This window comes from Heterocephalus glaber, unplaced genomic scaffold, assembly GCF_053883595.1.
Source record: "Heterocephalus glaber isolate CG9 unplaced genomic scaffold, H.glaber_assembly_v1.0 deba00001773, whole genome shotgun sequence".
Classification (NCBI taxonomy): Eukaryota; Metazoa; Chordata; class Mammalia; order Rodentia; family Bathyergidae; genus Heterocephalus; species Heterocephalus glaber.
The window spans coordinates 10,149,921-10,220,405 of record NW_028258463.1 but is presented as its reverse complement, the minus strand read 5'-3'; the positions used below and the strand labels follow the sequence as shown (position 1 = coordinate 10,220,405).

The following is a 70,485-nucleotide window of genomic DNA, read 5'->3' as shown; positions in this document are numbered from 1 at the left end:
TGATTACATTCGTGGGGAAGCTGGGCCATGTACAGAACACATCTTCTTTCTTTTTACTTCCTGTTGCCCTCACTCCCTTCCCTCCCTCCCATCTCTCAGCCCCTTTCCTATTTGCAAAAGATCTATCTCCTGTTTTCTATCATCTATCTTTTATTTTGCTCTTTAGATTAATTATTCATTGGATTTCTCATATAAGAAAAGCCATGCAATATTAAAGTGTATGTAAAAAAATATTAAAGCTTATCTGTCTGATTTATTTCAATTAACATTATGGTCTCAAGGTGCATCCATTTTCCTACAAATGACTGAACCATATCCTTCTTTGTGGCAGAGTAGTACTCCACTGCATATAAATATCACATTTTCTTTATCCATTCATCTGTTGATGGACGTATAGGCCATTTCCAAGATTTAGCCATTATGAGTTGCACTGCTATAAATATGAGAATAGTTGCTGTTTTTTAAATAATATTTTCTGCTTCCCGTATTCATCTTTAATGAAGTACACCATTCTTTCACACTCACACACACACATTTGGGCTATGGTGATTCGCTTTACGGCGTGATTTGTGAATCAACCCTTATATTTCCATGACAGACTGCGGACGACTAATTTCAGCTCAAGTCAGCGATGTCTCTGACGCAAAATTCAAATGGGGGAAGGGGGCAGGCACGCGTGCTCTGTCCCCAAGGAGGAAGTGATGGATCCCAACACATGTGGAGCAATCCAGGGAGCTTCGAGGGTCCCCGGCACAGCTTCTGGTGGTCCTTCGTCTTCCCGGACTTAAGATGCAAAATGCACTTTATCCTCACCTGCTACAAATCAACCCCGTCAGTCTTTATGAGTTTGTCTCATGCTGACTTGTTTTATAATGGTTGCATCGAGCTATTATTCACGTGCTATACAACTGGCCAATGAAAGGGTACAATTCAATGGTTTACAGCATATTCGCTGAGTTCAAGGACCAGCACCTAACTGATTCCAGAGCATTTTCATGAACTCAAAAAAGCCATCACTTCCCACGCCTTCCTACCTCTCACGAGGCAACCAGTACTCCGCCTTCTGTCCTGTCCAACGGCCCATCCTAGCTTTCCGCACGTGCACCGTCGGTTGATAGGTGGTCCTTGTGTCTGTCTTCTTTCACTTACCATAATCTTCTCAGCATTCATCTGTGGTGTAGTGTGTATCCATACTCCACTTCTTTTCATGGCCAACTAACATTCTATTGTGCGGATATAACACATTTTATTTACTCATTTACCAGATGATGAACACTTGGATCACCTTCATTTTTGGTTAACGGGGATATTTTCAGGTGCAAGTGTTTGTGTGGCTATGTTTTGATTTCTCTTTGGCGTACACACAAGAGGAGACTGCTGGGTCGTACGTTATCTCTATTTAACTGTTGAGAAGCCAGCAGACTTCATTCTGTAACGGCTGCCCTCATTTCACATTCTCAGTGCCAATGCGAGCTCCGATCTCCTCAGTCCTTGCCAGTGCTTGTCATTAATTTTTATTATTATTATTATTGTAATTCTAATGGTATTCAGCAATGTCTCATTGGATTTGCACCCTGGCTTTTGAAACATATTCTTTTATAGAGCCCAAAACTATTCCAAAAAATACATCTAAGTTCTGGGTGTTGGCTGTCTTGTCCCTCCCAGTGATGGGAATGTGACCGATACACGCCAGTAACTGGCCAATGGGGGACCCAAGGTCACCTTGCCTCCAATTGGATGGACTCCAGAAGCCAGCCCAGATCTAGAGTTTCCTAAAGGCTCAGCTGAGGCTTCCATTGTAAAGCACTGTAGAGGCAAAAGGATTGCCACAAGTTCAAGGCCAGTCTGGGAGACATAGCAAGACCCTGCTTGAAAAAAAAAAAAAACAGAAAACAAAAAGGCCAGTATTGCAATCAGCTTCTCCCCAATCTCCAGGCCTGCCTTCCGCACTTCTCACAGGTCTTTGAGAGAGAGGAGGAGGAAGAGGAAGAGGGGAAGGGGAGGAGAGAGCAGGGGAGGACAAGAGGAGACAAGCCCACTGAACCTCTGCACTCGCCTCTCTAGCTCAGAGACTTTTTCAGCGGAACAAGATGCAGGAAAACAAAGTTCCAACAATCAAAACAATGCGCAGCTAAACCTCACCCTCACACGCAGGAGAAACTCTCCAGTATAACAATCACGGCATCTTCAAGTCAGTGGGGAAAGCAGGTCATTTCCTAAAGGCTGCAGGAATAATTAGTTAATCAAGGGATGGGACAGAGCGGGGAGCAGGAGTCGGGAGGGTGTTAAATAGTAACTCTGCAGCACACACACACACACCAAGACACAGCCCGTAGGGGTTACATAAAGGTAAGAACACAAACTTTCAAATACTTCAAATAAATTTTAAAGCGTGCTTATATATTTGCAGGATGGTAGTTATTTCAGTTTTTTTAAAAAGCATGAAAGGATAGACTGGTATGAGGAAAATAATGTATGACAAGAGTAAAAATTAAATTAAAAGAAAAAATTTAAACTTTGGTAGGGTATGGTAACCTCTCCCGGTGCCAAACAGCACTGTGAAGCCAGCGACCTAGCCGGGCGCTGAAGCATCCCGTCCTAGCTGCGTTTTGGCGCCATCTGCTGTCGCCAGGAGGTAAGGACATTGCCCTGCCCTCTGGGGACGGGGTGCAGAAGGGACGAGAATCTTTGGGTCTGACTTGTCGGCAATGCTCCATGATATCAGGGGTTCTCATCACTCGTCGGATGTGGTCATCCAAGGGCTGATGTCTCCCATGTCTAAAATCATAAACAAATCTATAAGTACTAGATAAGCATGTCAATAAGAAATAGGTACAGGATACATCCAAGCCACTCATACATAAGAATGATGAACAATCCTTACAGTTCCTGAGGTCCAACATGTCTAGGAAACAAACTCAGGCTAGTTTAAATAAAGAAATGTCTCTTCCGGCATCAGAGCAGGGCCTCTTTGCTTAATGATAATAAACACTCATTTTAACAAGAGTGTAGAGAGAAGGTACGGATGCATCACTGAGTAGAATGTAAACTGGGGAAATCTTCAACAGAACGATTCAGATCTCAGCCTTTAAGAAAAGAACATATTTGTAGAAACAGCAATTCCATTTCCAGGAATTATCTCCCCATAATCAATTATTGATGAAATACACATATGTTCCTCTCAGCTATGTTTATCTTAGTGAAGACTTAGCCATAACAAAATGCCCAGCAGTGATGGATCAATAGCTAAGTTGCAAAACACCCACAGAGAGCCATCAAAGAGCTGCCATATAGCCATGAAGGAAGTTTGTGTATTAGCCCAGAAAGATGTCATTCATCTACTGAGAAGTGAAGAGTAGAGTTTCAAGACACTGTACACATTAGGACCCACTTTTGTAAAAAGATGATGACACATGCATTACATACGTGCTTACAAAAAATCCCAGACGATGTGCATAAATATGCTCACCATGGCTATTTTCAGGAAATACGGGTGCTCTTTATTTTCTGTTGCATGTTTACGCATATCTTCTGATTTCTTTTCAAAATAAGCATGTACTACTCTTAAAGTGAAATTTAAAACTCTTTCAAGAAAAATTATCTGTGTGTTTCAATGTTTTTACGAGGAATCCTCTTGGAAAAGTAAAAGAATAAAAAGATCAGTGGCAGAAACTAAGAACAATAAGAAAGAAGAACTCTGTGAGGGAAAGAAGAAACTGGTGAATTAAGGGCTGAAGTGGGGGCCAAAAAGAGTGATTCAAAAGGGGCAGCCCTGGAAAGGCCCTGGAAAGGCAGAAAACTCTGGATTCCCGGAAAAAATGGAATGGAGGTGGTGTCAGCCTTGCTCCGGACGGATCACATCCAAGTGCTTCTAGAAACTCCCGGTTGCTGCAGCACATGGGTCTCAGGTCAGTACACCAGCACCTCCACTGGGCCTCGGCAGGAGTGCTTGTATCCACACTACTCCCCAAGAGGCAGTGGTGGCCTTGGGCTTGCAGTTGATTGCACCTTGGGGAACGAGGGCTCCCTGCCTCCCCTCCACACTGCCTCCAGGCACCGGCTGCTCCACCTCCCTCCAGGGCTCAGACACCAAAGGAGAGCAGCTGCCCACCAGGACCGCTCCGGCCGTGTCATGGGCAGCCCCACAAAAGCCCCATCTCGTTCCTGCAAGAGCTGGCTTTGTCACCAGCGTTCCTGCTGCCCGGCTCCCCTCGGCATCCTGGTACCCCTCTGGTGACCCCTGCACCCCAATCCACCGCCAACCTCCCAAGCCTGGCTTGGATCAGCAGCCCTCTTCCATCAAGCTGGTCTTGTCCTGTGAGCCCTTCTGTCTGAAGCCACCACTCCACCGTTGTATCTAAACAGCATCGTCCTCCCGGGGGAGCCCTGTGAGCCCCTCTCTCAGTGTCTCTTGGCCGGTCAGGTAGGCTGAGTGCCTGCCCTGTCTCTGTCCCCGCCTGGCTCTGGACAGGACTGGGCTGATGGCACAGAAACTCTCTGAGTCTAGAAAGCTTACCTTGTGTGGCCGTTGATGCCTCCGTGATAACGACCCTCTTGTTGTTATTTGTGACTTTTCTGTATCCACCGTTATGTCCCCCTTCACATTTCTAACCTCTCAATTTTCCCTAATCTCTTTTTTTTTTGGTACCAGGGGTGGAACTCAGGGCCTTGCGCTTGAGAGGCAGGCGTTAGCACCACTAAGCTGAATCCCAGCCCTACTGGTCTCTTTTTTTAAAAAAAGAAAACCTGGGCTGGGGATTTAACTCTGTGGTTCTGCCACCTAAAACGCAAGGAAAAGGACCCAGTTCTATCTCCGGTACCAAAAAAAAAGAAAAGAAAACCTTATGAGTGTACCTATGCATTTTTTATTTTTCATTCCAATAATTTTGACCTTTATTTTTATGAATACCTTTTTTCTATATTTTATTTTGCTGGTCTTTTTGAAATTTTTATGTACTAGATTCATCTCTAGTCTTTCTTTTTTAGTAATGGAGCCATGTGAAGCTGTGGATTTTCTTCAGTATGCAGATTTTTGGCTCTTGGGCCTTCGCAGCACTTTGGACGACACTGTGTCCACACTTGTGCCGCATTACACAGAGTGAAAGAGCTGTGCTGAACAAGCTGGGATCTTGCCTGTGCAAGCAAACAAACGTTCTTAAAAGGATTTCTAAGCAAGTGTCCGCTTCTTCAGCTGGACTCCCCCAGGCCTCTCCTTGGGGGCAAAAATGCTGAGGCCAGATGAGTGAGGACTTCTAGGTGTGATTTCTGCCACACATTGCTCTCTACCTGCTTCTTTAGTACAGCTTTTTTTTTTTCCAGTACCGAGAATTGAACTCAGGACCTTGTGCTTGCCACGCAGGGGAGGCACCACTGAACTACATCCCCGGCCCTTCAGTACAATTTTTGCCACTAATATGTTAGTGAAATAAAATCCCTCCTGATTGCAGTATAAAACACGTCAGAAATGAGACTAAAAAAAGTACTTAGTAACCAAATTGCCAACTATCAGTGCCTGAAAGAAGAAACTTGTAAGTTGTATAGTCTAATGTACTAATTTGACAGGCCAGGAAACAGTGGTATATGTCGGGATTTTAGAGAGCTTTCGCAGCGTTGACCTACAATCCTGGCAGGCAGAGGACCGCAGTATGAGAGAGAGGAAGTCTGCCCTTGGGCCTGAGAGACATGATGTTAGCAAATGCAATATCAGTGCCCATGCTTGCTTGGAAACAAATATTTAAGCGCGGAGATTTCTTGACCAAAAGCTTGCAGCTCCTCTGAGGAGTGAAAGTCACGGAGTGGAGAAGCCCCAGTGAACTGGCGTGGCCAGGAGAAGAATCCGGGAGCAGGTACTTGCTCTACTACTCAGGTTACAATCTGTGCTGAGCCTGTCGGTTTTCCACAGAGGACGTGATTGTCTGTCCGCCACGAAGAAAGGCTCGAGAGCACTTCCCAGCCAAGACAATCCAGGAAGTCTCCCCTTAGCTCCATCTGATCTCAGTTTGGGCCCGGGAGGACAAAGTTACCACCACCCCTGCAAAGCCACTAGCCCACTCTCTTAACTCTCTATAAACTGACGGAGTAAAACATTTGGCTGTTTAAGGAGACTCTAAAGCATTTACACACAGTAAGTACAAAGTGAGTCATTTTCTCCCTAAACAAAATTTGGCAAAAGAGCATGATCAAACAGACACTGGCTGACAGACAGGGGGAAGCATCCAGGCAGACATGCTTACCCAAAACTGTGAAGAGAAAGAAGACAGAGCAGAGCTAGGTAGTGGAATAGGACGGTCCTGCATTTGTCCTGCTGCAGAAATAACAGTTTGAACAAGTATTCACACATGGAAATACCGTTGCAAGTGCTGAGGGTACCATGTGAGAAATCACCTTATGGTATAACAAGAAAAGATGCATTGAAGAAGATGGAAAGGAGAGTTTTTACATTACCTGTGTCTCTCCTGCCCATACCCAGCTGGCACAACACACAGAGATACCGACTGCTCAGGAGAAAGAGAAGAAGTATAAGATGCTACTCTGGACCATAACACTGGCCCACCAGATACAAACCCAGAATCTAGCTGATCCCCAAACCCTCCATCTCCAGATGTGTCCCAGCACCAGGAAAGAATCCATAGCAACTGAGAGGTGGACGGAATCTGCAGCTCTAGGCCCCACCAGAACCTCGGTGGCTGGCAGGCCCCAGAGGCCATGGGGATCTGAGCATGGCCCAGCAACCCACAGGATTCCAGGATCCACCATGGTCCTGTGCTTCAGACCCTCCCCCCCAGCCACATGGCCCCAGGCACAGAGACTTGCTCAGTGGCCTCCAGACATGCTGACTTCCCCAGATGAACCCAATCCAAAGACTGCAGTTAAGTCCCTACTTCTTCACATACACAGATATCAGTACACAGCCCCTGGGTCAAGAATAACCAGGGAAATGCAGCATCACCAGAGAGACTGATTGAAGTGCCAGTGACCGACCCTAAACAGACAGAGACATGTGCAGTGATTCACAAAGTATTTGAAATAACTGTTTTAAGGAAGCTCAGCTAATTTAAAGGAAATACAGAGAAACCATTCAAAGAAATGAAACTGATAATAAGTGAGCAGAATGGAAAATTTAACAAAGATATTGACATTTTCAGAAAATCAAGCAGTCCTAGTTACTCAGGAGGATCATGAGTTCAAAGCCAGCTTGGGAAACATGAAACTCCATTGGGAAAAAAAAAAAATCAAACAGAGGCCATGGAGCTGAACAATGCAATGAACAAAATGAAAAATGTCCTGGAGAGCATCAATAGCAGAATTGAGTACGCACAAGGTTCGGTGAACTTGATGATAAATTATTTGAAAATATGCTCTCAGAGGAAGAAAAAAGAGAATGAAAAGAAATAAAGAAAATTTACAGGATTTATGTGTAGCTTAAAACAGCAAATATTTGAGTCACTGGCATTCAATAGAGGGAGAAGAAAAAGAGTATAAAGTGTATTTAGAGAAATAATAGAAAAATCTCAAAAGCTGGAAGTAAACATAAATAATATCCAGATAAAGAGGGATCAAAGGTCTGTAACCAGACTCAACCCAAAGATTGCTTCCAAGACATCTTTTAAGCAAACAGTCAACGATCAAAAAGTTTTCCTCAAACAATTGGCTGGTGTTGTTTTTATTTATTCAGGGAACATTTATTGCCCTTCTACAATATGTCAGGTGTCGCATTGCATCAAGGGGTCCCTGGTAACAGCAAGAAAAGAAGCAAATCACGTATATGGAGGTGCAAACACACCTGGCCACAGACTTCTCGGCAGAAACTATACAAGCCAGGAGGAAATGAAACAGTTGATTCAAAGTGCTGAAGAGAGAAAGACTGCCGATCACGAACACCGCGTCCGGCAAAGCTGTCTGTGAGAAATGAAGGGAAGATGAAGACATTCCCAGGCTACAGAAGCTGAGGGAGTTTGTCTCCACCAGACCTGTCTTACCAGAAAGACTGAAGGGAGTTCTTCAGGATGAAAGAAAAGGACGCGGATGAGCAACACAGGAACAATTACTGCCACGGTGGAGCGTAAATCACTTATAGCTTCAATATGAAGCTTAAAAAACAAAACTACTGAAAATAATAACTGCAGTGATCTGCTAAGCAATATACAGTATAAGCATAAGTAAATTGTGACATCAAAAATTCAAAACGTGCAGCTAGGCAAGGTGGTGCATGCCTGTACTCCCAGCACTCCACCAGGCCGAGGCACAAGAATAACAAGTTCAAGTCCAGCTGGAGCAACTTCCCAACTTAGCAAAATAAAAAATAAAAAGGGCCAGGGATGCAGCTCCATGCAGAGGACCTGGGTTCACTCCTCAATACTACCAAAACAAAAATGCAAATTTTAAGACATGAGGGAGAGTGGAATTAAATGTAGTTTTTCCTTTTGCAAACAAAGTTAATTTGTTATCAGCTTAAATAGCTATTATAACTATAAGTTTTTTCATAAGCCTCATGGTAACCATAAAACAAAAACTTACAGTTGATACACAAAAGAAATCACAAGCAAGGAATCAAAACACCACTAGAGAAAAATCTCTTGACCCCAAAAGAAGACAGTAAGAGAAAAAGAATCTACAGAACAGCCAGAAAAAAGCTAACAAAACAGTAATAGTAAGTCCTCACCTATCAATAATAATCTTGAATGTAAATGGCATAAATTCTCCAATCAAAAGACACAGAGTGACTGAATGGGTTATAAGGGACCCAACTACATGTGTCTATGAGAGACTCACTTCACCTATAAGGACACAGACTGAAGTGAAGGAAAAGAAAAGACATTGGGAGGAGGAAGAGGTGGAAGGGAAAAGAAAAGTAAAAAGAGTTAAGATGTCATCTTCATGCACGCACTCCCCATGGTGAATGTAATCATTATGTACTGCAATCATGAACTAATAAAAATTTTAAAATTTTTTAAAAAGAAAAAGATATTCTATGCAAATAATAACCAAAAGGGCAGGAGTAGCTATACTTACATAAAATAGAGGTTAAAACCAAAACTGTAATAAATTACAGAGAGTCATTATCTATTGATAAAGCAATAGATTCAACAGAAGATTTAACATATATATGCACCAAACATCAGAACACCTAGGTATATAAGGCGAGTATTAATATATATGAAGAGAGAGATGGACTATAATACAATGATAGTTTCTCTTTCAACAATGGGTTGATCATCCAGGCAGAAAAGCAATAAGGAAACACACACACACACACACGCGCGCGCGCCTGCGCGCACACACACATATATATTATAAATCCTATCCAACAGCTGCAGAACACATACCTTTCTCAGTTGCATCGAGACGTTCTCCAGAGTAGACCATGTACTGGGCCACAGAACAAGTCTAATAAATGTTTGAAATTATATCATTTGAAATTCTATCAAATACCTTTTCTGACCACAATGGTGTAAGACTAGAAATCAATAATAGGAGAAACTTTGGGAAATTCACAAGCACATGGAAAAGTAAACCATGTGCTTCTTCTGAACAATCAGTAAGTCAGTGAAGAAATTAAAAAGGAAATAAAAAATTTCTTGAGACAAATGAAGATGGGAACACAGCACATCAAAACCTATAGGACACAGCAAAAAGAGTTCTCAGAAGGACGTCGAGAGCCATAAACACCAAGGTCTCAAATAAGCAACCTACAATAGCATTTGAAAACAAAACTAATAACAAGTGCTAGAGGCGGTGGTGCACATCTGCACTCCCTGCATCCATGAGGCTGAGCCAGGAGGGTCACAAGTTTGAGTCCAGCCTGCATTACATAGTGAGTTCAAGACCAGCCTGAGCTGCGCAGTGAGAAAATAAATAAATAAGTAAATATTTTTTTCAAAAAGAAACTAGTAAAACAAGAAGAAACTAAGCTCATCCCAGGTACCAAAAAAAAGAACAAACTAAGCTCAAAATTAGGAAACAATAAAGAATAAAAGAGAGTAGAAAACCAATTTTAAAAGACCCACAAAATGAAAGATGCCTTTTTAAAAATAAGATGAACAAGCTCCACAAACTGTCAGCCAGACTAAGAAAAAGGAAAAAACTGAAAAAAGGAGGAAGAATGAACATAGTGAAGGGGGAAGAAGGTGGGAAGGGAGGGGAGAGCGGGAGGGAAGAGAAGCGAGTCATGGAATTGACGTATTTCTGCTCATTGTTGCGGATGTGGGTTTGTGACGTCTGTGGTATCAGACAGTAAGACTGGGCTGAGATGGACTGATGGATGGTCGTAGACAGCTCATGGCAGCAGCCTCTCAGGACACAAATCAAGGCAGAATTCCTCATTCTCCCAAGCAGTGGAGCCTGGTGGCCATCGGGCTCCCTAAAAGACAGGTTCTCTTCAGGGGGAGGCTCCCGGGGGATCTTGAACTACCTTTCCTGCTCCCAGCCCAGACCCCTTTTCTCACTGCAACTCCCCTGCCCCACTAGCACACACACTGAGACTCACAAACCCGAGGGTGGAGAACAAAGATGCAGAAAACTGAACACATAGGGAAGGGTAAAAGGAACCAGTAGCCCAAGTTGTTCATGCAGCAAAGGAGGCCATGTTGGTTTTGGGGGTTTTGGTTTGTATGGTTTGGTTTTGGGTTTTTTGAGACAGACTCTCACCATGTAGTTCTGCCTGGCCTTGAACTCACTATGCAGCCCAAGTTGACCTCGAATTCATAGTGATCCTCCTACCTCAGCCTCCCGAGTGCTGGGATTACAGGCATGCACCACTACCATGCCTAGCCCATGCTGGTTTTTATTCATGTAGTGTATATTTATTGCCCACTTGCAACATGTCAGGCACTGCAGATTGTTAATGCATCAAATCCGTTACTTCTCTTTAACTATTCTGATCTTAGGCCTTTATTTGAAAAACTCATACTAGGACATTCTCTGGAATGCACAGGGGAGTAGAAGCCCTAAGACCTGTTCTCAACTCTGCAGAGATTCATCAGGTTCACTAATATGCCATACATTTCAGTATTTGATTTTCCTGTGAATCTAAAAACAAGTTGAAAATTTTTTTAAACACTAGTAATTCATCTCATAAAAAAATGATGGTTACTATTCACACTTACTCTGCCCTTATTACAAAAATATTCTATCATGAAGTATAGTTTATCTGATTCTCAACAGGCCAAAATAAACTACTAACCACAGGCTGGGCTGGGGATTTAGCTCAGTGGTTCCACTGCCTGCCTCACAAGCCCAAGGTGCCGAGTTCGATCCCCAGTACCAAAAAAAAGGGAAGAGAACCACAGGCCATTGGAAATAGCATATACCTAAGGGCAGAGTGTTGAGCTGGGGTTCAGGGGGATCCCCTTTAAACTGTCATGTTTCAGACAACTCCGGACACCAGTCACCAAATCCTGCACTCCTGGACATTCTGTTTCCCTGGAACTTCACCAGATTCACCAGAAATGCCAGGGACTAATGTGTTATCTTTGGCAACTCCTAGCTTCAAATAAAGAGACTATTAAATGTGAAGATGTCTCAAAACAATGAGGAATCATGTTTCCTAAGAATCCTAACACTTCTGTCAAGAACAGAACTGTATTTACATGTGCGATTAAAAATCCTTCGATCCACTAAACACCAGTGGTCTAGATAATTTGCAAATCATAGAATCAAGATTCGTCTGTTCAGTAGATTCATCATTTAAAAAGAAAAGTTGCACAGATTCAACTGAAATAAAGCGTGGATGTGAACAAAGAGAAGAAAATCCTGTGGCTTCATCTATATGCGTGTTCACACCCTGAGTCGTTAGGCAGAGAATTTGAGGCAGTAATGGCTTTTTGGGTCATTAAATGCCCTGCCCATCTGTCAACTCTGAAAAGGCTCAGGGATACATCTCATAAGACATCTCATTTTGAATCTGAATTTAAATAACAAAAAGAGATAATAGCAATTATATCAAGAAGAAAGCTAAAAAAAAAAAAAAAAAAAAAAAAAACCAATGTAAAAGAAACCAAGATAGAACATCTTAGTCATCACAAGCTCTCCCAAGAACCAAATGTTTAGCTATCGCAAAGCACAAGCCCAAAAAAGCTACAACTCAGATGACAGCCGCAAGAACACTCCATGGAACCCAGGCAAAGCTCCGAGATAAAACCTACCATTCCATCCCGTCTTTCCTCATTCTCTCCACATAAAGCTCCTTCCCCTAAACTCCACCACTTTTAGGTTCCGTCAGATTTCTTGCACTGTTGTTCCACTTTTCATAGCTTCTCGTAGTCAAATGCCAGCCTTTCTGAACAGGGAAAGGGGCCGCTTCATAATTTTTAAAGAGAGAAAAACTGCACAGCTGTCCCAACTCCCATGTCTGCATAGCACTTGATCATAGAATTTAGACTTCTCTGGGTTAATTTGGGGAAAGGATGAGGCAAAATGCCCCGCATATTCTGTTTTACCTATCTCAGAAGGGAGAGTGTTACTAGAATCATTTCCAGCTTAACAATTTAAACGCTGTAAAACACCTTGTACCCCTTGGAGTGATGTTTCCCTAAATACAAAGAAGAATAACATCCAGCCGCAGTCAAATACCACAGGTAGACCACAAACGCTAATGACCTACACATTTAACAATGTGTCCCAGTGAAAGTAGTTTAAGGCAAAACTAAGAGGTGGCAAAACATTGGGTGACAAATGACTGAATGTAACAATGACAGCGTGCACATGGTTTAACAGAGACTGCCAAGGTAGACACAAAAGCTTTAAAGAAAAGTCAACTACTTGAGTATAAAGCTAAGGTGGCCAAGAAATATTTTTAGAAGCATCTATGCCAGTGGTGGTAAACCCGATCCCACAGCACACATGTCGCAGAGGCAACTTGTATCACTGAAGGCTCTAAAATGTTCACCATCACTGAATACTATTTTTAAAAAGACGTCTTATTTTAAATTACGATAAAATAGGTCTGGGGATGTAGCTCAGTGGTAAACCACTTGCCTAGCATAAGCAAGGACCTGGGCTCAATTCTCAGTACCGGAAAAAAAAAATTCTGTAAAGTACACTTTACATAGGCACTTTTAAGTGTATATTTCAGCGGTGTTTATACTCACTTTGTTATGCAACCTACATATCTCCAGAATGCTAAAACTAAAACTCTGTATCCATTGCCCCCAGCCCTGGCAAACACTACTCTACTTTCTGTCTCTATGAACTTGAGGACTCTGGGAACCTCACATAAGTGGAATCGCTCAGTCTTTCCCTTTTAAGAAGACACTTTTAAACCAGACAAGTTCCTAGCAGAGACGAAATGGAGTGAGCTATGGTACCAAGGAATAAGACATCATGAAGCAGAGAGTGAACTGCTTCCAAATTTCAGAATCCCCAGTGACCCCAGCCCTAACATGAGCACTCACCAGTAGATACAGACCTTCTTGCTACATAGCTTTTCAACAAAAGCAGAAAATCCTAGAGAAGAGTAGAGTGGAGGAAACCTCAGCTCTGAACAACTACGAAATGACTCATGGAACAACAAGTGTTGTTAAAGGCAGCTTCAGATCCTCTTCTCCCGGTATCTGTAAAACAAAGGCAGGAGAAATCGATAGTCATCTCTTCATGCCCTGAGAGCTGATTGTAACCGAGGACCTTACTGTTCTTATATCAGACTAGAATTCAACCAGAGACAAAAGTGTACTTGAGGCATCAAACCGGTTACAACCAAACTCTGATCCGTTGCTAAAATGATCTGCTGAAAACTTGTCCAATCCTTCTTAGACATTAACTGCTTGAATAAACATGTCCGTCCAATCTGGTAGTACTTGCATGGAAGACTATCATCTATTTCAGTTTTTCTTATTAACAGTGAAGAAATATCATTTGATTTCAAAATACAAAGAAACCAATAACCCAACAGCACAAAAATATAACAGGCTCAAAAAAGGCCAGTTGAAGCAATCAAAGAGAAGGATACTTGGTTAAGCCTGAAATTAATGCTGATGCTAAAGCTCTAACAACATGAACCTAAAGTTACATGTTGGGAAAGTTTCCTCTTCATCCCATCCAGAACATTAATTACATCTGATTATCAGGGATGTTCTCTTCCATTGAGAAATCACAAAGCAAATTTAATAGAGTTATATTTTCAGAAAAGAATCACCAGTCATCAAAACCTCTGGAAGATTGTCATTCTGAATTTTTTTTTTTTGCTTTGTTCCACTTTTTTTTTTCTTGATAGATTGAATGCCCCCAGGGCTCTGAGCCAGCTTCAGAAAAACAGCCAGTAGAGTAGGTTCATGAAAAAGAAATTATCCAATTACAGATTAGCAAGGCTGTAAAAGGGATTAGGAAGTGACAGAAGGGAGGAACACCCTACAAGCGTCTACGTAAAGGCCAAAAAGGCAGCCTAGCACAAGCTCCTGTCTTCTCCTCTCCTGCTCACCTGACGCATCTGCAGGACCGGCATGTCTTGCTTGTCTGGCGTCTCCTCCTTCAGGGCTGGAGGCAGCAGGATGTCCACTGGTGGAAGCAGCTCTGCCTGGGGCTTCCAAGGAGGAGCTGGCAGCTGTGGCCTGAGTGGGGGATTTAGCGGTGGCTTTGGAGGTGGCACCGGAGGAGGCTTTGGGAGCTGCTCCATAGAGGGCAGGTGGGGAGCAGGCTCAGGCTCTGGGGCTGGCTTTGGCGGGGGCTCTGGCTTCGGTGGAGCTTCTGGATTCAGCAGCGGTGCTAGCGGGGGCTTCTGCAGCTATGGGGGTGGCACAGGAGGTGGCTTTGGTGGGGGCTCTGGTGATGCGGGGCTTCTCCCTGGGAATGAGAAGCAGACCATGCAGAACCTCAATGACCGCCTGGCCAGTTACCTGGGCAAGGTCCGGGCCCTGGAGGAAGCCAACACTGATCTGGAGAATAAAATCAAGGAGTGGTATGACAAATTTGGGCCTGGGTCTAGAGATGGTGGGACCAGAAGAGATTACAGCCATTACTACTCCATTCTTGAAGATCTCAGGAAGCAGGTGAGACACTGCCCGTGGCTGAGTTTCTGTGGTAGATCTTACACTTTTTTCAGATAATGTGCTACAATGAAAATTTTAAACCAAGGGATTATTTGAAAATATATCTGCTTGTCATAAATGCAAAAAGGGACCTGGTACGTCTTGATTATGGTGATCCTTTACATGATATCCTACTGCATTAATTTCCTGTTTGTGTCTCAAATCTGAGTATTTCTACAAAAGAGTAAAGTTTACACAATACCAGGCAGCTAACCAACAGGTATATATAAGAATGATGGCAGTAAGTCTATATTAGGTAGGGCTGGGGATTTAGCTCAGGGGTGCTGCTGCCTGCCTTGCAAGTGCAAGGTCCCAAGTTCGATCCCCGGTACCAAAAATTAATAATAATAAAATTTAAAAGTTTATATTAGGTTAATCTATTTTGTGATTAATTCTGACAGGTTGGCATATTTTAGTATCTTGTGAGATTTAAGTAATCTTTAGGACTATTTTTCTTCCTAGAAAATCTAGTGTAAATATTGTATAAGAGGACAGTAGAACCAAAAATGTTTAGCCACCATTGTACCGGAAAAGGCATTTCCTGGAAGTGAAAATCCATTTTTGCACTATTTTCTGAGAGCGCTTAGGGAATAAATGATTCTCCAAGCAGTGGAAATATACAAACGGCTGAGTCCTAGAAGCTGGGGTCTGTGCCTAATTCCAGTAAATGTGCCAACTGATATCCTCTCTGCAGAAAGATGTCATCCTACATAGACAGGTATCTTCCCTAAGCCAGCAAGCCCTTCACCTCTCAGTGAGTGATGCAGGAGACATCCACCCTCATCCGCAGGCCAGAGGACACAGGGTGAAAGCCACCTGTCATCTGCTCACTATTTATTGTCTCTTTTCTAGATCACAGCTGCCACTACTGAAAATGCTAGGACCATGTTGCAAACCGACAATGCCAGGCTGGCTGCTGATGACTTCAGGCTGAAGTAAGAAATGAGAAGAAAAGTAAAATTCAACCTAAGTTTGCTTTAAAATTTCGTAAGCATGCCAAAGGGAAACTACAGATGCCGTCGATCCACAAAATGAAAAGCAGGCAAATTTGGAGGAGAATTTTGTTATAAAATTATTTGCTAGGATCAGAATTAATACTGGATCTCTAGTTATGGGGGGAGGAGTCTCCGTTCATCACAACTCTCAGAGGGGAAGCCTCGCCCCACATATAAGGAAGGGGGGGTGGGCATCCAGCGGTCCTCGAGCTGCCTGCCCTCCTGCCACCCCTCCAGGTACGAGCACGAGCTGTCCCTGCGGCAGGGCGTGGAGGCCGACATCAACGGGCTGCGCAGGGTGCTGGACGAGCTGACCCTGTCCAAGACCGACCTGGAGATGCAGATCGAGGGCCTCACGAAGGAGCTGGCCTACCTGAAGAGGAACCACGAGGAGGTGAGGGCAAGCCCATCTACCAGCGACCCTGGCTTTCCTCCCTCATCCACTCTTTCAGAATCAACTCGGTGTTATCTAAACGCACTTCCCTCATGCGATGGCCCCAGAGTAAAACTGAGCGTATTCTTCCTGAGCATGGGTCGGGCAGTGTCCTAGTTTCATGCTGGTTTTGCTTTTCCAATATTCACCCTTGTGGTCTTTTTGCCCTGTGGGCTAGGAAATGAAGAGTGTGCAAGGGAGCTCCGGGGGGAACGTGACCGTGCAGGTGAACGCCGCCCCAGGAGTTGACCTGACCAAGTTGCTGAACGACGTGCGGGCACAGTACGAGCAGCTGGCCGAGCAAAACCGCCGGGAGGTGGAGGAGCGGTACAACGAGCAGGTTTGCCAAGCCCGCAGCCTCACAAGAGCCGCTGCTGCTCGCTCCCCAGCCTGCAAACTGCGTTTTATTTCTGTTTAGAGTGCATCATTCCAGGCACAGATCTCTACCAATGCTGGGGCAGCCAGTTCTGCCAAAACGGAGATAACAGAGCTGAAACGTACCCTGCAAGCCCTGGAAATTGAGCTCCAGTCCCAACTGGCCATGGTACGTGCAGATAGCATTTTCCAGTGCCAACAGGGACCTCAGCAAATGCAGTTTTTTCTTTGGCAAAACGTTCACCAGGCACCTCATGAAAGCAGTGTTAAAGAGGAGCATACTGTGGCTCTAGAAAGCAAAAAGCAGTTGAAGGCAACTCGTTCTGTTTCCCTAAAAGATTTCCTATTTAGCAGCCAATGCCAACAAAAAGTAAAGAAGCAATGCTAAAAAAAACAACATAGATTGCGACTAGGTGAAAGGACACCTCTAATGTTATATAAAGTAGTGGCATTTTAAAAGCCATTTGTTGACTTATCTTCATCATAGTTTTTTTTTAATTTGCATTTGGTGACAGAAAAGCTCCCTGGAAGGGACCCTGGCTGACGCAGAAGTGGGCTACGTGGCTCAGCTGTCAGGGATTCAGATGAAGATCGGCAGCCTGGAGGAGCAGATCTGCCAGATCCGGAGGGAGACTGAGTGTCAGAACAGAGAATACGAGGTGCTGCTGGACATCAAGACACGCCTGGAGCGGGAGATCGAGACCTACCGCCGCCTGCTCAACGGAGAGCGAGGGTAAGTGATGTCCCTGTGCGCACAGCCACAACTCAGGGGGTTATCTTTTAAACCAAAAAGGGACCGGAGGTTGGAGTGGTACGTATAAAGTAATAAAGTCACAGGCAGGGGCAATCAAAACCCACTGAAGACATATCACAGAGATTCCCCAGGACAGAGGGCTCCTCCTCCCTTTGCAAATGTAATTTTTCTTTTCCCCAGTGGCTCTGGTTTTGAAAGATCCGAGGACTTGGTAACCGGTAACTCAAGATCTGAAAGTCAAGGAAGAGGTAAGCATTTTTTGGTGCTGATGATCATTTTGTATTTTAAAGGTAGAGGCACGCTGGGCTGGTCTTATTCAAGTGTCTGCTATTGTTTCTATCATCGTGGCCAGAGAGAAGCTACTTGATGCGTGGCGTGGCAGTCCCTTTATCTGTGTGTCTGTGACAGTTTCTGGTCTGACATTGTGACCTCGTGATTTTCAGACCCTAACAAGACGAGGGTGACGAAGACCATCATAGAAGAGGTGGTGGACGGCCGAGTTGTCTCCTCTCAAGTCAGCAGCATTTCTGAGGTGAAAATCAAGTAAGCAGTTTTCAGATCAACAAGACCATCTTCTGGAGAAGAGATCAAGAAGGCCAGGAGAGAGGCACCGCTCTGCGTCCCTCCAGGGAGAATCTTCAGTCCAGACAGACACCCAGCCAGTGTCTCCGCACACGCCTCCTTTCTTAGGAAATCCTCTGAAAAGCTGAAATGACAACTTTTGCTCTAATTGCTTCTATGCTTCAATAAACTCATTTTGGCAAACTCACAAATTCATTCTTGATTTTTTATTACAATTTATTGTTATATTTATTTACACGATTGCTTCTGCTGAATGACCACTGTTCTCAGTGACCTAGGTATGAATTCACAAGCGAGTTTTTAAGACAATTAACATTTTATTGAGGAATGCAGCTGTCAACTATGAAATAGCTTCATTATTACATTGCTAATATTAATTCATTATTTACATTTTCTCATCCTCAGAAAATAAAGATTACAACCATTTTATGTGGGTGTTTTGAACAACATCACAGCAATGGAATGAGATCACAGCTGAGATTACACTTCTGTGTCCCTGACAATATAGCAAACAGCTTGGCCTACAGGAAATGATAAGATTATTTTCCAAATCCACTTACAATTAATTCATGTCTCATTTCATTACATCCAGACCCAAACAAAATATTGCACCAGTTAAAAAAGAAACATAAGGTACACCGCTCACTTTAAGAAGTTTACATTGTAGAGGGGGAGGAAAGATAAAATAAGGGAGATAGCAAGGAATAAAAAGACGCTGATGGAAAAGGGCTTCGTTTCACAATCCTCGTCACAAGTGTCGCAGGATCAGACAGGACATGTTCACAGAACGTTAAGGAGATGGGCCAAGTAAAGTGCCTTGCGGAACAAGGCCAGGTAGGAGACGTGGTGCCAGATTTCCTAAGATCCTGAGAAGCTCTAAGAAAGGAGGTGCCTGGTGTTTATTCCTTTGCCAATCTAGCCACATAGTGTCACCTGGCCACATCGGTATTTCTTTTCCCCACTGCCCCTTCCTAGGTCTTTTACCCCACAGATGGTCACATGTGCAGGAGCTCTGAAGCCACATAGCTTCGTCCTGTTTGGAGCACGAAGTCTCTTAAGGTAGGGTACGGGGTGATACGGGGCCCAGGAAGAACCATGGCCAACCCAGGCTAGACAGAGACATTCAAGCTCAGGGAATTTAATATGACCAGATCGAGAATCAGAGCAGCATTCCCACAAGCCCTCCCCCACCAAAAGAGCACAGACACGGCATAAAAGGCCAAATCTAACTTTAGAAAAGGGTGAACCTGGGCCAGGTGTGATGCCACACACCTGTAATCCCACCACTTGGGAGGCTGAGGCAGGAGGATCACTGCAAGTTCCAGGCCAGCCTGGGCTACATAGTGAGACCCTGTCTCAAAAAACAAACATAAAACAAAATTTAAAAAGATGAACCTGAATTGTATTTGTGACATCTATACCTTCAAATATAAAAATGAGAGCCATATAAGAATTTCTGATCTTAAAAGAAATTCTAAAAATAAAAAGGATTTCTGATCTTAACTCTCCAAACAAAGAATGTTTCTATCTTCTAGACACACTGAATGAAGCATACACATGAGCCTCTAGTTTATGGCAACGTCTTCAATTGCTCAGGTACAGCTAAGCATAAAATCACTACCCAAAAATATGCAATATTGTCTTAAGTGGAACACGTTTCTTGTCAAATCATTACAGTAAATGAAAGCATCAGTGCTTCTCTTCCACTAAAAAAAGTTAAGAAACACAAAGTTAAGAATATGAAACAGCAGATTCAGCCTGGTTGTTTTTCTAGAAATGGAAATGTTTGGCATAGCCCCCGGCTCTCGGATCAGTGCTCTTCTTGTTGTCTGGGGCCTGTGTTTCTGGTCAGTAGCATCCTTGTGACACAGGTACGAGGCCACTCTGAAAAGAATCCGGAGGTGAATCCCTCTCTCTGTTTCCCTTGGCCTGTGTTAGAATGCTGCATCTGTAGCCAGATGTAGTCCCCACCTGTCATCCTAGCACTCCAGGAGGCTGAGGCAGGAGGATCCCAAGTTCAAGTCAGCCTGGGAAACTTTGCAACTTTTCAAATTTAAAAATAAAATAAGAAGAACGCTGCATTTGCACTAAGGGATTATTTACAAATACAGAAAAATCCAGCTCATAGATACCAAGAGACTGAAACCAATGCGTTGTTCAGAACAAGTTCAATTTTTAATAAAGTAACTATGGAACTATTTTATTTAGGATCATGGAGTTTATTTAGAATACTGAGCCAGGGATTTAGCTCAGTGGCTCCACTGCCTGCCTCACAAGCGCAAGGACCCGAGTTCAATCCCCAGTACAAAAAAAAAACAAAATAGAATAGTGAATAAAATATGAAGAACAGAGTACTCTTATATTGTTATCTGTCCTAAAACTTCTTTAGAACTATGCAACAAAAATATTTCTTTGAAAACTCTGATGTCCAGCTCTCTGGTGAGCTATTAAGTGAGAAGATACGTTTCTTTCTTCAGGTGACGCATGCTTGAGGAGGGAGCGAGGTACCAGTACGCTCACGGAGTTTCCCCTGTTGGCTTTTGTTCCAGAGACTCGTAGGGTTTGTTCTTGTCTTTCTGGCCTCCAAGGACAAAGGACAAGAAGGGTGGGGTAGATGTGGCATCTGTCTTCACAGATTAGGAACAAGAAAGGTGTGTAGCAGGCGGCCCAGAGGAAATAGCTCGAGGATCTGAGACTCCAAGGAAAGAGGTCCAAGCTTGCCTGGTGACTTCATGGAATTACACCGTGTTTACCCAGGAGGAGACAAAGGGAGGAACATAAATCACCCCAAATGCAGCTCAAGTACTATTATCCAGGCAACCTCCAAAATATTGAAAGTAAAAAAAACGATCATCATTCTGTCAGTGCTGAAGGGCAGGAGGGCAGGAGAATCACAAGTTGGAGCCCAACCTGGGCAACTTAGCAACTTAGTGAGACCCCGTCTCAAAAGAAAGAATTTTAAAAGGCTGGGGATTTACCTCAGTGTGAAGGTCCTGGGTTCAATCCCCAGTACCACAAAAAACAACAACAACAAAATCAATGGCTCAAACACGACAGTGGATCACAGGAAATACTGGCCAACCCCTTTTGAACACAATTTAGTCATTTGTAATATCAAGTCTACACAAAAGGATAAGAGGAAAGAATCCGCCACTTACTTTAAGATTGGCAATTCTATGGCACAGAAAGGACAGCCCCAGAGAATGTCACAGGAGCTGTGCTGAGTACAGAGCCCTGGGTCCTTGACAGGGGAGGGAGGAAGTGTTTGCCTTGAGATTCACTTAACAAAACTGCAGTAGGCTTCTCATTGTGTACCCCAGGCTTACTTCTGATAACACAGCAGAGCTGGGGCTCAAGGGTGTCCCCCAAAGTCCTGCATGAGGAGCTTGCCTTCAGGGATGGTCTGGGAGGTTGGCCTTTGAGAGTTAGGCTGCAGTAGAAAGTCCTCAGGTCCATTGCAAGCTACTCTCAGACCCCAGTCTCTCTCCAGCTTCCGGTTTTGCAGTGCAGCATCTCCTCCCGCATCCTCTCCCACCAGCACCCCCTGCCACAAGGTGACTCAGACAGGGGTGACCCTCCTCACAGCTGACACCATGCTCTGAACTTCTGGCAGCCATGACTTTGAGCTTGATAAACCTCTTTTGTCTATAAAGTCAGCCTGCCTTGGGTATTGTGCTATAGTAACAAAAACAAGACAAATCCTGGCAGGATCCACATGATCTGGAGAAGAACAAAAAATGTACCTATATATAAGTCACAGCTATCATAGGAAAAAGAAAAGATTGCCAAACAGTGTTGTAATACCCTATCAATGTGCAGCTATAAAATATCAGTAAAATATACAGTGACTTGTGAACAAATTTGTTGGGAAATTTTTCACAACTTTTAGGAAATTTTCTTTATCCTTCTCGAAACAGACATAGGGACCACCCAGAGGTTGTAGAGAAGACTTGAAGCTCAGCCCAGAAATGCAGGTTGGCTGTCAGCTGGGAGCAACAGGCCAACATTTCAAAGACAGATGCTTTCTTCTAACCCGCCCATCCCCAAATCCGTCCAAAGTCCTAGGACCAGTTTTAAAGCTGTAACCACTGAAGATAACAAGGGATTGTGTGGAATTATAATATGGAGTATTCCAAGAAGTTAAAAGGACAAGACCACTCGGTCGGAGCTGCTAATAAACATCTGTCACAATTGTAGGGAGAGAAATTCTCTCAGCCATCAGCGCTCACAATTTAACAACTTAAGTCCTCTTAGGTTTCTTTTATGCCAGGACATTCGTAGGGTTGTTCTCGTCTTTCTGGCCTCCAATGCCAAAGGACAAGAAGGGTCCTAAGCCCGGTCGTTTTCATAGCCCATACTCACCTGAAGCCCAGCGCTCGAAAGACACCCTCGGAAGTACTGTTCAATTCCCATTGTTCCCAAACCCTCCTCCTACATCTGGATACACAAAAAGGCTTCTGAATTTCCAGAACAGTTTCCCATTGAGGTAGAAAGGAGAGACCTGTGGAAGCCGGAGAGCAGAAGAGCTATCAAAGATGCCCTTGGCCTAGTCCAGGGAGAAGCACACTCCCAAAGGCCCTGGGCCCATTAATACTAATGCTGGATTCCACCTCAAGGGACAGTGGACCCCAGCTCTCTATGCAGTACAGAAGCTGGGCCCTAAACCAGACATAGCAATGCATGCCTGTAATCCCAGAATTCAGGAGGCTGAGGCAGGAGGATCACTTCGAGTTCAAGACCAGCCCGGGCTACACAGTAAATTCAAGGCCAGCTTGAACTACCTAGTGAGACTCTGTCTCAAAAAAACAAAAAAGAAGAAGGAGGAGGAGGAAGAGGAGCAGCAGTAACAGCAGCTGAGTCCTAGCAAGGTGGTCCAGCATCTTCAGAATCTCAGAGTGGCAGCAAAGCTGAGGCTGAGACAGAGGGGCAACTATTCCATTAAAAGCTACATTTTTATAAGCAAAAAGTGCATGTTACATGCAATGTAAGCAACAGCCATTCTAAAACTGGTGTAGGGATAAAGTGTAGGAGACGTCCTATAAAGGATTTTGTAAAAGAAAAAAAAATTTATTCATCTGCAGCCTTTTGAGAAATGTAATCGTGGTTTCCAGGCATCCTCTGCTCTCTCTGAAAACCCCCTACCACCAATTCATGACTGAGGTTACTGGTGCCGGGAATGAAGGCTTTGAGGAATGCCTTTTTTGTATCTATCACAACTTCTACTCATCAATGCAAACACCCCCTTCTAAGAGAATGCACTGGGCTCTAGGCTTCCCTCATTCCTGGCAGCTATCTGTAAATAAATTACTTTTTGTTAGTTTGCCGAAGATCAAGAGGCCAGATCTTTATGCATATGAGGGCCTTCTGGGATCCTGTTAAGATGGGGCCATTCTTTTCTTTCCTCTTTGTGTGCTCCACACCCAGAAGTTTTCAGAAAGATCCAATATCAGTGCTCTTGGTTTCTGTTACAATCACAGCAACATAAAAATCACAGAATTTTAACAAGCTGGGCACTGATTTTTACTACAGCCACCCACACAGAATAGAAATTCTTTCTGAGAGATTATTCTAGATTATTCTCCCGACTGAAGGTGCCTCAGCTTAGAAAGTTCATGACTTTCCAACACAGCCCATCCGATTTAAGACCAGTTTTCCTCACACTGAGCCAAATCTGTCTCCCTGTGTAACCTCTGCACTCTGATCTTGGGTCAAGCCTTTGAAGCTGCTTAAAATGTCCACTGTATTTCTCTTTTTAGGAAAAAAAAATTCCTAATTTCTTTAGCCGTGTCTCCTCTGCCATTGTCTCCATATCTTCATTCTCCGGGCCACGCGTTTTAGAAATAATGGACATATTTACAGTTAAATATTGACCGCTCCGGAGGCTGGCTTTTTAAGTCTTCCTGTGTCATGGAACACCAGCAGCCAAAGTCGCTCAGAAATGGTGGACTGGGAGTCTGCAGAGAAACTTTAACCTTCCTCTGATGCTTTGATCTCCTGGAACTTCGTGTTTTATTCTGCTTACACATATAATACTTCTTGGACAGACTTGATATGAATGTGTCTCAGCACCAGCTCACGGCGGGTCAGGGCAAGAGTGTGGCACACACAGGTTCTAGTGTCCTTCGGTTGTGGATTTCAAGTGCAACCCTTAGCGAGGTCAACCCCACCCTTCAGAATGACAGCCGAGTGCTTGGACACGGAGGGCACTGTCCCTTCACATGAAAGGGAAATACACACTCTGGAGGTCATACACGGTGAACCCATGCTTACGTTCATACAGGAAGCACAACTTGCAAAAAAGAGTGTTTTTCTTTTTAGAATGAGAAGAAATCCTAAAAATGGAAAAATGTTCTAGCTGAAAAACTCAATGAAATTCATTATTTACAAGAGTACAGTTGAAGGGCCAGGGATGTAGCTCAGTGGTGCTGTGCCTGCCTGGCAAGTGCAAGGTCCTGAGTTTGATCCCCGGTACTGGAAAATTTGGAAAAAAAAGAATATTATTGAGATTCTATGACCAAATGAAGAAGTGCCAACTCATTCATGATTCATAGGTAAGAATTCTTCAGCAGGCAGTTTCAGATGAGCATCCTGAGAAGAGCCATCATGCGGTTCTGAGGATGCTCTAATTTCCTACCTTATGAGTATGTGAAAGCTCTCAACGCCCAAGAGGCAAATTACGATCACTGTGTCCCAAGAAATAAAAATGTTTCAAGAGGTGGAGGGAAGGGGAAGGAGGAGAATGCAGATGTGTTTTGTACCTGTACCAGCTCCTGGTGGTGAATATCATCACTGCATACTGCAAATATGGACTGATAATAAAACACTCTCTTTACAAAGAAGTAAAAGGATGAGAAGACTCTTTCCCAAAGCTTCCAGAGTTTTGTGTGCAGTGCTATCCTCCCCACAAAATGTGGAGAGTAAGTTATGCTTACAAATACTGAGGCACAGGTTTTCTGCACTGCTACTGGGATAAGGTGTTTGAAATGGAGCACAGAGCGTTCAATGAGCACTGAAAGCCTGTGAAACTTCTTCCAGGTTTGAGACTGGACCGCCCTGCACCAGAGGCTCGGAGCTCACAGGCTGCTCCGGGTCCTGGATGCCCTGGCCTTGCCCGCGTCTGACCCAGAAATGTCAGAAGAATCCCTACAATGGGTGCACAGTGCACATAAGCAGAACTCCCCTTTCTTACCTAATGCCTGTCTTCAGTTTAAATCTAATGAGGAGGTTAAGACCAACTCTCACAAAGGAAGTGAATTTCCCCACCATTGTGGCTGGTTTCCTTGATGACCATTTCTGATTCTGGAAATGGAGGGGCCAGCCCTCAGTGGCCAGGTCTGATGCCCCTGTCGCTATGGATACTACAGCTGGGGTTGATCTCACCCCACCCCTCGGGGACAGGCCCACTCCCCAGGAAGCCGAGATGGAATGATGCCCCAGGAGACAGGGGAGGTTTAACAAGGTAAACTGAGAGCACAGCCAGGTCAGGAAACCTGGGACGATTCTGTCTCCTTGATAAAAGGCTCTGTTTTTAGAACGGCGTCTGAGAGCAGATGGCTACCACAGCACATCGCCGCTGCTGACGCATGCCATCCCAGGAAGCAGGAGGTGCATGAGTTGAAGTGGGCTTTCAGAGCCTAGAGACAGAGCTTCAGTCTACTGCAGCCTTGCTGCCTAAAAATATCCCCAGGGTAACCACGCCAAAATCCCACTGGCTACACAGCTTCATGATTTCCAGTGAATCCTCAGCAGGGTTTCTAAAACATGATTCCTTATAGCTGCTCGTTTAAGTCCCTTAAAAATCCAAGATCTTGGGCTTCTTCATTTAGTAACTTGGGTAGAAACATTTCCATTTCGTGTATGGGGAAAGCTGGTAGCCAAATTATCAACTATCCCTTCAGGCCCCATTCTACAAACACTACAAAGGTCTGTGTAAGAACTCGATAAGGGAAATGCTGGCTCGGATTCACACTGAGATCACCGGCTCTCCCTCCCTGTAGCTGGTGATCCAGGGTTCCTGTCTGAAAATGTAGGAGAATTAATCTACGTAAGATGCCTGCATGTAGGTCAGCTGGAATATCATTAAACATCAAGAAGTCTATTTGCTCCTTTTTGGTTAAAAGACTAAGTACACGTTAACTTGAATAAATGTTTCACTTTTTTAAATCAATTTTCATTTATGCTCTAAAAATATCAGGTGGCTCTGCTAGGCACGTACTCCACGCCCAGTGTCTCAGGGGTAGAGCAACAGGGACCAGGATGCAGCAGCAGGATCTTTGCTTCCGGAAAGTACCCATCAGCCTTTGGGAAACTTGCATGAAACTCACCGTGCATTCATTCACAATCGTTATATTTTGCATTAACCTTGTGGACCTGAGGCTCTGTCCCGGGCTGTCTCTAAACTCACAGCATATGGGTCGAGGATTTAGCTCAGTGGTTCCAGTGCCTGCCTTGCAAGCACAAGGTCCCAAGTTCGATCCCCAGTACCAATAAATAAATAAATAAACTCACAGCATGACCTTGGAGAAACCACTCTCCTCTGAACCTCCTTATCTAGGCCTCCCTGTTTTTTCATCTGTAAAGCAAGGGAGGTGGTGCTTCGTAAGATGATGCTATAGTTTGGATCTTAGAGGTCCCAGGAAGGCACAGGTATGAATGGTGGCTGCACTGGGACATAAGGTCTGGGGGGAGCTTCCTAGGTCCACATCCTCAGAGAGATGTGGAACCTTCGTCTTGCTCTTGTTTGCTTCCTGCTTCCCAAGGTGAGCTGTTTACCTGACATGCGCAGCCCACCATTGCCATTCAGCACCCAGAGCAATAGGTTCATGGCCTGCTGCTGCTAAAACTCCTACAAGCCACAGGACAGTCCGAGAATGTTCAGCCCCAAATGTCTCTGGTGCCAAAGCTGAGGTGCTCTGTTCTGAACCTGACATTTGGATATTATGCATTAAAAAAGTTTCAGGAAATTGCTTGCATTACAGTGAACCTGGTCCCACTTAAATTCCCAGTGACATCAATTCTTTTTGTCGTTGCTTAGTTCCATAGAGTCAGATTTTAGAGCTAAAAGGTGTTTGTCAGCTTACCACCACTATAACAAAATACATGAGATAGCTAACTTATAAAGAGAAAAGGGTTGTTTTACAGTTTCAGAGGTTCCAGGACACGAGCAGATAAACCTAACAGCTGTGCGATGCATGGTTTCTCCCACAAAGTGAACGGGGTGCTTTCTGGCACTACTCTACCCACACAACTTTCCTTCATCTCTTCTGCTGAGACAAATCATTTTTTTTTTCTGGACTGACATAATCCCTGGAGAAAGTAAAGAATCTGTGAGCTGGGATTGGGTTAACTTTTAGACTTTTCAGGGCTAAGACAGAGCAAATGGAAATTCTAAAATTGCAGAAAAAATAAAATTTGCAAAGTTGCCAGGGAGAAAAGAATTGGAAGAAATGATGATGCAGCAAGTGGTAGGTGTATTGAACAATGAGACAGCCAGCCAGACACATCCAAGTAAGTAAATCATACGACCCAGAACAGTTCTCGTTTCTGTGAGAAGTCATTAGACACAGCCGAAGTTCTGACCAACTGACAAACATTCAACATTTCAGAGAGCATTTCTCAAATCACTTTACCACAAACAAAAATGCTAGCGATTCAAAATCAAATATGGTATTTTGAAGGATGAATTATCTCAACCCAAGAAGTGAGTCACATGCCAAAAGACACGTGTCATGTTCGGAAAAGAGTCGCGTAGATCAATGTCATCTGTCACATCCAGGTAGAGTGATAAGGTAGCACAGCTAAAGGCATTCACTCAGAATATGAACTACTGGCCCAGCCATGTTGGTGCACGCCTGTAATCCCAGCAGTCCTGAGGCTGAGACAAGAGGATCACTGTGAGTTTGGGGCCAGCCTGGACTACACAGCGAGACCCTGTCTCAAAAAACCAAAAAGAAACAGGAAATTAATTATAGCACTTTTATCATATAGCATTGCACAAAATTCAAAAAAGTTGGGTTCTGCTCTGCTCAATCTCTAAGATTAATACTGAGGATTCTTCAAGAAAACTTGATTTCCCTAATCCCAAAACAGTACCACCTTCTATGGCCATTTCTTTCAACATCTGAGTCACCGGCTTTCAACTACTTGAAAAGGAAGTTTCAGAGATAATGATTTCTGAAGATAATGATTTCAATCAAACTAGTGGCACCTGTGTGCCCACCTCGCATCCGTTCCACATCTGGAGTCAGCAGTGACAAATGCGACCAAGCCACCAGTGAATTGATATTTGAGAAAAACAAGAAGCCGCAGCTTGATGGATTCATGCGATGAATTTTTCTCAAGCCAACCGTGTGAAAAATATTGTTGAGAGGCATGGTCAAACGTACAGTCACTCACCCACTATTCTTTTGAGCCAAGTGTTCTGTTTTTTGTACAGGCTGAACTAAGCTTCAAAAAGTTCATTAATTTTCAGACATCAGTCTTTGCAATTAACCCAAAAGACATTTGAAAATCCAGGATTCTTTTCTCTTCCTGAATAGAGAAACAAAGGTCAAACTATGGACCCCAAAGCATAAAAATCACAAGGAAATACAAAGTGTTCACAAATTTCAGAACATTTTGTATGACCAAAGAGGGTCATATTCCAGACTACAGCCTGCAGGAAATTCGCAATCACATTAAGCACTCAATCCGAAATGAATTTAGCACTTTTATCTTGCCAGATATTATCTACCAGATTATTTCTCATACATTCTGAAAAGTAACCGGTTGCTAACTGTACAAAGGCACAGTGAAAAAGGTAAGATAGCTTAACCCATCAAAGGGGTCATGTAGAATGATATGGAAGAATAGATGGGCTTCTTTTACTCGATCTTTAAGGTTAACACTGAGGGGCTGGGGCATAGCTCAGCGGCAGAGCTGTCATCCAGCTTCAGGAGGCCCTGGGTACGATCCCAGCATTGCCATAAAATTATGAAATAAAATTTAACACTGCAAGGGCTGGGGATTTAGCTCAGTGGAGCCACACCTGCCTTGCAAGCCCAAGGTCCTGAGTTCGATCCCTGATACCAAAAAAAAAAAAACAACACTGCAGATTTATCAAGGAGAACTGAGACTATTTCCCTAATTCTCAAGAGCACCAAATTCCATGTCTTCTAGCCCATGAGACTCCTGCCTTGTGGCCACTGAAGGAAGTTCCAAAGATAATGGTTTCTGACAGCATTTCCTCCAAATGCTCTGAATTATTTCTAAAAGAAGAAATATTATATTCTTATAAATTATATGATCTCTAGGTTCAATTAAATTGCCTTAAGCTGAATAATTGCTGGTTATACCATCTTAATGTCTTTAATCAGAACATGGTGCCACACCCACAAGGGAAAGATTGTTTTTCCATCCTAAATATACAGCAATAATCCCCAAGTGAGCAGCTCCTCTCTAGATTGCACAATTAGAACATCAAAACACATCTGAGCCTGGCAATGAACACCTCCAGCACCCTAAGCTCTTCTGAGAGGTACTGGGTGGTGCTGGGGATTAAACCCAAGCCCTTATGAGTTTCCAAAGCAGGTACCCTACCCCTGAGCAACCTCAAACCATATTTTTTAAGACAAGTTTAACAGTAAGCAATTGTTTTTCAGGATAACAAAAGGCCAATAAAAGATTTGGCTACTCTGGTAGCCAGACGTGGTAGTGCATGCCTGCAGTTCCAGCACTCTGGGAGGCTGAGGTAGGAGCATCTCAAATTCAAGCCCACCCTGGGCAACTTAGTAACTTAGTCTCAAAATACAAGTAACAAAGAACTGAGGGTGTAGCTTACTGTGAAGGCCCGGGGTTGAATCCCAGAAATGCATGAGTAATTAATTAATTTAGAAGATTGTCTGTGCTGATATTCATTCGTTTTGAAGCATTAACTAAGTGCTAAGTCGAAGGGGTTGGTAGGAAGATGGAGTTGGGGCAGTTTCCAAAGAAAGTAGAAGATACACACAATTAGTCCTCAAGCGTCCCAATCTAAGAACTGAGCAGATGGGAATCATAAAAGTATGGCTCCTGTCTGGCCTGACTTTGACTCCTTCCGGTTCTTTTGCGGAAACAGAAGCATCTAAGATGCGACCTTTTGCTCCTGGCCTCTTTCACTTTAGTGCTCCGCTCAGGGTCACCGGCACCAGCAGCAGGCGCCCGAGCTTCACTGCTCCTTATAGTGCTTCGTGGTCTTTATCTCAAACCTGTCCATTCGTCCTTTGAGGGAAAGTTGGATGATTTCCACTTTGGGGCACTTTTTATAAACAGAGCTGCCATCCCGAGAGCAAATCAGTGGTTTCCACAGAGAGGCTTGCCTGGCGGCGTAGGAAGCTAGAAATACTGATCAGGAGCCACAGGTTTTCCCTCGGGGTGATGGAAGTAGTTTGAAGCTAGAGAGTACTGTCAGCTACAAAGCATAGCAAATATTTGAAAAACCTAAAAACTGTACACTTTTTTTTTTTTTTGGTACCGGGGATCAAACTTGGGACCTTGCGCTTACAAGGCAGGCGGCGGAACCACTGAGCTAAATCCCCGGCCCTAAAAACTGTATACTTTTAAACAGTTGATTTTACGTGAATTTCATCTCTTTTAAAAATTTCAACCTCAACGTGAACCCTCTGCCACCTATGCAGTGTCTTATGTGTAAGCTAAACTACTGTGAGGCCTCTGTCACCACCACCGTGACTGTCCTGAGAACCCTGGTCTCCCGCCCCTCACACTTCCCCAGCAGCTTACAAATCAAAGAAACCATCGGCATGTCTTGTGGGGCTTCACTACTGGCCCCCGGGGGCCACCGACACAGGAATGTGCCAGACAGCTTTGCTAGGAGGTTGCAATTATTCAGGTGCATCCCAGCTTGGATAAAGTCATTTTTGTCCTGAGTACTCCCCAAGTCCTCAAATTGCAGGAATCTAAGTGTATGTCAGTCCCCAGTAGCTGTGGCCTGTCCGATCCTGTATCTAACTGCCTCTTTCTTCAGTGTCATGGCGCCATGAGGTCAGTTTTCAAACATCGCAACTGGGTTTTTACAGAACAACTACAAACGGGAAGTGCTATATATTTTAAATAGACTGCCTATGGCAGGCATGTCTGCACCCTCCTTCCTAGCCAAGATTGGAATACTACTCCCTCCATGAAACCCACTTGGGAAGTATGATTAAAAATACAAATCTCTTAACCCAGAAAGGAGAGGTCCACAGAAGTAGTAGAGAAAGAGAAGTTTTTTATTATCCCTTAACCATTGGATCATGCTATCCCTGGAAATTTTTTAAACATCTTAGTTATTTTCACCTTGGCAAAATAATAGGTTGCTCAGCTTCCTGACCTCGAAAACGAGTGACCGACTCACAAGTAACCAGGAAGCCAGTGAGGGTGGAGGGCTGATTTAGGCTTTCCCTTGGATCCAGGATCCCACAGAAACCTCTTCCAGGCATCAGAAAGGAAAGGGAAAAGACAGCTTCCGACACTAGGACTTCATTAAGACAGTTCCCGATCAAAATGGCAAGGAGAAAAGCCAGTTGAATTCTGCATCGTTTTGTTAGGCGCTCGTAATGTGCAAAGCTAAGAATCTCACACGAACTGTATTTCACGGATGTCCTTTATACCATGGCCTCGCCCCGTGGCATGTGCTGCACGCACCGTGGGAGGCACCAGAGAAGGTGGAGACCAAGGGCAAAGTCCTTGACTGGAGAAATCACCCTGCTTTTTACCTTCGACTGACAGTAGCGAGGAATGAGGTCAGCACTTGGCGGGAATGACATGGGTGGACCCTGGACCCGGTTTCAGAACTACCCACAAAACGTACATGCGGGACGTGGATGTCGACGTCAGCATTTCACCCGCACACGGAAAACCTGCTGGGAAATGCTGACGAGCGAGTTCAGTGACGGAACTCTTCATCGAATTATCTTCTTAACTGATACACAAAACACACAATTAACCCATATCATGTATGAGCCTGCCCTTGTGAGTAGAAAAATCAGAGTATGACGAAAAGGGACAAGCCAGTAAAGGGCTGTTCTTTATAGCAATTTTTTAAATTTAAAAACTCCTTTATTTGCTAATTTAGCATGCATCTATAATCCTATTAAAATGGATGCTTGATTAAAAAGAGATATACTGGCTAGGAGTGGTGGCTGAAGCCTGTCACCCTAGCTCTCTGGAGGGTGAGGCAGGAGGATTGCATGAGTTCAAGGCCAGCCTGGGCTACACAGCGAGACCTTGTCTCAAAAAAACAAAAAGAAAAAGGAGAAGGAGAAGGAGAGGAAGGGGAAGAAGGAGGAGGAGGGAGGGAGGGAAGGAAGGAAGAGAGAAAGAAAGGACACTGTACTTCATAAGTAGAATAATATCCAAGGTCTATGAGATGAGAGCCCAAAGTAAAAGATCAGTTGAAGTGATCCATCAAAGGGATGTATAATTATAGGTGCTCTGAGGGAAAAGCCTCTTAAATACACTTCCACTGCCTTCAATTCTACCTGTTTCACTTTTTAGAATAAAAACTGATCACAACATTTATATGTAAGTCAGGCAAAGCATTAAATGGGTTCAGACCGCCATACCTGTATACAACGAGACAGAGTACTCTGAAGGAGGAACTGCATGTGCCTAAGTGCATTTCATAGAAATGAATTCATCTCTCACATTCCATTCAATATTTTTCCCTCTTTAAAGCAAAAATCCAATACTTGAGTGTGACAGGCTTAAGTACAAAGGGGCTAGAAAAGATGCTAACACACACACACACACACACACACACACACACACACACACACACACCACACACCACGAGTCAGTGCCAGGCTCCCAGAGTAAAATTTCGCCAGGATGGAGGTCGGAGGCCTGTCTGATTTCCTTGGATTTATAAACACTAAAACCTTGGAGAACGTACTGATTTTGAGCTCCTTAGCTGTCTCCTGCTCATCTACTTCCCTTACCCCCTTCACAGCTACAGAAAATGCAGGAGATATGAACTAGTTTTACCTATGAAGTTCTCTATTAATTTGAGAGAGAAAGGGATACAAGGGGAAGAAACAAAATAATTACTTAACAGTGGAAAAATTTGATCCACGCTATTATTTGACACAAACCAAATGATGAAATTAAATATAACTATTTGCATCATTTGCTCAAAATAGTACAATTACAGGTGAAATGCACAGGACTTCATATCATTGACTTGCAGGCTTGATACTGCAGTTTCTTAAAAACAAGTATTGTCATGCACCACAGAATAAATCCAAGTGGTGTTCAAATTAGTTTATCTTTCTCCAGATAGCACTGTTATGCTGTTTTTGTTGGCTCCGGGGGAAGGTGACAGAGAAGGGGAAAGGACTTCGGACCTTGATCTTAGAGTGAGGGGCTCAGGCCCCACTATGTGTGTGTTCAGAAGGAACCTCATCCATCCTCATCCATCCAACGGATGATTTCTGCTTTCTCTGCACCCAGCAGAGCTGTGACCCTCCAGTGACTCAGGGGACAAGATGCACAGGTCATGTGGCTTAGGGTCCAGCGCTCAGAACAAGATGTCCTACCCGGCCTCAAGGAAGGACCAGCTTCCCGGGACTGAAGGGAAGAGAAAGAAAAGGTGGTCACAGAGATGGGGCAGGGGCAGGGTTGGGCCCAGAGAGGGGAGCCCCGGGCCCCGCTTCTGCAACAGATGCCCCCGCAAAGAAGCAGCATTGGAGGGAGGTTTGGCAAAGTGACTGTTCAGGAGCCCTGCGCCCCACGGCCCGGATCTGTCACCCCAGGGAAGGACCGAGTGCCAAATAGGTTGTAGCTGCACAGCGAGTCTGGGCAGCTGGAGCTGAGTCAACCTGCCTAGTATTTCCACGCCGCTGGCAAATGGGCATCAGAGTGGTTCTCAAGCCCCCAGGACAGGAGGAGGGCAGGTGCAAATTAAAAACAAGAGGCTTAATTCTCCCGTTCACAAGTGAAAGAGATGCTCCTCTTTTCCTTGTTCTTTGAGTATTATTTTCTTTTTTTAAATACATTGTATGGTGGATCCTCAAAGATTACAACATCATGCTGTGGCACACGTTTGGATGCTAAAATGGTACCGTGAAGCAAATTAAATTATCTACCATCTCACGTAGTTATTTTTGGTGACAAGAATAGCTAAAATCTACTTAATAAAAATCTCAAATACTACTATTACCTTTATTACCTTTATAACTTTATTACCCATGGTCCTCTCTAGTAAAGCTCTAGACTTGTTCCCCTATGTATCTGCTACTTTGTTTTTTGGGTTTTTTTTTTTTTTTTTTTGCTACTTTGTGTTCTTTGACCTTTCTCTCTCCACTCCCTCCCCACACCCACACCACAGGTAACCACCTTTTTATTCTCTATATTTGACCCTTTTTTAAGATTCCACATACAGTGGACCCTTGACTTACAGACTCAATTTGTTCCTGAGGGCTGGTTGTAACTCAGGTTGGTCAATGAAGGCTCAGGCTCCTCTACACAGCCTTCACAGTCTCTCTTCTGCACACAGGCGAATCTCAGTGTCCTTAGAGAGACCCTGGCCCGGGATTTCTCAACCAATCCCACACAGAAAAGGACGTTGTCATGTTCCTTCCAGAACTCTTTAAGGGTTAAATCTGTTCTGAGACCATCTGGAAGCACAAGTGGCTGGTGTTTGGGTCATAACTCAAGACTTTGGTCATAAATTAAAACTAAAATTCCAATTGTAATCCAAGTTGTTTGTATGTCAGGCCAGTCGTAACTCGAGGGTTCACTGTATTAGTAAGATCATGCCAAATTTTTTCTTTCTGTGCCTGGCTTTTTTCATTTATGGTAACATCCTCTAGATCCATCTATGTTGTGTCAATTGGCAGGGTCACTTTTTGAAAGACTGAGTAATGTTCCAATGTATTTATTTATATAGCATATATCATATTTTTTATCCGTTCATCCTCTGACGGACATTTAGGTTGTTTCCATATCTTGGTGATTGGCATGGGGGTGCAAATATCTTTATGAGGGGGTGATTTCCCATCCTTGGGGTACACACAACAGGGACTGCCAGTCAGTGGTAGCCGTATTTTTAATTTCTTTAGAAGACGCCACATTGTTTTCCATAATGGTTCTACTTTCCTATCAGTAGTGTTCTAGGGGTTCCTTTTTCCACACCCTCACCAACTGCTTGATTGCTTGTCTTTTGATAACAGAAACCCTAGAGTGAAGTGGTACCTCACCGTAGCTTCAATCTACATTTCCCTGCTGAGCACCCATGTTCCAGGCCTTTGCATACATCTGTTGCCTGTTTTCCTGTCCTCTTTGCATAAGCATCTGGTCCTTGTCCTGTTTGTTTTAGTTGAGTTATTTCTTTTCCTTCCATTGAGTGGTACTATAAATTATATTTTATAATTTTGGACATTAACCCCTGTCGGGTACTTGGCTTACAACTATTTTTCCCCAGTCCGTAGGTTACCTTCTCAGTGTGTGGATTGTTTCCCTTATTGAGCCAAAGCTTTTTAGTTTGATGTGGCCCATTTATCTGCTTTTGCAGCCTGGGCTTTTGGTAGATATGCAAAAAATTGTTCAGGACGATGCCAGGGAGCTTCTCCCCTGCATTCTCCTCTAGTTTTGTGGTTTCAGGTCTTACATTAGATCTTCTCTCCACTTTGAGTTGGTTTTGTGTATGGTAGAAGTTAAGGGTTTCACGTGTAAGGGTTTTCATCATTTCCCATGTGGAAATCCACTTTGCCCGGCGCCATTTACTGAAGAGACTATCCTTTCCCTATTCTGTCCACATGGTAACCTTGGCAAAAACTAGCTGACCACAGAGCTTTGGATTTATTTCTAGGCTCTCCATTCTGTTCCATTGGTCTACACTTCTGTTTGTATGCCATTGTGATGACTCTATAGTTTGGGTCATAAGTGTCCCCTAAAATATCGACGGCTTGGCTCCCAGCATGTCATCACTGGGAGAGAGTAGAACCGCGAGGCAGAGGGCCTGGGGAAGACCCTTAGGTCATGGGCAGTGCCTCCTCGAAGGGGACTATGGGACTCCACTCTTCTGCTCCCTCTGTTTTGCTTCCTCGTGGTGAAGTGAGTGATGGTACCCACCATGATGAGCCGCCTCACCACAGACTCAAAGACGTGAGGCCAGTGGACCATGGACTGGGATCTCCAAACCTATGAGTGAAAATGAACCTTCCCTCTTTATAAACTGACTATCTCAAATGTTTTAATATAGTAACAGAAAGCTGACAAACACAATTACTATAGCCTCAGAACAATGCTTTTAAGTCAGGGAGCGTTTACTCAGAAAGCTTGTCATTGTAAGACCCTTCTCCTCTCTTTGGAAGGCAGATAAACCCTTTTGGAGACTAGACAGGCCTTGGGATCAGCTTTATATTACAGGAATGCCTTTTTTCTAGGACCTAGGAGCCATTTCTTTGCAATGTAAGCATCAAGGAAGTCAGCATCCTCTCTCCCAGCTTCTGTGCAAGGGTAGCAGCCTAACTTCAGGGGAAACCTTACTCCAACTTGTAAAAGTAAGTCGTGAACAGTTTGTTTTTCCTCTGAATAAAGCCAATTAGCGAACATAGATGATTCCCCAAATGCCAGATAAACTTAGATGAACTATGGGTGACAAACAGCGGTCAAGTCCTTTTACTTGCGTATTAGTTTTGTGTCTTGGAAACATGTAGAACAGATTGTGTCCATGCAAAGAGGTCAGACTTCCTTCTGTCTTTGTCATTTCTTAGCAGATTGCCTGTGGTAATGATTATTCAATAATTAAATGGTTTTCTTTATCACCTCGGAAGAGGAGATTTCTGGGTTGGGAAAAGGATTATCATTTCTAATGCTATTTCTCCCAAAATGGGAATGGGAAAGGTAGAAAGAATAAAAACTGTCTAAAATAAACAGACTCGAATCCAAATATTTCACCCACACCTTGCAGCAAGCGGAACAGACCAGACGGAACAGGAATGTGGATGGGGAGAGGCCAGCAGCTGAAGCAATGGGTTACAGAGCGGAGCAGCCCCAGCTCTGGTCCCCTTATCTGTAGGGGGATTGTGAAGATTGGATGGAATAACGGATGCAAAGGGCTTTTTTTAAGTTGTAAAAGCCACAGCACTGTCTTACCTGCATGGCTACTAACCCAGGAGAAATCTTATCACAGTGAATACATCCGCTCAGAGAGCGAATAATCCTGTTCTACTTTGTTCTAACACCGGACATGCACCTGGCAGCTCCCCTGCTCTATCAGCACTGCTGACAGCCTAGGTGTCGCCTGGAACATTTCTTCAGGAATTCACCCCAATCCATCAGACTCAGCAGCTGTCTGCTCTGACTTTCACGGTGCCCCCTTGGGAGAAATACTACCAGTCCAGCCTGTGGCTAACTGACAATTATCCACCTAATCTGGCAGTTGCTTTTCGCAGTAACTGTCAGAATATCTAAGATTTACAACATATTCTAACAACCCACCAAACAGTATTTCTATTTAAAGTACCCAAATGGTGGCAGAGATGGTAGTGCATGCCTGTAATCCCAGCCCTTGGGAGGCTGAGTCAGGAGGATCCCCATGGGTTCACGACCAGCCTGGGCTACATAGCTTGAGATTCTGTCTCAGAAAACGAAAAGGTCCCCAGGTGGTGAGAAAAACCATAAAAGAACATTTTACCTGTGCAGTACCTTGGGGAACCTAAATAGAATATTCTTAATGTTATGACCCGTTTCCTTTCCACAGAATAGATGAACCCCTCCTCCCTGCCACGGAGCAGAGGTCAGCAAGGAGCTGCAGGGAGTAGAGAGGGTGTTAAACAGGAGAACTGAGCAGGGACACACCGGATGTTTTTGTCTTCTTTTCTTTCCTGGAGATTTTGACCTTTCTTCTAGTCCACTGACAGTAGGAGTGAAGGGCTGGGCTTGTATTTGCATAATTGACTAGAAAACCGGGAGTTTGCCCAGCCTCTGAAAAAGGCGCCCTGCATCTTTAAGGCCATGGGCTCAGCAGACGTGGGCAGGGCCGGCTCTGCCGCAGCCAGAGCCACAGCAGCAGGCGGCGGCAGCTCAGCCCACCCATGAGGTTCAGTTAGCCAAGGTGGAGGATGGGGAGAGAATGGAGGTGTCCCAGCTCCTCAATGAGGTCAGGGAAAACTATGCAAAGCTCCTCAGCAGCAATCAGATAGAGACCGGGCTCTCAACGAGGATCCAGGTAATGATTTCCTAGAGACAGGCACCTCCCGGGATAAGGAGACAGTCCATGTCTGCCCAATTCCTGCCCCGGCCTCCCCCGAGGTACAGTATTTCCTTTTCCATGCGGACATACTGGGGAAGGAGCGGAGTCTGAGCTTCGAGGGGGCTGGGACACCGGGAAATGCTGCGGTAGCTCTGAGACCTGGGTGGATGCATTGTATTTTTATAGAGATGCTCGGGTTGGAACCATGAATAAACTATGGGGTCCGTAGACAACAAAATGGTGCACTCCAGCCCCATGTAGACATCTTTGGGGAGCAGGCATCTCAGATACCCTTCAAAGACGCGTGAAGTTACTTATATGAATAATTCAAGTCACATCTTTTTAATGCAAGCCTGAGAGTAAGATTTCTTGCTGTGCACACTTTCTGAAGAGAAAACGAATATTTCTAAGAGGTTCCTGCTATCTTTTTAATGAGTTCAGTTTTATACTCGATTGTTATAAATAGCAGTCATCTGAGTATGGAACGAGGCCTTCGGAACTAATAATGTAAGTTGTGACAATCAAATTCCCCAAATTGGTAATGATTCTCCAAATAGGTCTTTTGCTTTTGCACTGTAAGATGAGAAATGTTTATGCCCAATACAACCTTTTAATATGTATTTAAAAAGAGAGAGAGAACCAACTTCAAGGTGAGATTTCATATACTTAGTTTAAAGTGACAATCACAGCAATTCATTCAGGTCTGAGGTCTTTAAGCAAATTTTAAAACAAATATTTTAGAAGCAAAGATTCAGAAATTGAGGGGCTTTGTGTTTTTCGGTCTGGGATTTGGTTTGGTTTTATGTTGTTTTTAGTGTATCTAGCATATCTGAGCTCAATTTCTATTCCAGGCACCCAAACTCAGCAAAAAAAAAAAAAAGAAAGTTTACTTAAAAATATCACCAAAAAGAAATCAAAATACTGCTAGGAAATCACAGGCTTTTATTCTATTAGTAACTCATGTTAGTGACATTATAAATTCTACCCCTGGGTAACATATTCAGGTTTCATAAAAAATGATTAGAACTTTAGATTTAAGCAAAGTCATGGGACTTTTGATTTAAGCACTGGAATCGTTCACTTATCTTTTATAAGGAGAAGGGGAAAACATTAATAGATGACAACTCCTGAAAATTATAAACCAAGTAAACTATTTAGCAATAGTAGAAATTCAAGTGTTGCTTACAAAATTCAGGGCTGAAATAAGCAAATTCAAATTTTAAAAATAAGACTACAGTATAATTTTGAGTTAGGACATTTTTAAACATAAAACTACTTTAGAGAACCTTTTCCACAAATAACTTAGAAAGTCACTGGAGATGGATTCAAGAAACCCTGATGATTTAATTATCAGGAAAGAGCTTCCGGCCTCAGTCTCCCTCCTCAGCACCCACCCCTAAATCACAAAATAAATCGGATGCGCTGTTGTAGTTACTGACTGCTGGATGACAGTAGCCACCCTGAAGCTCAGGGGGCTACATGTCGGTCACATTGTGTCGTGTGACTCTGGGGGTGACCAGGCCCTGCACATGATGCTGGCTGCTGTTTGGGGCATAACCGGAACCATGCAAAAGGAACCACAAAAGGACAAGAACCTGGGGACCTGTGGGTCACCAGGGGCCATCCTGGGAATCTGGCTACGACAGACACAAGCCCAGCTGCTGCCCCACATTCCAAATCCAGAGTCCAGGAGACACCAGCCTGTGTGTGTTCTCTGATTCCAAAACCCTACACATTGTCTGCGTAGTTTGCCGAGTGACTCTGCTGAGTGAACACCGAGAACAAGGCCCAGCAAGCCGAAAACGGAACAGTTTTGTTCTCTTGTCCTAAACTTCACTGATAGACTTGTACTGGCTCCAGGTTCCTTTCAACAAAATGTTTTGTACGATCAAGCTGTTTTTTAATTTTAAAACATATTTGATAAGAACATAAAAAGTTGTCATTTTTGCTGCAAAATGTTACTATCAATTCAATACACTATTCCTACAGTTCTTGGAGCCAAATGTTGAGAATTCTGGCAATAGATATCTTCTTTTAATTCCAACATCAGCATAAAAGCATATAAAGTCAAATATAAAAATCTCACTTGTTTTTAATGTAAGGACATTTAGAAACAATCTTTAAGATACTGTTTTTGTTACAACCCCAGATACCCAAAATTAAGATGCCTTCTGAGCCGAGCATTGTGGTGCACACCTGTAATTCCAGTACTCGGGAAGGCTGAGGCAGGAGGATTAAATTCAAGGCCAGCCTGGACAACTTAATTACTGAACAAGATACTGTCTGAAAAAATTTTAGAAGGGCTAGGGATGTAGCTCAGTACAAAGGCCCAGGGTTGAATCTGAGGAATCATCAAAAAAAAAAAAAATCCTAAAAAGATTTTGCTGGGTGCAGTGGCGCACACCTGTAACCCCAGCACTTGGGAGACTGAGGCAGGAGGATCACCCAGAGTTCAAAGCCGCCTGGGCTACATAGTGAGTTCAAGGCCAGGCTGAACTACAAAGCGAGATGCCGACTCAAAAAAAAAAATTATATGTGTACCATTCACATCAGAGGGAACTGTGGCTGAGACTCCAGCTGAGAGCCCACATGTCTAACTCCAGGCGCAGAAAGCTCTGGAGCTCGCATCTGCAGCCTAACGGTTCAGAGATGACTGATTCCACCACAGCTTTTCTGAGGCCGCTGTGAAACGCATCGTTTTCAGGAGCGCTCTCTGTTTCCTTTGCTGTCCTTGGCTTTCTCGCAGCTGGAAGAAGACATAAGCAAAAAGATGGACAGAGACAAGGAGGCTCTGAAGGCGGCACGAGCGGAGCTCAAGGAGGCCCAGCGCCAGTGGCATCACCTGCAAGTGGAGATCGAGTCGCTGCACGCTGTGGTGAGAGGACGGGGTCTCCCGGCCACGCCTGTCATCCTGGCACTCAGGAGGCTGAGGCAGGAGGACCACCGCGAGTTCGAGGCCTTGGCTAAGTCTGCGCGAACCCCATCTGGTGTCGCTAGTTCCCTGAGGCCGCTCTCTGTCCGCAGGAAAGGGGCCTCGAGAGCTCCCTGCAGGCCAGCGAGCAGCAGCACCAGATGCAGCTGCAGGACCTGGAGGCGGTGATCGAGGGGCTGGAGACGGAGCTGCAGGACGTCCGGCGCGGCATCGAGCGGCAGCTACAAGAGCACGAGTTGCTTCTCAACACGAAGATGAGGCTGGAGCAGGAGATCGCCACGTACCGCCGCCTGCTGGAGAGGGAGGAAATCAGGTACCGACCGTGGCTGGCGGTGTGGGCGGGGAAATCAGCCGCCGCCGCGAGCCCCATCCGCGCGTGCGCCGAGCTCCGCCCATAAAGTAGGGCCGGCCTCCGGCCTCCTAGCCGGCGACCTGGTAGTTGCCAGCCGTGGTGCCGCCTGCCCGTCATCCTAGCACCCGGGAGGCTGAGGCAGGAGGATCACTGTGAGTTCGAGGCCAGCCTGGGCTAGATAGTAACTTCAAGGCCAGCCTGAACTACACAGCGAGACCCTGTCTCAAAAATACAAAAAGAGGGCTGGGGATTTAGCTCAGTGGTTCCGCCGCCTGCCTGGCAAGCGCAAGGTCCCGAGTTTGATCCCCGGTGCCAAAAAAAAAACAACTTAACCTTATTATGTCTTCTTTTCTTAGTCTTTGACATACAAATAAAACTATTTTCTTTGAAAAAAAAATACAAAAATAAAGCTGTCCCAGAGTTGGCCAGATCAAAATGTAAGCAATTCTTCATCACTTCAAAAATGACTTATTTTTTAAGTACTGGGGATTGAACCCGGAGCCTTCTTGCTGAGCTACATCTCCATTTATTCATTTGTTCATTCACTCATTTAGAGATATTTTATTTACTAACAGAAACCTCACTAACTCGCTAAAGTCCCCAGACTCGGCTTGAATTTGTCATCTTCCTGGCTCAGCTTCCCACAGTGCAAGAATTACAGGCATGTGCCACCAGGCCCAGCTCAAAAATGACCTTCCTTTAGATTCTCACTTTGGCTTTTTTTTCCTGTTGTTTTTATTTTATTTTATTTTTTGAGACAGGGTCTCACTGTGTCTTACAGGCTGACTTTGAATTCACTATGTAGCCCAGGCTGGCCTCCAACTCGCAGTGATCCTCCTGCCTCAGCCTCCCAAATGCTGGGATTTAGATTCTCACTTTCACTAGTTTGGAAGTCCACAAAAACAGTTTGGAAGACTCATGTATTATCACCAGAGCTCCACCCTAAAGGCCCACCCACCATATATTAAATATGAAAATAGTAGTAGTAGTGATAATAATCATAGTAATAATAATAATGTGATTAAGCTACAACCAAGGAAAAGAATACAGTTCTGAGTTGATTTAGAAGACTCAAGCTGAGTGTGGTGGCTCTTGCTTGTAATCCCCTCACTCAGGAAGCTGAGGCAGGAGGATCGCTGCAAGTTTGAGGCCAACTTTGGTTACACACTGAGTTCAAGGCCAGCCTAGACTGTATAGGGAGACCCTGTCTCCAAAAAAGAAAACACAGAAGATTCCCAGATGTTCCGTTAGGAAAAGGTATTACAACAGGAAATCTCAATTGCTCATATAACATCAAAATTGGCAATCACTTCTGAAGTTATATAACTTTGAACATAGCACAAAGAAGCTTTTATTCTTGCTTATTTCAGAATTCCAAATCCTCTATGAAAGAAACAACTTTAGCCTATAAGTCTTGACACGTATTAAATCTTTTAAAAGCACAAACTGAATTCAAAATATACCACTAGCTGAGTGACCTTGGACAAGTTACTTAGCTTTTTCTGTCCTTTGGTTTCCAAATACGTAAAATGGGAATCACAATAAGATTACATATTACCTACCTCACAGAAGTACTGTGAGGATTAAAGGAGTGAATATTTATAAAGTGCTTAAAATAGTAGCTGGCACACTGTAAGTGCTCTGTAGATGCAGGTATACATAGATAGTTATAGTTTCATATATAGTTACGCATGGCTATATGGATGTGACTATATATTGTTAAATAAAATAAATGGTTGTGTTGTGGCCAGGCATGGTGGCACACGCCTGTAATCCCAGCACTCGTGAGGCTGAGGCAGGAGGATGCCCACAAGTTCGAGGCCAGCCTGGGCTACATAGTGAGTTCAAGGCCAGACTGAACTACATAGCGAGACCCTGTCTCAAAAAAAAGGTTGTGAATCTTACCTAATTCCTAATCATTCAAGATGTTGACAAATTGGCCTTTAATATTTCTATAATAAAATTTATATTTTTAATTATGCTACTCTTAAGATATACCAAAAAAGAAAAAGAGAAAAACATAACGAACCCCCATGTATCCACTTCTGGTGTTCTCCGTGTTGAAGTTTCCCTGGGCACCAAAGCTACGTCTCCCAATTGCAGCCTCCCCCTCTACCTACCCTGGCTCCTGAATCTGATGCTTATTATTCAGATCCATTCCGTCAGAGTAGGTATCATAGTACATGTATGCTTTACTAACAAAGTACAAAACTGTTCTGCACGTTATTTTAACCTTTATAAAGTTAGCTGCAACTTTCTTTCAGGCACATGATGCTGACAGACTTACCCACAAAGATACAGTATCACTGGGATACAGTTCATTTATTGTCACTGCTAACTACTGTGTCTGCTGTATGAATATTCTAATTCAGTGACGGCAAACCTTTTAGAGCTTTCAGTGGTAACAAACAGGACACGTGCCACAGGTTCGCCACCACTGTTAATTGTTTCAACTACTTGCTATTACAGTGTTGCTCCTGAAATGTAATTCTTTCCATTTGCAGGTATTACGGCTGTATCCAGGGCGGGAAAAAAGAGCCCAAACCTACCACAAGTAGAGTCGGTTTTGTTTTACCTTCGGGTGAGTTGCTGTTAGGCACTGATTTGAAAAGTGACAGGTCATATCATGTAATGAAATTAAATTCTTCAAAGTAGCAAAAGCGAGTAAGGTCTGCATAAAATCTGACACGTCAGGTAATCGCGAACATACTTGCACATTGTAATTTGTCATAAATAACATTTTCACAGCCATCATAAATGAAATATCTTTTTCAACAAAACTCTCACGAAAGTATGAGGATGAAAAAGTGGAGACGGTGACCAAAGAGGCAATATTAAACAGAAACACCGTGAAGGAGAGCACCGAGGCTCACAGCACCATTCAGTAAGTAAAATAACCTTGACTGAGAAACAGCAATAGGCCAGGCATGGAGGTGCTTGCTTGCAATCCCAGCACTCCAGAGGCTGAGGCAGGAAGATCACTGAGAGTTAAAGACCAGCCTGGGCTACATAGCAAGACTCGGTCTCAAAAACAAACAGAGAGAGAGAGAGAGGAACCAAAACAATATAGGTAAAGAAATGAATTTCAATCAAATAACCCCACTAATGAGTCTTCTTTGTTTCTAAACATAGTTTTACTCTACTGTGATTTCTAAACTGAGCTGAATATCTATAGGATGAAAAATACACAAGCAAAAACAAAACTTTAATTTTAAAAAGAAGAAAAATACATAAGCAACCAATTTACTGGATTTTGTTTTCTAAAAATAAAACCAGAACATGCGAATTCTGTATACATTTGATGGAATTCCTGGAAATTATATGCCTATGATTTTTAAAGTCTTGCAGGTCAATTATACAAACTACAAATCATGTAATTATTTGATTTTTCACAGAGCTAGAATAAATTATATATAATTACTAATATATAGAAATGCATATTATCATATATTGTATATAATATACCCATACTTCTTCCTATAGGAAGTTTCACTTTTTCATTTCAGGACAGAGAAAGTGGATGAAGTTATTAAAGAATGGGAAGGCTCCTTCTTTAAAGACAACCCTCGATTAAGGAAAAAGTCTGTTTCTCTCCGATTTGACCTCCACCTCGCAGCCACTGACGAGTGCTGTTTACAGACTAAGCAGGACAACCTGCCGGATATAGAGGTCAGGCTGATTATGAGGCGGTCCTGCAGCATTCCATCTATCAAACCTCCCTCGGCAGCCAATTAGCCCCGAGATAGGATTTGACTTGATTTGAAAATTCCATGAGGACGGGACAGGTGGATGATGCTGACCCCTTTCTGTCTAAAATGTAAGTTATTAGGTACATAGAGAAAATGTTATGATCAATGTGTGATTGTGATTCCCTTCACAAAAAAAAAAAGGACAGTTAAGGCATAAAGTTTCTCTGAACTCAATTATGGGCATATTTTCAGGTGAGGGAAAGTTTAAAAATAAAATCAGAAATTCAGTACGGTTTCTATTCTATTTATTCTCCAAATAGTCTTCTTTTTCTCTGGAAATTTTATCAGAGACTGTACTGTACAAGCTGGCTTGGTTAAGTCTGTAATTTCACTCAGTGGCTGAACACTGAGGCAGTGGTGGCAAACCTATGGCACACGTGCAGCACCGAGCTATTTGTTACCACTGAAAACTCCAAAAGATTCGCCACCAGTGTTCTAAGAAAAAGGAGAAGTCACTTTGAAGATGATTACAAACTGTGAAGAGCCATCATTATTTCTCAACTGGCTAAACCTCAAAAGGTTGTTTTACTTTAAAAAGGCAGCAGTGATAAAATTTTAAGGGAGCGTTCACTATTCACTTTGAGTTTTTCCTTTTGAGATAATCATTTGGACACTTAGAAAAATAAGAAGAGTTCTCTTCATGAGCAAACTATAGAATACACTCCAAGGTTATTCTGATGATAAATAAAATTGTTACTCTATACCTGAAAGGTTTTTGTAAGCAATATCTGATTTCTAGAAGAGCCACTTTATTGAAAGAACTTTTTAAAAATCAGAAGCCCAGTTATAAAATTAACACACAAAAAACAAACTGAAAAGGTGGTTTCTATGGTTACTAGAACAGCCACTTAACCTCTCACTGTCCTGACTTTTACATCTGGGAAGTTAAATGTGATCGAGCCTTAGGTAAGATAGTATATAAATATTTCTTGCAATCGTTTATGTGAACTAAGATAATACTATTGTTATCTAAGCTAAGAGTGTTTGCAGGATTTGTTTTTAAATTGTTCAAACTAATAAATACAGATAAAAACATATTGTGGATAAGTGAAGTATTGTTGCAAAGTTTTCTAAAGAAGTTAATTTGTTTACTACAGGTATGTTTAAGACCTTAAATAATAAATACCTGTTTTAAAACATTAGAAATTTATAGGCTATTTTTTTCTAAGCAGAAAAAAATGGAAAAGTACAATTCATACCTTTTTTCCCAACTAAAGAATTACCTAAGGGCTACAGCTATGTTAGAATTTTAGTACACCGCGCATATATATACATATATATATATATGCATGCTATGTGTAATATATATGCTGAATATATATGCTGTGTGTATATGTGTGTGTATATATATATATGCTGTACGTATATTTATATACAACAGTAAAATGTTTGTTTTCATCAGAAGAAAATTATGTTCATCTTTAACATAATACAAAATAGAACATTTTACATTTTCCTTCAGTTACTTCTGCTTCCTTTCAGCCTGGCTTATTCTGTCCAGTGAAAGGGGATGATTTTGTTTTGTCAAGGACACGACAGCATGTTAAGTACTTATTCTTGTGTAATCATCTAACCTAAAATGTACCCTTTGGGCTGGGGTGGAACTCAGTGGTGGAGTGCTTGCCTAGCAAGCACAAGGCCCTGGGTACGATTCGCAATACCAAAAAAAAAGTTTCATTCACTATTTGTTAAATACTACACATTTCATCAAAGCTTTAAAAGTGCAATCATATCCGCTATTGTGTTAAAGTTACTACACCAAGCAACCGTGATCATATAATAAAGCAATATAACTAATGTAATCTATTGCAGTGTTCAGACCCTAGCGCTAGGCATTACAAATGTAACCACCTGTTACAGTACTTCCACTATGCAGCTGTTGCGTGTATAACATGTACATTTTAAAATACAGTACTTGATTTTATAAAAAAAAAAGTTTTATTTGCTTTGAGCTATTTTAAAATCGGGATATGAATTTACCAAAGTAAATGATACCACCACAATAAAAAAAAAAAATTGAAACGCAAACTCCGAGCTGCCTTGTATTTGAGTTTGATACATAGCTGTCTCTCAAAGAGATTGCTATCTGCATGGTTAAACAGATAAAAAGAAGCTGGTTCACTTGGGAAATGAAGAAAACTGCAATCATAGTACATACATGATGCCTTTAAGCTTTTTTTTTTAACAAAAAATAAATTAAGATATGTACAATAAGTCCCCGACTTACGAGCAAGTTCGTTAGCAGAGAATGTTCCTCAGTCGGATTCGTTCATGAGCTGAGTTCGCAATTTGCATGTTCATAATTCAGGGACTTACTGTACTGAGGTTTTTTCACTCTAACCAAAAAAATCAAAATCATATTTTCCCACAATTCTGGGAAAAGTGTAACAGCACCCAGCATTTTAAAGTGCTTTCTCCACTCAAAGCACAGTGTTCAACAGATTGATTGCTAATCCCTACACCTCACAACAATCCTATAAAATAAACAATACTATCCTTCTTTTATAGATGGATCCAATTAATGTTCTCTGGTCTCACTGGGGCACTTCACATGCATGCTTCCCCAACGAAATCCACAAAGGGCGATTCCAATGACTAACAACTGTAAGATCCCTAATTAGCCACTGCACAAGAGGAGGAATCATTCTAACGTCGAAGGCCTCAATTTTCAAGTGCTTTGGCAGAGTGTGGTGACACATGCCTGTCATCCCAGCACTGGGGAGGCTGAGGCGGGAGGATCACCATGAGTTCAAGGCCAGCCTGGGCTACATAGCGAGACCCTGTCTCAAAAGAACAAAAAAGAAAACAAAGGAAAAGGTGACTCTTGGTAATAATTCCTTCCCTTCTTACCACACAGTTGTTTGAAGTAACAAAAATGTGAGAATATTCAGTGAAGCAGTGCTCAGATATACAGTAGCATTTGGATGAAAAATTGTCTCCAAGGTTGAAGGTTTTCTGAGGAAAATTATCGCTGGCACTGATGAAGTAATAGTTCAAAACACAACAGGAAGAAAATAATATTTAAAATTTTTCAACTGCTGCCTCTTCAAAAAAATTCTTTCCCGTGAGCTACTCAATTTGTACTGTTCTGGTATCATAGATTTTTAAAGTATAAAAGTGTTACCTGAAGATAATAAATGATTATTTTAAGCCAATACATTTTAGGATGATGGAACCATTTTTTATTGATTTTTTATAGTTCTTTATATTATTAAAGTTCACAGTTTGCCTTTCATTTTTGCTTTCTTGTTTGTTTGTTTGTTTGTTGAGACAGAGCTTTGCTATGTGTTCAGGCTGGCTTTGAATTCACCACAATCCTCCTGCCTCAGCCTCCTGAGTGCTGGGATTACAGGCCTGCACCACCACGCCCAGTTTGTTTATTTTCTTAACATAGGTTTAAAAAAAAGACAAAAAGACAAAGTATGTTTTAAATTAGTTTGAAAGTTACAAATGAAAACTTATGGCCTATGGGCCAAAATTAAACTTTAAATAATATGCATGTACATAGTTCTCAGATTATGAACACCTCAACTCATAGAAGAGTTTGTCAAGGGGCAGAATTTGGCTCTGTGTTTACAAGTACGGCCAGCATGGACACACAGGTTGCCAACAAAGGAATCTAAAATCAGGAATCTATAAAAGTCACTACAAGCCTTTCCAACCTGCCCTCGAACGCTCTAGACCAGGATAGGCAAGCTTTTTCCACAGAAGCCCACAAGCAAGTATTTTAGGCCTCTCAAGTCATAGGATCCCGGTAGCAACTCGACAACTCTGCCCTCAGAGTTACAAGCATCTATAGACAATATTATTGATGGGTGCGGCTGTACCCAAATAAATCGTATGAACAAAAACAGAAGGAGGCGCTGATTTGGCCTGCAGCATTGTATTAACCATGGCTAGGACTGCAGCTCAGTGATTGAATTGCTTGTTGGGCTAGCATAGGTGAGGCCCTGGTTCCATCAACATGCTTAAAAAACAAGAAAAGTCTGGAAACCCTAATTTCTAGAGCCTCAAAATTATCAGCAGGTAATGGACTGATAACCAGAATCTCCAGGGCTATCCTGTTTTCAAACATTTTCACCCTTGTTCACACCACCTGCCAAACTCACGTCCAGAAATCTTGTCATTTTGAAGACAACACACAGGTTATAGAAGCACAACATACTTTGTCAATAGCTATAAAACGTCATGAATTACTCTGCCCTGAAAATCTACTAGGCTCCAATATTTCACAACTATTTATACCATAGAAACAGAATATTCATTGTAGTTCTGTCTGCTTTCATAGAAACAGCTGAGAAAAAAACTCTCCTGTTTCTGCATTTTGCATATAACTAGGCTCTATAGGCTGCTTGCCTCAGGTAGAGCTCTATCCTCCCTTTCTCTTAGTTTGCAGGGGCAAAAACTAAAGAAAAAGATGCATCATAACATACTACTAGCAAACTCCACGGCTACTAAGCCACTTGGTTGGTTCAACACCCTCAATGAGTCACAGGTCTCTTTGAAAACTTGATAAAGCTACTATCTAGAAAAAGCACATAAAAACCACGTATAATTTTACAGCATTCATAAACCTCCTAGAGCAGTGGTGGCGAACCTATGGCATGTGTGCCACAGCAGGTACGCAAAGCCCTCTGTGTCAGCCCACAAGCCAAGTCACCTCGGCAGCTGGGCATCGGAGAACAGGTTTTTTGCTGTTTTTTTTTTCTAAGCTAAAACCTCACTATTCAGGTTTAATTGCAGTGCTGGCACTCTGGGATAAATAAGTGGGTTTGGGGTTGTAGTTTGGGCCATCACTGCCCTAGAACCTACTCATAGGCCACCAGGTGTCCAAGGATTGCAGGTTTTTCCTTGTTCTCTGATACTTTCTCCTTTTCCTTCTCCGTTCCCAGTCACAGCCCTTTTTGGCCCTAATTCTGCCTCCCTCACCAGTTTCTTCCCACAGTACTGTGGACAGAACTCAGAACAAACTGTGGACAGAGCCTGGGCTGGAATCCCAGATTAATCACATTAGTTTAGGCTTCCCTGTCTTGGAGAAAGAACCCCAAGAAAAGGTGGATACTGTGGTGTCAGAGAGGAAGAGACACCACGTGCTTGGATCTTGGTACCAAAAAGAAAACTAAAATTCCAGGGCAGAAAACTATCTCTGAAGTTCACCACCAGGTCTATGTGAGTGAGGGTTCCCAATAACTTTTATAGGTGCCTATGAATGCTGCACCCTACATTTTCCAGGAATAATCACAATTCCAAACATCTGTCTTGCATTCCCATAAATATCCTGTACATGTAAGATCTCACGTCCTGCTGTTTGCTTTGGGGGAAATAAACTGCAAGCAGAGTGGGTATTTCCATGTTAGGTATTTTACTCTTCAATTTTAGTATCTTCAGGACTAGGGAAGAGATTTTTTTCTATTATCTTTTGCCTATATTCTTTCTTTCTAAATTTTTCACATCTTAAAGAGTAGCGGAAGAACCAAAGGAGGAAAATGAGACATTCATTCCCCTATTTCACAAATGACAAGCACCCCAATGTACCATGCACCGTTCAAGATATCAAAAGTCTCCACCTTCAAAGAGCTTTCATTTTGACAGGAAGCAAAAGACAACAAACAAAATAAATGCATGCACACCACGGTACGTCAGGCGGTGAGTGCTGCAGACACAATAAAGCTCCAGTCACGAACAGACAGTGGGGGCGGGGGGATGAGTTGATTTTAAGTAAGTCTGAAAGACTGGTGACCAAAGGGACCTCTGATAAAAGCCAAGTGCGAGGCTTGGTGCTAGAGCACACTCTCGGCCTGCCTGGGGCCCTGGGTTCAATCCCCAGCGCGCGCGCGCGCGCGCACACACACACACACACACACACACACTCAAAGGGAAAGAGGAAGTATGTCAGGCAACGCAACGCCATGGCTCCAATTAGATCCCCCCTTTCCCTTTTCAGTTTCTGTGCTTCCCCCTTCCCAGCAGCGGGCTTCCTTCCGGTCATCCAGCACCTGCCCAGAACTGGCAGCCAGGCCTCCCTCACCCCTCTGGCCCTGAAGCCCCACAACCCCAAGGGCAGGAAGAAGCCAGGCCGCACTTGCTGCAGAGCCAGAGGAAGAAGCCATGAATCCCTGCTCAGGCTCCACATAGGCTACATTCCCCCTTCCGGTTATTTTAAACAAACCAATTTCGCATTCGTTTTCTCAAACCCCACTAGGGCTGCCTGTTACGGTCTGACCACCTCTCCTTTAGTCCTTCCCTTCAACACGCCCTTCCGTTTCATTCCTCCCTGTTCATGAGTGTAAACAGTGGAGATGGAAGCCCCGAAGAGAGAGGAGCCCTCCGTGTCCCTGGCCTCGCAAGGCTTTGAGATGCCCCAGTTCCGCTTGGCACAACCAAGATGGGGCTAAGGCGACGGAAGGACTCGGCCAGTCTCCCTGAGCGTCCACACTGCCCAGAGGCCAGGTCGCCGTGTGCACGGCGGCCTGCAGCAGCCACGAGTTCATCTGCTCTGTGTGGTGAACCAAAGTGCTCACGATGCAGAGCGCCTGGGACCCACAGGATGCGCATGTCACCCTGGTCAGGCCTTAGCAGGCACCGGCCCGGCTTTCCAGACCTTCGGGATGCACGGGGGTGACAGACCGAGGCCGGTTATCAACGAGCAGCCACGCAGTGCACAGCAAGTACAAGGGTCGGGAGGAAAGTTCTGGCAGGGCCTCACGCGGCCGCCTGAGCTGGATCGCAAGGGCAGAAGCGTCTACACCGCCAGCGCAGTGGCCCGAAGCCCGCAGCGACCGCACCCGAGGCCCTGGGAAGCGGCGCCCAGGCCGGAAACGCCCCGAGGACCGCGGGCCGCGGGCCGTGCAGACACCGCCCCCGAGGACAGCGAGCGACCCCGGCCGCCTCCGCCCTCCTCGCCGTGGCGAATCGGCGCCGCCGGGGAAAAGCACCTGGAGCCGGGGCCTCCGGAGGGAGCTGCGCGGCCTGAGGAGAAAAGGAAAAATTCCCTGCCGACGCGAAGCCGCGGGCGTCCGCCGGCGGGGTCGCGGCGCGGCCTCCCGAGCGGCCTGGCGGGGTGGGGCCGCGCCGCGTGTGGAAAGTGCGGGCGCGGACGCGGCGCGAGGGGCGGGGCGAGCGCGGGACAAAGGAGGCGGATTCGGAGCTGCGGCGCCCGCTCGGCCCGCGGGTGAGTGTTTCCAGGGCCCGGCCCGGCCGGGAGGGCGACGAGCCGGGGCGGCCCCCGCCGGGCGGGACCCCCAGTTCCCCGGGGCGGGGGGGGCGCGGCCCGCGCGGGCCCCCGAGGCCTGCGGCGCGGCTTGGGCCTGCGCGCGGTGCGGCCTGGAGCCCCGAGGGGGGCCGGACCCACGCGCGCGCCGCGACCCACGCGGGCCTGGGGCCGGGAGCGGTCCGCACCCCGCGGGAAGCTGCGCCCCCGACTCGGCCCAGGCGGGGCCCTGGGGACTCGGGCGTGGCTCGGAGCGGGGAGCGAAGGCCTCTGCGAGTGGGGGCCCGGGCCCGCGACCCCAGCCCCGGGCACTTCCGGGCCGTGTGGCTTGCAGACGAGTTCCTTAAACTCTCGCGAGCTCCCTTCTATCGTCTGTAAAGCGAGATAGCAGTGTAGGGGTCGTAGGGTTGTGGGGACTGGGCGAGCCAGATCGTGCCCTAAGTGCATCCGGTCTAAGGTAATTAATCATGCAACAAATGTGTCTGGAGTTCCTGTGCCAGGCATCGGGGATGGGTCCAGTGTGGACGCTTGTGCAGGCCCAGGGTTAAAATTTATATGCTAGCCCAGGAGAGCAGTCGTGGGAAAGTATAATCGATCGAGTGTGCTCCAGGAGCCCCTGGCGGCTTTTGTCTGGGCTCCCCCCTAGCAAGGCCTACCGGATGTTGACAGCTCCCGAAATATGAGCCAGGAGGGCAGATCCAGGTTGGACCGTTGAGAAAATAGAAACTTTCCGCACCAGTATTTGCATTATTCCTGGTGCTCCAGGGAGTTTCCTTAAGATGCAAAGAAGCAGAAAAGCACGTTTGTTGGCATAATGTTGGGTGAAAGTACTTCAGTAGTCGCAGAAGTTTGTTTGCCTTCTTTCTAAAGACGAATTTTTGTCTCTTTCCACCTTACCACTCGTGACGTACATTGATTTAGGGAACAAGCTCGCAGGCGTCCATGTTGAGAGCTGGTACTCCTAGGACCAAATTTATTAAGAGTTGAGCTAGGTGTTGGGAAGACGGTAAAAGATTAGATGGTCTCTGTTCCCTGGCAGATTTTAAAATTCCAAGAAACAGATTTTTGCAAACCTGATAAGAATACGGATAAGGGAACAGTTTATCGAGAAAGTGCCACTGAGGAAATAACTTCTGAAATGAGCTGTGAAGGAGGAATAAGAGTTCTCCAGAGAGACTCTCAAAATGTATTCCCAGCACTTTTGAAGCTGTTTACCAGCGTAAGAATGTGAAGTTCATTATCATAACCAGTTACATTTTGCTATGTTTTCAGGAAGAAAGCGCTGCTCTATTTGACTAGAAATTGTTATCCCAAAAGCAAAATAGAGCTGCTGGCCCGGGAGCTAGCTGTCAGTTTCTGGTAGGCCTTGTTGGGGTCACTCTGATAATACATCACATTCTATTGTCATTATTTTTTTATCAGTCTGAGTAAACGTTTACATGGCATCTGCAAAATGTTTTCCATATAAGACATAGCACAGTTATCATAAGCAAAAACCTAAAACTACATTTCTAATATTACTCTAAATATCCCCAGTAATTTGTTAGTCATTCAATTCTGATCAACCAAATGACCTACAAGAACTAGTTAAAATATGCAAAAGCCTTGATGCTGAGCAATAATAGTGAAGTAATTTTACTCAGAAATACCAATTAAACTACCCTATTCTTTAGGAAAACATTCTTTTATGCTTGCTGAGTTTTGATTCTCTTTTTTTTTCCTTTTTTTCCTTTTTTTTATTTTAGTGTCTCAGATTCATTCTTAAGGAACTGAGAACTTAATCTTCCAAAATGTCAAGTAAGTTTCAATTTTTCTATTTATCAATCTATGTTAATAAGAGACTAATGCCCTAGCAAGTGGGAATTCCAAAATACTCTCATTTTTTTTTTCTTCAAAACAGGACCATTGGTAGTTTTGTTGCATAGTATTATATCTCAGTTGTTTACAAGAAGTTATTTATTTTCTTTCAAACAGAAAGACCATCTTATGCCCCACCTCCCACCCCAGCTCCTGCAACAGTAAGTTTTAATTTTCTTGTTAATGTAATAGCCAAGTCTGGCCTTGATACAAAAACCCAGATGTCTTCCAGTGACAGTCACCCAATCATCACAGCTACAGGATGACAAATTCAGCCAAAAAACAGCACTTCCTACTAAATAAAATAACTCTGCATCTTACCTTGAACAAACCCCGACATTTTAAAACAACATACTGTGAAATTCCAGCCTCCTATGCTCTGCTTGCTTTTTTCTTACTGGGAACTAAGTGACAAGTCTTAACACTTCTTTATGGTTAATCTTCACTATTAAGAGTTTAAGTTGATATTGAGTGAATGCTCATTCTGGCTTTTTCTTTTTTTTTTTTTTTTTAAACCTAACCTTCAACTGGTTATATTTTTCATTCCTTTCTTGTCTGTATATGAAATTTGCATATTAAATCAAACAATAAAGCTTCTAGTTCTATAGCTACAGTCATTGTAACTTTTTTTTTTTTTTTTTTTGGTATGGGGATTGAACTCAGGACCTTGCGCTTGCGAGGCAGCACCACTGAGCTAAATCCCCGGCCCTGTAACTCTATTTTCAAGCTGTTCAAGTAAGGATTTCAGTATCTGTGGGTCAGATCTTGCTACTAAATTTTATTCCAGCCCATAAATTATATTTTATTGGTTCATGAGTTGATAACATTTCCAAGTGTTCCCATATCAGTTGTGAATTTATTTTTTCACTCAGCAAGCTCTGGCCCTGCTTGATGAGCATGTAAAATAATTGTCCGACCCACAAGTCAGATTTAACAGTAACAGTTCAGGCCTTGCTGAAATGACTTCCTTAATGGTTTTAGTGGGGGATTTTTTGGTTTTGTTTCTTTTTTTAAAAAACACTGTTAACCTGACCATATCCTACAAAATCGCTTAATAGCTGTTAGCTCTTCCTTCCATACCCCCTGCCACCTAAATTTCAGGCTAGTCTACTTTATACTGCTACTAAGTAGGTCCTTGTTTAACTTTGTTTTCTCCACTAGATAACGAGTCTTATTTACTAACCCTCAGATACATGTTTTAGTTCCATTGATCAATAATTTGTTTTTCCTTAATGAGATACTTTTAAAAAGCGATACTGTATAATATGTTCTCAGTTCAATTCCTGTAACACGCTCTCTAAAATTAATTCCAGTAGACCTTAAAGTCCTGTGCTTGGTTTGTTCTCTTCCCTGAGTCACAGAACATTTCTCAGCACCGTCTCCACGGCATCCTAGTGACTGCACAGGTGGAGGTGAACAGTGGAGGTTCGGACCTCCGAGAGCTAACCGTGTCCTTCATCCAGCTTTGGAAATGGTATCATAATGCTTCCGTTTCCGTTTCTTTAGTTCCCTGTTTTTCTCGAATTGTTGCCTCACGTTGAACAGTGATTCTCATTGTACTCTCATTGTCGTTCTGGTGGCAGTACTGCCCCTGACAGTGCATAACGTCTGAAGGACAGACTTGCCTTTTTTTGAGCTTAAAACCTTTCCAAAGCCACGGATCCCCTCCTGACTTCTCATCAGAAAGGAATTTTTTGCCTTTTTTAGTCACATTTCTGTATCATTATAATTTCACACTGACACACAAAATAGAGAAGACGAGGAATTAGAATGCCCACCAGAACAGGTGCTAAGTGAATCACTCTCCTTCCTTTTTTTCTTTTTGTTCCATTACTTCTGCCACCACCATCTTCACCACCTCCTCCCACTCAGCTGTACCACTCCAAGTGACATACGCTTCTTTTGTGCCTTTGATACTTCATCTGTGTTTTGCCTACTCAAATATGCTTAATTTGCGTCTTCTCTACTACATAGGCTAAAAATTGATCAGTTCTTTTTTCTCCTGGAAAGTATCAAATGTGCTATCTGCTTGAAATGTCTTTTGGACCCTAAGATATATATAGAGAGAGAAATATGTATACACATATAGTGGCATGTTTCTGAAAATTGTGTTTATTTTGTAACAAACTCAAGCTTAATTGGGATGTGTTAAATTCAGGACTGTTAATTGCATGTAAATGAAATTACTGTCACTTGTTTTGACTGCGTTCCATTAGGTAAACTTACCCTACTGTTGGTCTCTTTCCTATATTCTTCTTATGCATTTTGCCCTGATTTTCATGAACACTGGATGTCAATGTATTAACCACAAGGCCACTGTTATGTGAGAGCCCCTTTGTGATTATATCAACATATAATTCACAAAAACCAAGAATTCTGTTGCTGCAGCAAGCAGTCGTGTTTTGAAAGGGTGAGAGGTTTCAGGAAACTAGATGAAAAAAGCAGATTCAAGTCTTGTCAACTAGAAAAGTAGTTTTCATTAAGACTCAATCCAGAAGTTGCTCGTGATTGACCTATGGAAGATGGATCAAAGAAGAGATGGAGGAGAAACCATATAAAAGGATGACTGGGTTTAAAAGATCAGATAGTGCCCCAGAATGAAATCCATGCATTTCTTACAAGTCTTTGTTTTGAAATCATGTATGTGACATCCATTGACTCCAACGTACGTTCCTTTCTATTGACAACTCCTAGCTTCCTGATTTGAGTCTCTTCCTCATTTGTCACATTATATGAAATGACTTAGAACTGTCTTTGAAAAGCAGATCCATTTCTTGTGTTTGTTTTTATTAGATGAATACATTGGTGGCATCCACATAGCTGTCAAATAAATCATGTTTTGTTTTGCATCTAGTGTTTTCAGACTATTACGCTTGAAGCTTCCCTACCTCAGACATCATATATCGCTAAGTTATTGTCATACTACTGACCGTAAAGTAACCCAGAATGTTTGAAACACTTCAATGTATTGCTTACCTCAGAAAACAAGCCACACACATTCACATTTTCACAGATACCCCCACTCCCTGCAAAAAGAAAGAAAGAGAAAACACTTGTAGATCGATTTCTCAAATGAAAGAAAAATTTAATTTCCTCAATGAAGAAAAAAATCAATTGCAACACATCATTGCTTGTTGAAATTCAGGTTGCTTTTGCATGCCATATGCAGATCATTTTTCATTTCTGTGTTTTCCTCGTTTGAGCTCATTTCTCATTCGTGTTTTTGTCTCATTTGTTTCCATCAGCAAATGCCCAGCACACCAGGGTTTGTGGGATACAATCCATACAGTCATCTCGCCTACAACAACTACAGGCTGGGAGGGAACCCGGGCACCAACAGCCGGGTCACGGTAGGAGAATCAACTATTACAGCCTCCGGCAAACTGCTGGGATTGACCAGAAGCCTCCAGAATTAGGTCTTTTTGGATCATAAGCACAGCCATTTAAAAAAATCGAAACCTGGCTTTTCAGATATTTTAAACATCCATTGTACGATCTTAGACTTAAAAAAAAAAAACAGATTTGGATATGTATGCAGAAGAAAAGAAAAGTCCATTATGTTTGGTGGTTGGCAGGGATGGAACCCGGGTCACCTAATGCTTATGCTCTATGTAGTGGACAAGCTGAGAGTTTCACTGTGGTTTAATCATTTTTGAAATGAAGAGTATCTTTCATTTTTTTCTAAGGTAATTGGCGTTAGTCACAAGGACTCTTCTTAGCCAAGGCTGGGCTCTCAGAGCTGGCTTTTTCAGGGCTGGAAAGCTTTTCGCCAGCCTGCCAGTCTGAATTGCTGCACATAGTGATTTGTCTTTTGGATTTAATAGTTGACCTTCTGAGACTCATTTCTCCCAGTTGAAAAGAGAAAAAAGACTTTAATGTCACTTCAAAGAATTGCAGGATAAAAATTGAATGAAAGTAATGTAAAGTGTCAGGTTAGATATGTACAACCGGAAGTACATTTCCAGTCCGTACTACTAAGGATATGATTTCCAAAACTCGGGATGTCTCATTTAAGGGGCCAATCTAAGATAATCAAAATTGGATGGTATACTTCAAAGTTTTTATTTTACAATTATCTTAAACTCCATTTACTTAAGTTTAGGTAACAAATGAAAATAAATCCAAAAGTCAAATACCTACCAGCACTGGAATGTGGTATTGGTGAAAATATATGCAACCCAGAATGGCTGTAGACCTTTTAACACCTGGTTTTTGTTTGTTGTGTTGATAAATAATAAATAAGTGCCTTCAATTAATGTAACTTCAGAAAACCCTCTCACCCTGTAGTAAGTACAGTTGAAGCTCGTAACAGACTGTATGTCTATCTTGGTAAGCACATTGCTTAGCTTGATAGATTTTGTTTGTCTAAATTTTTCATTGTTCTGCATAATTTGTACTTCATAAGCATATCAAGTTGTATGTGCCATGCATATTTCATGGTATCTGAACAAAGAACCCGCCAAAGCGTGTTGATGTATGCATTTCACCATGCATACAGTTTATGTGCATCAGTACGATTCGCCCCCGGCCTAAACGTGTTGTTTCACAAGTGTTGTGGGTGGCAAGGTTATCAAATGATAAACAGCATTTCAATTCAAACCATGAACAGAATCAATTTCAGATCATTCGTGTTAATGCATTTATTTATTCATGGGCAGTCAATGAGAATGATTATATTTAATAGCTCTATACAGTCAGCTCTTGATTATCTGTGTTAACGGGATGGGACTAGAAACCACGCTACAGCGATAACTTGGCTTTGGTGTGCGTGTGTGAGACCGTGAGCATTTCCCTCCTAACTTGGGTTCAGTGGAGACCTCCTAGGAAGAGGAAAGTTCCCAGGCCCGGTCCTTCTCCCTTTCCCCTTCCTGTCCTTTCCAGAGAAGGTAAGAATCCCCCAGCACTTGGAGTGAGTAGGTTGGTATAGGAGAGTTGTGTCCATGGGACATTTTGTGTTTTGGTTCTTTGTGGTTGTTGGTTGTTTTCTTTGTATTACCCTCTTAACCCCAGCTTGAAGGGTAATGAAAACTGCTGTGCCAAGGGCCTAGGAAATGTAGGGGTTTCGCTCTGTCTTTTGTGAGTCTCTAATTTCAGCTGTGTTAGGGTTCCTCAGTTTTGACTGCCTGTAAGATGGACCCAGTTACGCACATCGCGAGGGGCAGTAGAGTCCTGTTTGGTCTTGTTTTCCGCAGGCAGGCCCTACGTAGAGCGGGAGCTTCCTGTGGACCACACAGAACGTGGGGTCCCCAAGGGCTCCGGCCGCTTGGGTGGTTTTCCGGAAGTCAGTACTTTCTGTCATAGCTGGGTGACACCTTTTGGACTGTGTGTGACAGCTGAGTTGCAGCTCCGTCCCTGTCAATTCTTTACTCGATGATGATTAACGTTCTCTTAGGTACAAGTGTACAAAGAGATTGAGGCTAGGTGTGAAAATGGCCTGTTTCCCTACTGTAGTGAAAATTCTGTCTCAGAAGAAAACCCTAACCTAAGACCTCACAGCAAAAGAGCTAAGAATTGGGAAGACAACACAGAGCTGAGTAAGGAACAGTTCCAGCAGGTGTCAGGATTTTTCTCCCCGACTCACTGCAAATTGGAAACAGAAAATCGCAAAGAGGAAGAGGTGCTGATAAGAGTGGGCTTCCTGACAGCAGCAAGCAGAGCAGCTTTGGGAAGGGACCTGCAGGCGCTCCCCTGAGCCAGAGCAGCAGCGGCAGGTGCGCTGTCTCGACTGGCGGCAAAGCAGTGGTGTTCCCATGACTCCAGGGAAGGGGTTCGTTGGTGTGTTCGGTGTGCTTGTCATTGTCATTGTCATTGTCAGGGCTGAGGACATTGTAGGAAGTTGTCTGTCTGACAGGTTAAATAAATCAACTACAACCCCCTCAAACCAGTCGCAATTTAACTTTTTAACATTTTGGATATTTGGTGAGGGTTTTGTTTTTTCGTTTCTTGCAGTTGTGAGTTACTGGCCAGTGGTATGAAAACAGGACTTCAGCATGTAATGATTTGTGTGCCTTTCTGTGGAGAAAGAAGGAGAAATGAGCAAACCCACTAATGTTATAAACTGAGTCTTTGAAAAATACCAAACAGAAAATAGGACTGTATTTTGTTTTAAAGTGTTTTAATTCATACCTAAAGTTTAAAAGCATAAGCATTTTAGATTTCTTTACCTCTTAATTTTTTAGAAACTAGGTAATGATGGTCTGCCGCCTCCAATGGGGGCACAGATATTTGCAGCCCACCGTGTGGGGCTGTGGAGGTTGGTCTGGGATCTGAGTTGAAAACACTTTCCCAGAGCTTCGTGCACTTGGGCGTCCTCCTGCCGTGAAGCCCTGACACTGGGCTGGCTATAGGACCGACCTTCCCTGAGAACCTCGGCCCGATGCGGCTGACACTTCCATCCCAGTGGCGGGGGCACCGCCCTGCTAGCCCCTGAGCCCCGGGATGGAGTGGGGTGCGGGCCCTGGAGGGAAGAAACAGCCACTCGGGCCTCTGACAAGCCTTGGCCAGGCCGAGTCTTGGTGATTCGAGTAAAGCCAGCACTTCTTCCCCAGCCTGCAGGGAGACTCGGTCATGTGCTTTTCTCGTCCTGGGTCCCTCCTGAAGTGCGGCCATGTGAGCTTAGGGGAAGCCAAGGAGTTAGGGACAGCTGCTGTGGGCCTGGCGGCCTTGTCTGGTGCCCCTGCCAAGCAGGTCCACTATCACCTGCCAAGACCTCAGCCCAGACCAGGAATTGACTTTTCACGTGTCCTGTTCCCTCTGTTTATCCTCTCTCACTCGCTTTCTTTACCTTTTCAAAGAGAGGTTTTTCGGTGTCTCCTTCCCCTCCTTTCTTCTGCCTCCTCCTTCCTGGACATCCCATCTTTCCCTGTTTGTACTCCTCCAGAACAAATATATGTACTGGGTTGGGGTTCTTCGTGGAAGGCCTCAGAAATCAGCCTGCCTGCGTGCCGTGTTCCCGGGGCCTTGCTCCCGAGGATGAGGACAGAGTCCCCCGGTGAGGACCCTAGGGACAGGCAGAGCCCTCGGATGAGCAGAATTCCTGTGCATTTGCCTTCGTCCTGGGGCGGTAGTTTCTGTGGGTGCCCGCAGGAGCGCGGCCGGGTAGCGGTGTGTGAGTGCAGAGCGCGGAGGCGCGACGTCTGCTGCAGATAATCAAGTGTTGACTGTATGCGCAGTGACAGTGGGGCACAGCAAGGGTGCGGGTAACGGGTAACGTCCTCCGTGTGAGACGTTCGCTCTCTAGGCGCAGTTTCGGTGTGTAGGTGATTATGTAATACTTCATTTGTTCTTACAGCCGGGTTGTTGTCAGAGCAGTGGCAGTAAACTGCCAAGTAAACTCTAAAAGTCACGTGCTGAAAGTCCTTTTCCTTTGATGTGAACATTTCTGAATTCGCAGTGATAGCTATTTTCCGTGGAGAAAATATAAGACTCTTGTTCCCATGGACGAGTAGAAGAAAGGCGCAATAGAATTTTTAAGGGGCTCTCTCTGTTTCTCAGGTTGCCAGTGAGCTCCTTGCAGTTGAATAATGAGTGTATTTAACTCTTTTGTAGGCATCCTCTGGTATTACGATTCCAAAACCCCCAAAGCCACCAGATAAGCCGCTGATGCCCTACATGAGGTACAGCAGAAAGGTAGGCACCCGGGCGGGGGTGCTGGGGCGCCGCTGCCTCCAGGGGCTTGTGCGGCCTGTGGGGGCAGGCGTGGCAGGGACGCGTGTGGGCAGGGACGCTCGAGGAGCCCCTGGAACTGACGTCCAGTAAGAGAGGGTGATTAAATAAAGTTCATTCCTTAAGACAGAACGCTCTGCCCCCATCAAAGTGACATGCTGTGTGGGAGATGGAATGACAGGAGGACACTGCTGTGTGCAGAAGGAACACAAGCCGCTATCTGTTGATACTTCATTTTTATAAAAATAATAGCAGCAGCTGCATGTTGGTTGGGGGAAAACAGCCTGGAAAACAGTGGCTACCTGTAAGCAGTAAGCTTATAGGAGTTCTTACTTCTTTACATTTCCTTGAATTTTCCAAAATTTTGATGATGAATCTACATTACACTTAAAAATATACCCAGTAGGGCCGGGGATTTAGCTCAGTGGTTCCACTGCCTGCCTCACAAGCACAAGGACCCGAGTTTGATCCCTGGCACCAAAAAAATACACACACACACACACACACACACACACACACACACAGTATCTTTATTAAAAGAAAGTGCATATTAATCACTATTTAAAAATTTCTTACATACTGGTCACACCATTACATACATATTTGATAATGTGCTGATACATTATGTTATGCAGATTAACCACTGTCCTCCCAGTCCACTTGTAGACTGGCTACTACCTTGTCTCCAGTGTCTGCCTGGCTGGAGCCGTTCTGGGCAGTCACGTTGAAGTATCTGTGAGTGAAGGGACGTGATGTCTGAGGTCTGCCTCTAAATATCTGCTGGGATAGCTCAGTGCCATGCACATACAGTCCCAGCCACTGGGGAGGCTGAGGCAGGAGGATCACTTGAGGCCAGGTGTTCAAGGCCAGCCTGGACAACACAGAGAGATGCTGTCTCAAACAAACAGTCCAGTAATGTGAAAATGGAGTGAGATCAGCCAGCTGTCGCTAACCATTGAGGCTGGTTGATGAGGAATTTGATGCTATCCTCTCTACTTTTGTTGATGTTTAAAAGTTTTATATGAGTATTTTTCAATGTCTGCATGTTTAGTATCAGTATTGAAATTTCACCTGTTTGCTTTTAAGGTCTGGGACCAAGTAAAGGCTTCCAACCCTGACCTAAAGTTGTGGGAGATTGGCAAGATTATTGGTGGCATGTGGCGAGATCTCACTGATGAAGAGAAACAAGAATATTTAAACGAATACGAAGCAGAAAAGGTAGGGTGGGGACCAGAGCACAGGTGGCGTGGACAGGGTGTAAAGTGCGTCTGTCGCTTCTCTCCCCGGCCGCAGACCCCTGTCCGTACAGCAGTTACCTCTCCTCCTCCTGGCTTGCGGTGCCCTTGGTACTCAGGCCGGGTGCGCAGTGCCCTGCCCCGGCCTAACTCGACCGCACGCCTTCCCTTTCAGATAGAGTACAATGAATCTATGAAGGCTTACCATAACTCCCCCGCGTACCTTGCATACATCAATGCAAAAAGCCGAGCAGAAGCTGCACTAGAGGAGGAGAGCCGGCAGAGACAGTCGCGCATGGAGAAAGGGGAACCTTACATGAGCATCCAGCCTGCGGAAGACCCAGACGGTGAGAGAGGGAACAACATGGGGCTTTGTGTGCTTCCTCTTAAAGTAGGAGACAGCCCTTCAGTTTCGGTTTTTAGTTTGTAATAGAAAAGCGTAATTGAAGTGCATGTTGGTAGATTGTTTCGAGTAAGAGTTTTATGTGAATTTCCCATGAGAAAAAGACATCATTTTCATTCTAGAAAGTAGTAAAAACTGTCTTTGTGGTTTATCAAAATCCCTGTGTTCGGGACACCTGAAAGGTTTTTGAATCACAATGGGAGTTTTGCCTGCTTTGTTATCCTCAGCACCAGAAAAAAGAAGCAAAAGGACACAGCTAAGTGCCATCTGGTTGTATCCAGTTTCCTTATTGGTTCCCCAAATTTGCTAAGAAAAGCTCTTCAGGGAAAATGTCGATGAGTGGAGAGAAGCACTTTGAGGTCTTCCAGTTAATTCTGCAGCCCACTAGGAATTTATGGGCAGCTCCCAAGGGCACAGACGAGCACAGGCCACACAGGGCAGAGTGTCCTGGCCAGGACCGCTGAGCAGGGCACCGCCCGGTCCTCTGCAGCCAGGTGGGAAGACTCACATCTCCACGCCTGCAGCCTGAGCTCTCTGGAAAAGGTTGGAGGCTCCAGCTGTAACCTGCAGAAACACCACGGACATAACTTCAGATCCCACTACAAAGCAGCAGGCACAGAGAAGATACTCAGCTTTTCTTTAAAGGAGAAACCAGTGAAGGAGGAAATAGTAGTATCAACTAAAGATGTGAATAAATTGCCCTTAAAAAGAGGGACAACGAAAATGAGTTTTTTAAAGAATGGCTGAGTTACTGACAAATGCCCTCATCGACACAAACAATAGACTACCAGCATGGAGACTGGATTATGGAGTGGAGATAATATTGAGTGTTAAACAGACTCAGCAGTGCCAAAGACGCTAACATGTACAAACTTGAATTCCACTACAGTGATTGGTAATGGAAGAAAAACTTACAAAACTGAAAAATAGACAGCAGATCTGTACCAGAGAACCAAAAAGCCGGTAACAGAAGCTGTAAGAGCCAGAAGAGTCTTGCATGAGTAGAGGGTAACAGCGTTAATCCCAGCACTCTGGGAGGCAGAAGCAGGAGGACCCCGAGGTCTAGACTGCCCTGGGCAACTTAGTGTCTTAGCAAGACCTGTCTCAAAATATAAAAGTGGGACTGGGGCACAGCTCAATGTAAAGGCCCCGGGTTCAATCCCTAGTACCACCAAAAAAATAAAAAACAGTATGAAATTGAAAAGGAATGAAAAGGTTCACTCAGAAACAGTCTCAAACCCCTGCTCATTGGGTTTTTAAGAGAGGTCTTAGTCAGCTGGTAAGAGAGGGCACAAAGATGTGGTAGTGACTTTAGATCCTGAACTTCCTCCCTCGGAGAAAACCAGGACACGGGCGTGCTGCCCAGGGCGGAGGCTGCCTGGCGTCACATGGTCCCTGAGAGCCGTGCCTTGATGCGCGCGAGGCCAGGCCGGACGGCTGTGTGCGGTGCCCCTGTGGAGACTGGCCACAGCCCCGGCAGGCTCTGCCCAGATTCCGAGCTGGCGCGGGGGTGAAGAAGTGATGATGGAGTTCCCACAACTCTGTCTCCAGGAGCATGGCTAAGGAAAGTGCCGCCTTCTTAAATGCAAGGCCAGGGTGAAGCAGGACATGGTGCAGGTTCTTATCGAGTATGTAAAGCACAGATAGAAGCGGGCGGCTGGAAGACACCCTGCCGTGCCAGCGACAGCTACGCACACGCACGTGTGTGCAGTGACAGAAAGGGCGCATAGATTGGGGGTCAAACCTACCTACCTTCCTTCCCTCCCTCCTTCCTTCCCTCCTTCCCTCCTTCCTTCCTTCCTTCCTTCCTTCCTTCCTTCCTTCCTTCCTTCCCTCCCTCCCTCCCTCCTTCCTTCCTTCCTTCCTTCCTTCCCTCCTTCCCTCCTTCCCTCCTTCCCTCCTTCCCTCCCTCCCTCCCTCCTTCCTTCCTTCCTTCCTATGGAATAACTTCTGGCCTTCACCGTGTTTTGACCTGGTGAAGTGAGTCTTGCTACAGGCGGTGTTCCAGAGCTGTGAGAGGCGATGGTGCGTGCAGAGGGCTGCATTCGCTCATCTCAGAGCCTCAGCTGGCCCAGCGGGAGCTGTTAAGACCTTAAATCACTGCCGAGCGTGCAGCATTCGCAGCATTTCAGCCGCAGCCCCCTTCCCGTGGATTCCAAAGCCAAAGGCTGGTGCACGACGCCCTCGCTGGGTTCCACCGAGCCCTTGCCACGTCACCGCTTCTGGCGATGCAGGATGCAGTGTCGGCATCCTGGCACACTGCTGCTCGCGGTTACTGGCCACCTCGTTTCCAGAACATCTTGTTCATTCCAGATTACGATGACGGCTTCTCCATGAAGCACACAGCCACCGCCCGTTTCCAGAGGAACCACCGCCTCATCAGCGAGATCCTCAGCGAGAGCGTAGTGCCAGACGTCCGGTCCGTCGTCACCACAGCTAGAATGCAGGTCCTCAAGCGCCAGGTCCAGTCCCTCATGGTCCACCAGGTAAGGGCATCAGACACCCGCGCAGAGATGCACCTGTGAAACAGCAGCCTGGCCTGGCCTGACCTGGGCTCCGCCCCTGGTGGCTCGGCACACTTTTGGTTGGTGACTGCAGCAGAGCCATGCATCGGAAGGTGCATCCAGTGGGAGAACTTGGAGGAAGCTGCCCACCCTCACTGCTCTGCTAAATGCTTTTGCCAGAGAAATTGCTCAGTCCTGGAACATTGTTCTTGAACATTTACTTTATTAATCATGGGTATCCCTCTGTGTTGCATTTTATATTTTCTAAATGGTAGCTAGACTCATAGAACAAATGATCTCAGTTAAAAATGCAAAACATTATTTATCACACTGCTTGACCATATGGACTGTTAAAAACTGAGGGGTATTTTCCGTGTCTGACGTTTGCTGCAGAGAAAATAAGTAATTGTAAAAGCTGATCATGTGTCTTACAGCGAAAACTGGAAGCTGAACTTCTTCAAATAGAGGAGCGGCACCAGGAAAAGAAGAGGAAATTCCTGGAAAGCACAGACTCGTTCAACAATGAACTTAAAAGGGTACCCAGCTACTGTGTTCACTGTACCTTCATCTCTGCACCTGCTACTTTTATTTTCCTTGTTCTTTTCTCCAGGATAATGTTTTTATTGAATCTTGCTCACTTTGAAACAGGGTTGACTTCACTATCTAATCTGTAACATTTCTGCTTTATAAAAGTATTCCCATTTTTTGGAAAGAGTTCAATAAATTTGAAAGATCATATCATAAATACATGTCCTAGGCCCATAGATGCTAGAGCTCTCGAAGTTTTTAAACTCCTACACAGTCGTTCATTGTTTTTATGTCATTAGAATTTACTCATCAAACTTTTTTCTTTTTTGGTACCGGGCATCGAACTCGGGTCCTTGCACTTGCGCGGCAGGTGCCAGAACCACTGAGCTAAATCCCCAGCCCTCATCAAACTTTTTTTTTTTGGTATCAGGAATCGAACCCGGGACCTTGCGCTAACCACTGAGCTAAATCCCTGGCCCCCTCCTCAACGTTTTTTTTTTTTTTTTTTGGTACCAGGGATCAAACTTGGGTCCTTGTGCTTTGAAGGCAGGCGGTGGAACCACTGAGCTAAATCCCCGGCCCTCTCACCAAACTTTTAATACAGCTTGCACTTTGTGTTAAATCTAATGTTTGGTGCCCAGAAATATAACCCGGAAACATTGTGTTTAATCCCATCTCCAGCATCACCTCCCCACCCGGACGGGATGTTTGCTGTTACATTTCGGCTGCTCCAGCAGCTTCCTCATCCTCGAGACAGGAGCGTCTCCGGGAAGACCCAGAACCCTGTGTTTGCCCCCCATACACATATATGTATTTCATAGGCAAGAAAACCCGGTTTTGAAACCGTTTATCTCATTCCAGAATTCTTTGAGGGGGGGTGGGCCGGGTACCGGGGATCGAACTTGGGTCCTTTCATTCCAGAATTCTAAGGAAAGACCTTTGCTAACAGCAGCATCTCTTGTTTTGTCTTCCTGACCCCTAGCTGTGCGGTCTGAAGGTGGAAGTGGATATGGAGAAGATCGCAGCGGAAATCGCCCAGGCCGAGGAGCAGGCCCGCAAGAGGCAGGAGGAGAGGGAGAAGGAGGTGGCCGAGCAGGCGGAGCGCAGCCAGGGCAGCCTGGCCCCCGAGGAGGAGCCCGCGGCCGGTAAGGCTGAGGAGAAGAAGGACGACGAGAGCATCCCGATGGACACAGGTAGCAGGGCGTGGGCCGGGGCGCTCCACGAGTTGGCCGCCTCTTTCTGTGGCTGGCGGGTGGGATTGAAGCCAGAGCCTTTGCTGAGCGATGGCCGAAGCCCCAGGGTTTTCTCTTTGCCGCTGCTGAGGAGTGGAGCCCCATGCTGGACTTCCCCGGAGTCGGTTACTGTCCAGGCCCCTCGACTCCGGGGAGCTGTTGCGCCTCATTTCCTCTTTGGAAGCACTTTACTGCCTGCCTCTCGGAGCGCGTTTTGGTGCTCGATCCGACACAGTGTTTGCGCTTGGTGTTTCAACCTTCCTTACTAATGTTGTTTACATCAGACCCGGTCGTGGTCCTTAAGACTGCTTGCTGTCCTGGGATAGCGTCTGGCAAGGTAAAGCCTTCAAGCCAAACCCACCCACCGCCTCTGTTGTCGCCTTACTGAAGCACAGCCCTGCCAGTGTGTTTGCATGTTAGACATGGCTACCTGCAGGCCACAGCAGCAGAGCTGAGTAGATTGAGTAGATTGGACAAAGACTGCCAGCTCTATCCTAGAAAAACATACTTCCAGGTGCACCGATTGTGCTGAGCCAAAGCATCCCTTGGGTGAGCATGCGTGTAAAGCTCACGTTCACTCCCGGGCAGGCTGATAGCTGCCTGGCACTGCATGAGGCCCTGACCTTCCGGCACTGTTCCAGCTGCACAGGACGGAGGCGAAGTTTGGGGGACACAAGCAGAGGCTCCTGACCATGGGGGGCGGGTAGCCACTCTCTGTGCTCAAGTGACAGCTGTCTAGAAAGCATTACATGGAATAGAACCATTTCTGCCAGGCACTTCTACAGAATTTAATTCAGCAGATTCACATTTCAGATAATCAGGCTTTAAGTTCCATCACCTGAGCCTCTTTCTATTTTTTATGAGCGTGTTTTTACCTTACATTTGACACATGCGCACATTTTTTTGTGGTTGAAGCAAGAATTTGAGAATCCAGCTAAGGCTCTTTGCTCATTTTGCAGCTAGACAGCACGCGGTCCTTTGCGCTGTCCTCTCATCTTTACAGGGACTGCGTTCTGCAGGCCCGTGGGTCCTCAGCTCCGGGCTGACAGCGCGAGGGGAAAATGAAGAAAACCCAGGCCTCGGGCAAAAACTTGATGCTCTGAATTTCTTATGGGAAGCAACCCAGCATGCCTTTCAGCAAAGCATCCCAAATCCCAGCTTGATAGTTTCCACACTTGCTTTCTCAGCTAACCCAAAGTACTGCCAGAGAGCAATCTCCAAGTCAGATATATAATTACAACTTTGCTACTAGTGACATTTTTAACTTAGGCAAATGAAGTGAAATTAATTTTAATGATATTTTAGTTAACACAGCATGTCCTAAATAGTCACCATGTTAATCAGCGTCTTTAAATGGGCATTTTTTCATTTTGATAGTCATTGAAATGCAACGTTTAGTCGGCATTTAGGCTTGAGAAACTTAGAGCCGAGAAGCAGCTTCTCGTACCCTGGGTTGGCCCAGATGCGTGTAAGCTTCCTCTGTCTCCCTGGCTCCTGCAGGGCACCTCAGCCGCGCTGAACTGGCTGGTGGCTGCCCTGTGGGACAGCGCAGGGCAGTCTGTCCCAGGAACTGACGGGACAGATATGTGATTGCAGAGGAGACACACCTTGAAGAGGCCACGGAGAGCCAGCAGAACGGGGAGGAGGGCACGTCTACGCCCGAGGACAAGGAAAGCGGCCAGGAAGGCGTCGACAGCATGGCGGAGGAGGGGACCAGCGACAGCAACACCGGCTCAGAGAGCAACAGCGCCACTGTGGAGGAGCCACCCACAGACCCCCTCCCGGAAGACGAGAAAAAGGAATAAATGTTGCCTTGTTTTATGTGTCCTAAATACTTTTTTAAATGAAAAATGTTTTTTTGGTTTTCATGGTGTTGCGTGGTCTATGTATTCATTTTTTCTTGTCCATATCACACCACCAAAGGCTTTTGGACCATGAGCGTCAGAGCCTAAGGCACAGCCACCTTTCTGAGGTTGTGAAGATGACTCTTGTCTTTGGAATCTGTCGCTGGCCCTCGACTGCTGAAGGCCTTGGAATCTACATTGAGAGACACCACCTCTCCGGAGTTACCTTCGATGCTGCAGAACCTCCTTACAATGCCTTCTCAGCTCACTCGGTGCTTACCAGAGCCATAGCTTTAAACCTGCCCCGTCCCCTCCTGTGACCCGAGAACACAGTTGTGCAGAGGCCGGTGTGTTTGCTTCCCCTTTTGGCTTTTAGTCCCTGTTGGGTACGTAGAGCTGTGTTACGGGGTAGAACACAGCCGGCGGCAAACTGCACTTGGGTGGTCCTGACCCAAATGCGGTGTCTGCCTTCAGGGTAGTCACTGGCTGGTGGAGTAGTCATGGAGTGAACACAGCTCACACAGTCTGCTGCTTTTTGTTCTAATTAATATTGGGTACACGTCCCTTTTTTTTGGTATCGGGGATCGAACTCAGGACCTTGCA

The 70,485-nt window shown here is 44.5% G+C and overlaps 3 protein-coding genes and 1 long non-coding RNA gene across 8 annotated transcripts; 3 read left to right on the top strand and 1 right to left on the bottom strand.

Moving 5' to 3' along the window:
* The first annotated feature begins 14,382 nt into the window (after positions 1-14,382).
* On the top strand, positions 14,383-18,347 carry Krt24 (keratin 24). Its single transcript, XM_004859429.3, has 8 exons — positions 14,383-14,981; positions 15,873-15,955; positions 16,253-16,409; positions 16,627-16,788; positions 16,867-16,992; positions 17,339-17,556; positions 17,758-17,825; positions 18,021-18,347. The coding sequence occupies exons 1-8, from the start codon at positions 14,436-14,438 to the stop codon at positions 18,122-18,124; spliced, it is 1,464 nt and encodes a 487-aa protein (XP_004859486.1). The 5' UTR covers positions 14,383-14,435; the 3' UTR covers positions 18,125-18,347.
* Positions 18,348-38,145: 19,798 nt separating this feature from the next.
* On the top strand, positions 38,146-46,451 carry Krt222 (keratin 222). The gene is made up of 6 exons (XM_004859430.3): positions 38,146-38,347; positions 41,118-41,246; positions 41,396-41,616; positions 44,160-44,236; positions 44,404-44,539; positions 45,162-46,451. Exons 1-6 carry the CDS (start codon positions 38,252-38,254, stop codon positions 45,388-45,390), a joined length of 888 nt encoding a protein of 295 aa, XP_004859487.2. The 5' UTR covers positions 38,146-38,251; the 3' UTR covers positions 45,391-46,451.
* On the bottom strand, positions 39,297-52,318 carry LOC110344860 (uncharacterized). The gene is made up of 2 exons (XR_002387779.2): positions 52,006-52,318; positions 39,297-41,593 (listed from the first exon to the last, which is right to left on the bottom strand). It is a non-coding gene; the product is annotated as an uncharacterized LOC110344860 (long non-coding RNA).
* Positions 52,319-52,436: 118 nt separating this feature from the next.
* Smarce1 (SWI/SNF related BAF chromatin remodeling complex subunit E1) lies at positions 52,437-69,910 on the top strand. 5 transcript variants are annotated; one of them, XM_087202549.1, is made up of 11 exons: positions 52,437-52,575; positions 54,360-54,411; positions 54,589-54,632; positions 57,717-57,821; positions 62,020-62,100; positions 63,223-63,354; positions 63,547-63,718; positions 66,088-66,260; positions 66,713-66,814; positions 67,789-67,999; positions 69,635-69,910. In XM_087202549.1, exons 2-11 carry the CDS (start codon positions 54,405-54,407, stop codon positions 69,841-69,843), a joined length of 1,236 nt encoding a protein of 411 aa, XP_087058675.1. In that variant the 5' UTR covers positions 52,437-52,575; positions 54,360-54,404; the 3' UTR covers positions 69,844-69,910. The 5 variants fall into 5 exon arrangements, with proteins under 5 accessions (XP_087058675.1, XP_087058678.1, XP_087058677.1 ...); XM_087202550.1 differs by lacking the exon at positions 52,437-52,575 and adding an exon at positions 52,936-53,071; XM_087202552.1 differs by lacking the exon at positions 57,717-57,821.
* Positions 69,911-70,485: the final 575 nt, after the last annotated feature.

What these genes read in the sequence shown, in the direction of transcription:
- Krt24 (XM_004859429.3), top strand. Translation starts at nt 14,436, where the DNA reads ATGTCTTGCTTGTCTGGCGTCTCCTCCTTCAGGGCTGGAGGCAGCAGG. An exon ending in GCTGATGACTTCAGGCTGAA is followed by an intron (nt 15,956 to 16,252) that starts GTAAGAAATGAG and finishes CCACCCCTCCAG; the next exon opens with GTACGAGCACGAGCTGTCCC. An exon ending in TGAAGAGGAACCACGAGGAG is followed by an intron (nt 16,410 to 16,626) that starts GTGAGGGCAAGC and finishes CCTGTGGGCTAG; the next exon opens with GAAATGAAGAGTGTGCAAGG.
- Krt222 (XM_004859430.3), top strand. Translation starts at nt 38,252, where the DNA reads ATGGAGGTGTCCCAGCTCCTCAATGAGGTCAGGGAAAACTATGCAAAG. An exon ending in TCGAGTCGCTGCACGCTGTG is followed by an intron (nt 41,247 to 41,395) that starts GTGAGAGGACGG and finishes CTCTGTCCGCAG; the next exon opens with GAAAGGGGCCTCGAGAGCTC. An exon ending in CTGGAGAGGGAGGAAATCAG is followed by an intron (nt 41,617 to 44,159) that starts GTACCGACCGTG and finishes TTCCATTTGCAG; the next exon opens with GTATTACGGCTGTATCCAGG.
- Smarce1 (XM_087202549.1), top strand. An exon ending in GCACCAACAGCCGGGTCACG is followed by an intron (nt 57,822 to 62,019) that starts GTAGGAGAATCA and finishes ACTCTTTTGTAG; the next exon opens with GCATCCTCTGGTATTACGAT. An exon ending in GCCTGCGGAAGACCCAGACG is followed by an intron (nt 63,719 to 66,087) that starts GTGAGAGAGGGA and finishes TGTTCATTCCAG; the next exon opens with ATTACGATGACGGCTTCTCC.